Source organism: Sorghum bicolor, chromosome 7 (assembly GCF_000003195.3).
Source record: "Sorghum bicolor cultivar BTx623 chromosome 7, Sorghum_bicolor_NCBIv3, whole genome shotgun sequence".
Classification (NCBI taxonomy): Eukaryota; Viridiplantae; Streptophyta; class Magnoliopsida; order Poales; family Poaceae; genus Sorghum; species Sorghum bicolor.
The window spans coordinates 1410845-1465641 of NC_012876.2; the positions used below are offsets into that span (position 1 = coordinate 1410845).

Below are 54797 nucleotides of genomic sequence, written 5' to 3' on the forward strand. Positions count from 1 at the left end.
CAGGCCCAAACAAAACTTGGTCTTGTCCAAGTCTTTCATCTCAAACTCTGCCTTGAGGTAAGCCATTGCTTCCTCAATGTCCCTTGTAGTCTCGATGATGTTCAAATCATCGACATAGACAGAGATGATGCAAAATCCATCATTGGATTTCTTTATGAAAACATAGGGACAATCATCATTACTGATGTAACTTCTCTGCAGGAGAAAGTTACTCAATCGGTTGAACCACATCCTTCCGGATTGTCTCAACCCATACAACGACCGCTGCAGGCGGACGCTAAACATGTTGCGATTTAGATTCGGTCTAGGGATCTTGAGTCCTTCAGGGACTCCCATGTGGATTCCCGAATCAAGTGACCCATACCAGTATGCGGTCACAATATCTATTAACTGCATTTATCTATTAACTGCATTTTTAAGTTCAAGTTAGCTGCCATAGGTATCATATATCGGAACGTTATGCCACCATGGGAGAGTAAGTTTCATTGATGTCGGGTCTCTGCGTGAACCCTCGTGCCACCGGCCTCGCTTTGTGCCACGTTTATTCCTCTTCAGGAAGAAGACTCATTTACATCCTTCAGGGATGACTTTGGAGGTGTTGGGACTGCAGGCCCAAGAAGCCTCTCTTTCATAAAGCGAGCGCAACTCTGCCTCAATTGCGGCTTTCCATTCGTCCCAATCTGAGTGCTTCCGGCACTCTGCCATGGACTTTGGTTTGGATCCGGATCCATTGAGCCAACAATTTTGAGGCAAAATATGTGTCGACAATGGTGGTCTTTCTATAATATGACTCTCCTGATTCCACATAATTAGTGGCGATCTCCTCATGATCGTCCTCCCACTCATCATGATTTCCCATAACGATTGAGTTGGGGCGTTCCGATCTTCCAATGCGATGGTGCATGCTTGACGCATTGGGATCTCCATCTTCAGGATGGTGTCCTTCAGGGACTTTCTCAACTTCAGGTTGAGTTGCCACTTTAGGGGCATTCTCGACTTCAGGTCGAGCTTCTTCAACTGATTCTTTAAATGATACCAAGTGGCTCAAGACCTTGTCTACATGGACGTCTCCATGGAACCTTGTCTGAGCACCCAGAGGTCTCCCCCTCAACCTAGGATCAGGATGGAGACAATAGAGTTGGTAACCTTCAGGGATACCCAAACTCTCTCTGGCACATTTACTATAGGTAAATGTGGCCTTGTCATTTTTCTAATCAGTGAAGGCATTTGGCAGCTCATTTGCAGTAATTTGCAAATGCATACTTTTCTGAACTTCTGGTCTAGATTTACTAGTGTGTGTAGAAGGAATGCCTTTATTCCTTTTCATGCAATTTCCCGGTATTCTTCTGGATGCCTCTCTCCCCCTAATGCTGGGAAATGCAATCAGCGTACCGAGCCTCATGAAGATCCCCAGCCATAGGCTCATACATCCCAACTTCTGGTGGGGTTTCTTTGGTGTACGCTGATATGGCGATACTGGCACATATATCGCATAACTTATACGCAGATGGGAAATACTTTCTTTCTCACACACTAGCCATATGGGGGATGTGCAGTTGACCTGAGTTGGGTAAAATTTGCAGTATGTAATGCTGCATGGCCCCAACTACTGGTTGGCCGCCTTTGATTTTGCAGCAATGGCCATACATTATCCACTTGATCCTTTTGATCAAGGACTCAACTAGGCCTCTTTGTGACTCATCCCTAATCTTCAGGAGGGATTGCCTAGTGATCAACCTTCCCTTTGCACGTGCGGTGCAACTAAAAATCTTCAGGATTAGGGAAGTTTTTATGGCCAATAGAATTATTGATGATTTTATCATCATATCCAACTCAGGATGACCCAATTGGTCATGCCATATTTCTCTAAAATAATATGGCTTTTATCGCAACATATTTCTTAGTGGGATTGTGTATATGTAGTACATGCCCAATGAAGGAAATACATCCACCACATACTTTGAATGCTTATGGGAGAACTAGTGCGGCACTTCCGGTGCCCTCGATATGAACATTGCTTCTGGCAATGGTCATAATACTTCCATTTCCTAGTCAATGTTTGGAAATATCCAGTTTCCCTTAACATTATATTGGTGGTGTCACTGTCTGCAGGACAGGTTTCCGCTTCAATCATATGGGCTCCCACCAGGTATGAGAATTTGGAGATTTGGCATATGTTCAAAGGCCAAAAACCAACATTCATAACTTATTAAAAATGCTCTGCAGGAGCATGCATGGCCATCACTCAACATGCTATAAATGCTCTTCAGAAGCATGAATGGCCAAACTCAATTGGTGTATGTGGACATTTCATTGCGACTAACATGGTATCTCAGGGATTAGCAGGTCCCTAGATATATCACAGAAATCAGGAGAAGGTTATCCCCACTCTCATCCACTTAGATGTTTTTTCACCATCTCTTTTCACGATGACAAATGTGTCTTCCGCATTTCTGAGCTTCATGCTCAGTGGTGAGGTGGGATTTATGTTGACTCTCTTTGTTCTTGCTTCTGGAAGAACTTTGGTAGAGATCAACTAGGTGTTTTAGGGGCACGACAATTGTGGAACCCATGTTCCATGCCTCCACATCTAGAACAGCGATCCCGCTGCTAATATGTTTCACCTGGGACCTTCTCAAATCTGCTTTTACCCCCTTGGTATGACACCTCTTTTCTCTTCCATTTTTCCCTTTTCACGGCCCTCTTTGTGGTTGCTAGAATTCCCTGCAACGCTAACATGTGCTTCGGGCACAGTTGCCATGCAGAATGATCGTTCTTGAGAACCTCATTCTACTGCTTTTGCAATCAATAGCGCCGTTATCAGCCTATAGTACTTCAGGTACTTATATATTGCTGATATAGTGCTATTTGTCGGGATGGAAGGTATAAAAGAGTTTCCCTGATGATATCTACGTTAGTGAATTTCTGGCCACATAGACGCGGTCTAGAAACAATCTTGTATAAAGCAGAGTCGTACGTTGTTACAGACATACAATATCTAAACTGTAAGACGATCCAGTCATATTGACTTTTGTTAGTTTAAAGCGGTCCTTCGGGGACTGCTATGAAACCATTGGATCATCCTCATTTATATATTCAGACTTCAGGTCTGAGTGTAAATGGTATTGCAAAAAATGCAATCCCTCTGCTTTATCAAGTATTGTACACTCACCATTGTTAGCTTCGGGCTAAACAATGGTATCATCGAGGCACCAGCCGTCGAGTTTTCATCTCAACGTCAATCCCCAAGTGAGGTAGCTGCTGTCATTCACAACTAGCTTAGCGAATTCTATTTTCGCAATGTCCGACCAATGACTAGTGAATGTCGGTTACGCGTAATCTTCAGGATTACGACCATGTGTAATCTTCAGGATCACACATTCTTATATAGTCTTCAGGACTATATTTCTCCAAATATCTCATGCATATAATCTTCAGGATCATATGCGGTTCTCATAAATACTTGCATAAATATGCAAAAATTAAATGACCGTAAGAAAGTAAATTGCAGTAAGTAAATATGACTTGCAGTAATATAAAACTTGCAATAAGATAAACAGTCATGTCATGTAAGAACTTCAGGCCTTAACGATTTTACGGGCTTCTGGCCACGTAGTGGTAAGACATGGTGAACTGCAGGTTCACTACTTATTGTTTGCAGGCTTCGGATCATATGTGTGTGGCTTTTTAGCCTCTGTATATGGACCAAAAGTTCATAGACACAAAGCTTCAGGCCTTTGTCTAGCGGCTTCAGGCCGTCTAGATAAGTGGTCCAGTGCACATAGATCAAAATAAAAATGTCTTTGATTGTAATCTTCAGGATTACAATTAGGTGTAATCTTCAGGACTACACTTTTTATTTTCCGCACGTAATCTTCTGGATTACCTTTAATAAAGTAAATATGTAGAACTTAAATACAGTAAATAATAACAATAATAACAAAGGAAATATGGTGGACTTCAAGCCACACATGTTTCACGGACTTCGAGCCGTGTATTTTTGTATTACAGTGGACTTCGGGCCACTATTATTTATATGTGTAACTTTTAGCCACAGGTGGTTGGCGTGACATCCATTATGTCACTTTTGATTGTAAATATGCCATCCATGCAAAATGACTTCAGGTCACTCGCAAGTTCACATGGCTAGCTGTTGGCTTGGTTTCAGGAGATAAAATTTTTTTCGTACCCCTCCCTTCTCTCTCTTCATCCTTATCTTCTGATCTCTTCAGGAGACAAAATTTTTTTCTTACCCCTCCCTTCTCTCTCTTCATCCTTATCTTCTTCTTCAGGAAGAACTTAAACAGGGAGGAGTTGGACATGGGGAGGGGCACGGCAGCCGGCCAGCAGCCTGGCCTGGCGCGCGCGGTGCTCGCGGCCTGCGCGGCCCGCCCGCGGCCGGCCTTGGCGCACGGCGGTAGCAGCCTCGCGGCCTTCCTGCGGCCACGGCTCAGTGGCCTAGCGCGTGGCCCACCCGCGGCCGGCCTGTCTCGCGGCGGCGCCTGTGCGGGCGCGCGGCTCGCCTGTGGTAGGGCGCGGCCATGGTGGCGGCTCGCGGCCTGGCCGAGCAGGCACCGGCCTCGTGTCGCGCGCGTCTCGGCGAGGGAGGAGCGCGCAGCCCTCTTGCTGGCGTGTCCAGGCGGCGGCCCGGCCGGCCAGAGGCGAGCCTGCCCCGGCGAACCGGCCTGGGCGCGCGGCTCCGCTGGCGAGCGCGGCCGTCTAGAGGCGCGGGCGGTGCGGCTCCCGGCGGCGGCCCGGCCGGCCAGAGGCGAGCTTGCCCCCGCGGCCTGGCCCCGGCGGCTCGCGTTCTCGTCAGCACGTCTTCAGGACGGCGACGGTTTGTTTTGGTATGCACATCTTCAGGATGGCAGTAAAATAGTCGTGCTCGTGTCTTTTGTGTGTATGTTTGTTCATGAACAAAAGTGAGCATCGAATGAAACGATTTTCTACCTTCTTACCCTTAGCTCGGTAGAACTGGTGCTGATAACGTGTTAGAAATCGAGTCACTTGGATTGCTCACAATCACACTCACGAACATAGAATTTTGGAACACAGGGAATGAGAGGAAGAGGGAGCTATGTATTCACTTTCCTTCAGTTCTTGTTTCTCCATACAAGCATGAAAGTGATCCTCCTATTTATAGAGATGCAAAGAGAATGGATACAAAACATCTATAGTGTTTGAACACTAAGACTCTCCTCCTCCCATTCATTTAATTGGCCACCATTCAAAGTCATTAGTTCACATTGTTTTTTGACTTTGATTCACAACACTTTTCTTTTCATTCGGACTCTCACACACTGCCACCTTGCTCTTCCCATGATCGGTGCTCCTGACTAGAGATAAAAATAGATCGGATATGAACGGATATCATTGATATTACATTTGTTTTTGTATTTATGTCCAGATTCGAATACGAATAGTGTGAACCTTGCCGGATAGGATACAATTAGATGTCGACATCATAATTATGCGACTTGAGTATTATACGGATATGGTATCGGATGTTGAATATCCAGACTCGAATACGAACAGATATAAACCCTTCTAAACGGATTTGGTTACGGTGGATTCTAGACAAAAGTCTTGCACATCTTGTTGTCAGTGCCAACGATGATGGCACCCAATATACATCATGTTTCTTCTTGGAGGCGTCGTCGTGGGTTCGACCTACCATGTTGTTGAGTTTGATCTCCAGGTGAAAACTCAAATTGATGATCATGGACAAGCAAGGGTGGCATCTTTCGATGTCCCTCCCTTCGTGGGCTCATTTCTTTGGAGATCATTCACACCTCCCTGCATCGAGGACCTAGCCATCCCCTTCTCTGATGATTTTGCACAAGTTCTAACCAGCAAACTATGTTGCTAGTGTCCTAGCTTTGTCATTCTCCATGATCCTTGATTGCCTTGTCTCATCAAATGCTGATAACAAGACCATGATGATCCCCTCTCTTAGATCTCTTCATGCCCCTTTGGTCTGCCCTCCATCCATGAGGTTTTCTCCCCTCAATGGTTGTTGGCAGACATCAATTGAGTCTGAGATGTGCTTCAAAGACATTGTAATCACCACTATCGTTTGTCATTTTGACTCGAAGCTTCACAGTCACTGTTGTAGTAGAGGTTGCTGGAGTTCAGCTGCTTGGTGGTGGTGTTAGTTGGTGAACAACTACATGCTTATCATGGGAGTTCTTTGTTTCCGGTTAATACAAATTATGGCCCATAGACCATAGTAGTTCTAAACTCAATTATGGATTTTTTTCCCATAAAGATTTTCTCATATAAGTTTACATTGGACAATAATCTAAAAATATGTCATATCATTTCTCTTTATTTTTTCACTGGACTTTTGAGGAGTTTATAACGTATCAATAACATCATTACCTTATTTTTCCTAGGAGTGAAACTTTTTTTGATTGATCTAAAGAATAGACCGGATTCAACTAAGGGGGAGTGTTGAAAAGCAATCCATCACCAAATAGATCAGCCAATGGGAGGACGCTGATTTCATATCCCAGAGTCTAGCCCACGGATTAGTGACGTGTATTTAGTTTTATCTGTAGATCTAATCCTATGATTACCATGCTTTTATGTGTAATCACCGACTTCCTAAACGGACTGAAACAAGTCGGCTCAGTCTGTATAAATCCCGGTTAACGTCCGTTCAGTCTGTATAAATCCGGATTGAATGAACAAAGCAAGATGATGTTCATTCATTCTTTCTCTCAACTACATTCTCTCAAACAGAGACTGCAAATGCGCTAGGGACGGGCTTGCCTACATACACAACCGTGCTGGTTGTTAGGCTGTGTGCACACTAGTCGCAACCAGTGCCGCGCGTGAATACATACAACCACAGAATTTGTCAGTCTTCAATTTCTACAATTTCTTCGAACAAAAAAACATATCCTACACCTAACTCCAGATATGCTGCACAAGTCACCAGTGACCAATGGTGTTACCATGACTTTCCTATTTCCAGATGAAAGGAGTCGACAAAGAAAATGTGAGATACTAGAAAATCTCTCTCAAGTCTGACCTGTAGTGTATAACCTTAGGTGCCTCAAGCTCCTACAAACTGCGGGCATTCTGCCTAGTGTGCTTTCTCCACCTCCTCAACATATGAATGCAACCCCCAGCTCCTAACAGGCCATAGGACGCAAGAAACAGGATGGTTGAATTTGCAAAGCGTCGATGGTGGGCGCCCTGTAGACGAAAGGAATGATCTTAGCATTGTGCAGACATTTGCACAGAAATGTAGGTTCACTCAAATGAGGACTCATATGGATACCTGTAACAGGAAAATGAAGATAGCGGCATTTGCCAGTGACAGTGAAAAGCTCATCATGCCCCCACGCAGCTCATTTGGTAGGTACCTACAGTGATGCAAGCCTTGTAAACAGAAAGTACTAGACTGTAATTTAAGCTTGATCGTAGTATCGTACTTGCACCAGTAACTTACATTGTTCTCAATCTTGCTAGCGAAGGCAAAATAAAGCCCACACATGCATGGAAGATGCAGAACACTATCACCAGTGGTCCAATCTCCTGTTGGATGGATATAACTTCTCATTAGACTTTGAATGCCAATTTCCAACTATCTATGTTGTTGCTTTAGAGATATGCACAGTATACCTGGTAATCATAAGCCACAATAGACAAAGCTAGCCCAGCACCAATGTAAGCTATTGTCAAGCTGTCTTCATTCCGGAAGGGAGCTGTGGCTCCATAAAACCATGGAAAACCAGCACTTCCAAGCATTCTTGATGCCAAGAAACAGGGGTAAATTACTGACAGTTGAGCATACCTTCCGTCAGCCTGTGTCAATCAACAGATCTATGAGAAAAGTAGCAGAATTTCAGCCTCAAGTTTGTGAAACATTACTCATACAGAAGACCAGGCAGGAAACTAGCAGGCAGAACTGAGACTCATACCACTATGGTTGGTGCCCAGAGAAACCAAAAGGTTGAGACAGCAAAATGGATGCTTGCTTGAGCTATGACCAAGATCAGTACTCTTTTGTCTGAAACACATTAATTATGGTCAGAAATGGAAATGGAACATGCAAGCACTGAAAAGCTTAGCCTGTAACAATCATGGAAAAGCTGCTTCTTTTTATGCATTTTTCACATCAGAATTCAGAAATATCTCTTAAATTTGACTAAAGCAATTCCTCATATGCTAAATTTATGACAAACTCATAAATATCTATCAGTGTACCGCACAGAGGTCGTATTTTGTTTTCAATCGTGTCTCATATTCAAATATTCACGGTCAATATTCAACAAAGTCAATGGTGATATCATTAAAAAAGTTACAAAACTGCACATGTTTTATAATGAAATTGTGAAGACTACTACAGATCAAATACAATGCCATCAAAAACATTGGTCAACTTATATTTCTGTATATAAATATGGCAAAGTTTGCTCCTGGACAATATTTATGGAATATAGATAGAGCTTTACCAACAGAAATGAGAAAGAAAGCATTGGAGCAAGCAAGATGACTCACCACTCACCTCTGAGGACATGGGCAAAAAATGATTTTTGGTAACTCCCAACGGCAGATGCATGCTGACTGGTACTCTGACTGGTACTTGATGCATTTCTGATATACAGAATCCCCACTACCGATAGTGTGGCTGCAAACGCATAGGGAAGCAAGAATCTAGTGTCGTCATCGCTAACCAATACATTTGTGATTTCTTGACTTCCAATATGGGACACCGATTCAAAGAATGTCATCAGCCAGAAGGTATCAAACAGCAGATCTTGCTTCTGGTCTTGCTGAAAAGTCAGGATCAAGCACTCAATGGTTTATACAACATAGAGAACACAGTAATAGCACATAAGTGTTTCAAAAAATACACAAACCTTCTCATGCTCCAGCACAAGCCATGTCTCAAAACAGAAAGAGAACACTGAAGAGGCAAAAGCCAGAATGAAATTGTTGATCCATGAACAACGAAGCACACCGAAACTCTTCACAGCACCTACTGCAAGCTGGAGTACCCAGTACAATATGCAAGCCCTTCGTGGCCCTCTATAATCATCAGTGAAAAAATTGTTATAGCTACTACTGGAAGGATAAAAACACATAGACTGCTCACATCTGTATCAAATAATAGTACCAGTGCAAAGGATACATGTAGCTTATGGAACAAAAAACTACACACGTGAAGAGAAGAGAAAACTTAAATCATACCAAGGTGTAGATTGTACTCTGCAATTCCTACTTGCCTAGTATATCAAACTTCATCATGAGGCACTGGCCTCGGTTAACAACTAACAAGTAATAAGTAATGCATATGGCTACAAAGTATCAACACATTAGCTGAACTAATATTCAGGATCTTTATGTTGTACCCAGATACACACTTTTTGGTCACCATAGTTGCCATGGGGGCATGAAGATCATATGACATGAAAATTTAATAGCTAGTAAATTAGGTGGTAAGGGGTATAAGAACCGGAAATTTACACCATTGCTGGATAAAGAAACACGGGTGCAGATGTTGGTCCTCAATCACTTCCCATCGCAAAATGACAATGCTAAGCCTACTCCAGTACAAGACCTTGAAGACATGTCTAGGCTATGGTCCACCAATTAGCATCTGATCTAGTTCAAACAGACATTTTTATAAACAGAAAAAGGTATCATGTACCAAGTACTACTATTCATGAAGTGGCTTCGAGCCTTCAGCCCTGAAACTGAGGCTCATTAACAGCACCTTATTAGTCAGTTACTCCGTTTAAACACCAGAATCAGATCCCAGATCAAAGACTAATTTGAAATGCACCGCTATATGACACCAAACAATACGAGGGGATTTTAACAGGCTATGCAAAATGTTACACCACCTAACATAAACTTGTACTCTAAACTCCAATTGAACACTCGTGCTCACATAACTGACAAACAGAGCAAAAGCATTCACCAAACCTTACATTTTGTCAGAGATGACACCAGAAATGGCACCCGGGAACAGCGCAGCTGCAGTGGTAGAGGCAAGGCGCGCGGCCATCTGCTCCCTGCCAAGCCCACACCGCACGAACTCATCCTCCCCGAACACGGAATGGATCCCTTCAACCACTGCACAACAACAACCAACACCACCCGATTAGGCGCGGCACGGCGGCTCGACAAAGGCAGGAGATCGGAGGGGGCGTGCTAGCTACTCACCGGACGCGAGGGAGAAGAGGATGAGGAAGGCGCGCCGGAACCGGAGGAAGGGTGCGGTGCCCACGTCGAAGGGGGAAGAGGACCCGGTGGCGTGCGCCGCAGTCCTCGCGGAGAAGTAAGGGAGGAGGAGCACCGCGGCGAGGGCGGCGGCGGAGAGGAGCGGGTAGGCGAGGGGGGTGAGCGCCCACTCCTCCCGCTCGATCACCACCCCCATCGCCGGACTCGGTTCGTCTCCTCGGGATCCGCGGCTGGGTCGCAGGAGTTGGAGGCGCGGGGTGGGACCGGACGGCGAGGTAGTGGTGTCGCCGTCGCCGACGAGATCGACGGGGAAGGGAAGAGGAGGAAATGGGAGTGGGACGACGAGAAGTTGGGCTGTTGGGCCAAGGCCCAAGGGCGTATTTGGGCCGATCCAATTATTAGGACGTCTACTTTTTCTCTTAAATTTTGAACTAAATTTCGGTGACCAAAACTGAAAACAGAAAATGTTTTCGAATTCTTGGAAATTAGTTCATTGTTAACAACCGATGTAGTTTAACTTGAAATTTAACACTCATGTTCAAGTGTATATCATTTTGTTTTGTCATAAGTTAAACTTTACTTAATTTTGACAAAAAATATGTTACTCCATTCATTTCAAAATCTAGGTCATTTTAGTTTTGTTCTGAATAAAAATCTACTTTAAACATTTTTATGTAAAAATTCATCAACATCCATTTGGTATCTTGTTGGTTGTCTACAATAACAAGTGGACATTAATTGTAGATCATTAATAGAATTTAGTTTTTATAGAAATAGGAAAAACCGTAAAAAATTGACTTTAGTGAAATTGGAAGAGAAAAAAACAAGAAAGCAACCTTGCAAGACGTAGGGTACTTAATGGGGCTCACATCATAAAACATTGCGATGTCTTGTTCATGTGTGGGATGCAGTTTTAGCGAAATTAGAGAATGTGGTTGAAGATGCCACTGTTGGAGGAAAAGAGCACCATGTGTTCAGGTTTGTTGTTGCAAATACAGAATTATCGTTGAAATAAACTAATGATTCATCACATTGCCTTCAAAGGTTTCGTGAAAACATTTTTTAAGCTATAAGATTTGATTGGGATGCAAAAAAAAAAATTAGACAAAAATTGAGGCGGTTGGTAAGAGATATATATTTGAAGAGGTAAAGAAGTATTGTGTCTCACATCACATCATTATATCAAACATGAAGGACACAATAACTATTAGGGTTGTTCAAGTGATTGCGGAGGGCAAGAGGTAACCTATTGTCTCATCATTTTAAATATGAATTATTTTAATATGGTGCATGACCGAATTACTATTAGATTAAAAAATTATTTTGATGAAAACTTTTACTTTATATTAAAATGGTCACTTGTCTAGATCCAAGGAATTCTTGTGCCACCTTGAATGAAGTGAAATTAAGTGTAATTCAACTTTGATGAGATGTATGATGTTGACTTATCCTATTATCAGTATGTTGTCTTTAGGAACCAACATGGCAATTTCATTACTTGTGTCAAAGATAAAATTGTTGTCTCACAAGTTCTAGTGACTTTGGCATATTCTTGCTTCAAGATTTTTGAAATGGAATACAAACACATATTTTTTTTTACCTTTTTCCATTGCTTCTTCGCCTTTTTTGAAAAGAGTCTGCTTAGCTATGAAAAGTATCAATATTGGGTTGAGAAATCAGATGAATGATGAACACAGGAATGTATGTTGTTGAGTGAGGAGTGTCTGCAAGTATATAACTGATAATAATGATGGAATTTTGCATCATTTCAAGAACCTAGGATTCATGAAAAAAGGAGTACCTAAATTATCGACTACTATAGCAATCTAGTTTAGTGGTATATATGTAATATGTTACATTTAGCGATTTGGATTAAAAATTAATAATCAATTTAAGTTTTATGCCCTTTATAGCCTATTATTTTATTGTATTTTACTTAAAATGATTACTTGTATAGATCCAAGGAATTCTTATGCAGCCTTCAGTGAAGTGAAATTAATTCATCTTTGGTGAGATGTATGATGTTTTTTTTTTGAGGAAATAGGAGGGGCTTTGGCCCCTACGAGATGTATGATGTTGACTTGTCCTATTATCATTATTTTGTCCTTAGGAACCAACATGATAATTTCATTACTTGTGTCAAAGTTAAAATTGTTGTCTCACAAGTTCTAGTGACCTTTGGTATTCCTGCTATCAACGTTGTTCAAATGGAATACATACACATAGTTTTCTTTAACTTTTTTCCATTGCTTGTTCGCTTTATTGAGTTGGACTTAAGTTCACCCGTTGTTGCAACCACCATATATATAGTCGAAAAGAGCGTGCTTAGCTATGAAAAGTATCAATACTGGATTGAGAAATCAGATCAGTGGTGAACTGTTGAATCATATGACTATATGCTACTAAGTGAGGAGTATCTGCAAGTACATAACTAAGAATAATGATGAAATTTTACATCATTTCAAGAAGCTAAGACCCATGAAAAAAAGAGAGCACCTAAATTATCCGGTACTGTAGCGATCTAGCATGATAGTATATATGTAATATGCTACATATAGCGATTAGGATTAAAAATGTATAATCAATTTTAGTTTTGTGTCCTTTATAGACCTTTTATTTTATTTTATTTATTTCCCAACTTATACTCTAGCTGTCTACCTAGTACCCTACTCTTGGCAAAATGCTACCTATGCTTTCCACCGGTAAGAAACGGCTTTCTCTATTCTTTAGATCACAATAATCCAGCGTCTTGATTAATTAATAACTCTTTAATTTGTCCATGCATGTTTAATGTATTTTTTCGATGGCGACGGTACGGTGTATATATATATGCGTAACCGACACGCAGGATGTAGACATTCCGTAGCTATATCTATCTATACATATACATACTTAAATAAAAAAGAATGTGGACCATCTCTCTCAGAGTGCCATCGCACCGCCCACGCAACACAAGTGCAAAAGTTTGCTATCAGGATGGGAAGAAACGCGACGGAGTGGTCATCGAATTTTTAATAATTAATACACACACGTACAGGTAGTCCAAAACGTGACAGAAGAAACGGGACGGGGTGGCCAGCACAAATTATTAATTTAAACTAGCAAATATGTCCGTGCGTTGCAACGGGAGAAAAACATTAAATGGCCATAGAAAGTGATGGCATAATATTAAATATCTATTTATATTTATCTTTTTTATAAAATTTAAAGTCCATAATTTATTTTATTGATAACCATGACATGTATGATATTGATAGTTAATATTTACAATAATATATAGCTTGGAGACATATTTATTTAATAATAATAATAATAGAAATTAGTCAACCTTACCTCTTAATATACCTTAGTATTATATTAAAATATGAGAAGTTTATTGGTAGCTTTTTTTATTTAGGTTAGGATTCCTATGAAATGTGATATATCAGTTAAATGTATGTAAATTATGAATATATGAGCTTATGAAGTGTTCATATGACATAACAACACATCGTGCAAAGGTAATGTAAGCATCCTCGAGCATAAATTTAGATAAAGTAGTAAATTAGTGAGATATGCAAGAATAATGCTAAAACTTTTACCACAAATCAAGCATCACATTAAATAGACTACCATAAACTTTTCATAATAATTAGAGCAAGATAACTACAATTTCAATTTTACACTAAAAAGCATAGGCAAACATCTTCAGCAAAAAATAAATATACTAAAATTTGTGATTTTTTTGTTTAGTGCATGGATCTACATATATGGAGCTGAACAAAATTTATTTTATAATTTTTAGATTTTCTTATGATTTACTACACATTTATCAATTTCCAGTCGATCAATTTTACACTAAAAAGCATAGTCAAGCATCTCCAGCAAAGAAAATATAATAAAATTTGTGATATTTTTTGTTTAATGCATGGATGTACATATGTGGAGCTAAACAAAATTTATTTTGTAATTTTTAGATTTTTCTATGAATTACTATGTATTTACCAATCAATTTAAATAATAAAAGAAAAGTAAACTAATAGGATAAACACTTTGCATCTAAGCCCCTATAATTTCTTTGTTTTCAATGTGTTATAATGTATAAAAAAAATTTACATTAGAAACCTTAGAAAAACTTTTATTCTTTTTTTTCTCTTTGCCAGCGTTGAAGCCAACCATTGATTCGGAACGGACGCCTCGCCCGTGTCGGATAAGGACGGCAGAAAATATTTGAGGGCAGATTGAAATTTTCACAATTTAGTAGTATGGATAGATATACGATCAGCATGCAGAGGTCCAAGAGAAAAGAGAGACCAAAGACGCGACACAGAGTGCCACTAGGGCTCCGGCCGCCGGTACGTGCAACATTTCATCATATCCCATATGTATAGTGACGTGGACACGTGGTAATATATATACACGTGCGCACACAAAAAGTACCGTTGGCTGATAGTAAAAAGTATTGTTGACTGATTTATTATAAGAGAAAAATACTGCTAAATATCTGACAGATTCTCTTGACCCAAACGAACAAAGACAAGCCGGCCGGTGCAAATCTCTAGCAGAACGACCATGCATAAATCCTATAGTTGTTGTTTACTTTGAATGAGCTAGACTGAACGAAGTTGTTACATATGGGTTGCATTGTCAACGGTTTCAATTAACACGCTGTGCAAAAACATATGGTTCAAAAAATTTGTCTCACAAATTACAAGTAAATTGTGTAATTATTTTTTAATCTATATTTAATACTCTATGCATGTGTTATGTGTCGCAAGATTAATAGAAAATTTTAATTTTTTTTTGAAACTAAACCAGATCGACCCAAATGAGCTAGCGTACGTACAGTAAATTATGTGTGTATACCATAGTTTTAAATATCCCGCTATAGCTGCCGCTATAGCCCGCTATAGCCTTTTGAGGCAGAGTGCTGCTATTTGTGTTCATGTACAATTTAGCCGCTATATTCCGCTATAGCCCGATTTAGCTCCGCTATTAGCTGTTTTAGACATGAACCGCTGTATACAGTGTGAGTGTAGTATAGAAAACAGAACGCCTACACTGCATGAAGCAAGTCCCAGGTGATGCAGCGGCCGCAGACCCTGAACTGCACCTAGTCCTAGTCCTAGCGCTGACCGTCTTCCTCGATCATCAGCTCGTCGATCGACTTCGTCTCCCCCCTCGCGCGCATGCACCTTCCTGTTACTGCCTATATTAGTAAGAGCTCGAGCGACCATGATCCACATGCTCCCGATGCAGACGATGCGCCACCACCACCAGTACTCGAGCAGCAGCAAGAAGGAGGCGACGACGGCGCCACTGGCGGCGGCGGCCGTCAAGGATGGCGCCGCCGGCGCGTCGTCGTCGTTGGTGGTCAAGGTCGTCGGCGACCGCCACCAAGGGGACCGGCCGGTGGCGGCATGCCGACGCGAGGCAGCCGCAGAAGCAGAATCCGCCGCCGTCGACGTGTGCCTCGCCGCGGCCGCCATGGCCGGCGCGGCGCTGCTGGCGTGGTGGGCCGTCGCGTTCCACCCGTCCTACGCGCGGCTCTGGATGGTGCCGCTCGGCCTCGTCCTCGCCGGCACCCCGCCCGTCGTCTGCCTCGCGCTCCGCTTCAGCTCCGACTCCGACTCGCGCGCGCCGGCGACGACGACGTCAGGTGGTAAAGGCTCATCCGGGTCCGCCGCCGGTGCGCCGCCGCCGCTGTTGGTCGACGTCGTCGTCCACAAGTAGCGCGTACTACGTAAATGATGTATATTCTTTAATTAGTGTCATTTGGAGAAGCGGGGTGTGTGATGCATTTCTTGAATTTCCGACTGGAAATATATATTATTATGTGTACAGAGATAGAATTGTAAACAACAAAAATTTTAACTTCTTATATGTATTTTCCTTTACCTCTTTGGATTTTGTTTTAGGCTGTCTACTACGTACAAAACACCCGAGTGATCGATTGTTGATCGTCCATGACGACACTCCTTAATGCACTATTAATGTTAAATGTTTCTTCTTCCTCAACTTTTCCAAAACATTAGTTTTCATCTACAAAAGCTCGTCTCCATGGCGTGACGGGCCCGCACTGTCATCCTCTTCCTCATCCCTGATGACTAATTAATAATCCCTGATCCCTAACCTTGCTGCACTAGGGTCGTCTTTGGGAAATTAAAGGTGACATCTTGTGTTAATGACACATCACAGTTCATAGAATTGGAAAATTCGACTAATATATATATATTGGAGTGTTCATGCATGCCGCGTTGTCACTTTCCTCAAGATTTAAATTACATGCTGCATGAATTTTGTAATTTTTCCTAGTTGGGATACCCGAGTTACTGATTATCCCAAATGTGACAAGGTTTTGAGTGGTTATTATTTACTGACTGGGTTTTGTAAATTTCTTTCTTTCTTTTTCTTTTTCCTTTGTTTTTTTTTTTTGCGAAAGACATAGGGAGATTCTTCTCTGGTGGTGATATTATATGTCTTTGTTGAAATAAATAAACACCACATAAACAAATAAACATCATCTAGCTATATATGCAATTTAATTACGCACACATTATTTACCTCTCCAATGATTAATGGCTAGCTTATTAATTCATAAATAGCTGCCGAGGAAAAGAATTTCATCGTCGCATATATATATCTCCTACATATACAACTAAAAAGAACAAAAGGAAGATAATTTTTTCGTGCAACTTTTGTTTGGTGTAACCTTAGCCTCTTCTTGCGACCCCGCATGCAGCTCCAAAAGGAACAAAAAAATGCGTACGAACGAAAAAGAAATCCAACACCACGGCATGCACAGATTAGTTCGGCTTCAAAAGGAAACCAAAATAATGTGTACGCACCTGACTTGCGCACGCGATGCCTCCTGTTGTTTCCTAAAAAAACCTACGATCCATGCAAACCCTCCTAGCAAATCACCGTCTCCTTTCCAAATAAAACCGACGCAACAAACAAACAACGCTGCAATCCATTCTAAGCAAAGAAAAAGGGAAGCAAACAAACAACGCTATTCCATGAAGAAGAAGAAGTAATCAGCGCCTCGTCTCATGCGATCGCTATTAGCGCCTCCAGTGACCCAGCACGCGTGAAAAAACTGCCTTCGCTATGACTGCTCGACAACGATCTCCTCCAAGCCGCCACTGCCGCCACCAAGTCTGATCCCTGCGATCCACTACCCCAATCCTCCGACACCCTGTGGCAACTCGACGGCATCGATCTGCTACTCCAGGCCAACGACGCCTGTCGACAGGGCCAGCATTCATCGACCCTTACCTCCCTCGCGAAGTCGCGATCTGCATCCCGGCCAGACGATGCCTATCTCCCTCACGATCTGCTCCTAGGTCAAACTGTATACATGACACAACAAGTCATGCTAAAAATTACCAAAATCCTGTCTATTGTAGTATGTATTGATAGCAGTTATAATGCACGATTAAACCTTCATATGAACTAATAATAGAACTATGCATTTGGCTCTAAAAATAGAAAACAATGTTAATCATGATTTACTTTGAAAATAAGATGGGTTTTGTTTCATGAAAAAAATAAATCTAAGCACCGTACTCCTGTTGAAGTGTCCATTTGAAACAAATTGAATGATTCCAACAATGAGAAGACGATTTGAAGTACCCCGCTATAATATAGTGCAACTATGCAACAGAATGCATATTTTTGTTGTTACAACATTGTCAAACTGCTAGCCTATTTACCTGCACTTCATTGAGAAGTTCTCGATATGTTTTGATCAGACTGCTTTCCAGTTAGATTACTATCAACAGTGACTTGTTCAGAGTCTGACTTCACTATGTAATTAGAGATGCAGTAGTCCATCAGAGGCCTGCATGAGCTGTGGCAGGAATCATTAGTGACAATTATGTGCACTTCCATGTTGGCCCGCATGAGCTGTGGCAAGAATCATTAGCGCCAATTCTGTGGAGTTTCATATTGCACGATGGTCAAATTTAATTATATAAGATTTCACTACGGTCATCTCATATCTAACAGGATTGTTGATGCATTAACTACAATATGACCAACAACAACAGGAAGTCACCCCCTAAATTAAAAAATTACTAGAAAAACATTCATTCTATCATTCAAAAGAATACAATAGACACATAAATTGTATTGGGACAGCACGCTGGAATACACCGCTACGAGATAACCAAACTTTTATAATAAACACATGAAAAGGTCAATAAAGTAGAGTTTGTGAACCTGCGACGTCGTTCATAAAATTTTATGGTTTGCATTTAATGTTATTTTAATGCTGATATAGTGATATTAAAATCATTGTACGATATATGTATTTTTAGTATAAATTATTAGCTATCCCGTATCAACATACGAGCACGCTATCTAGTACTATATATTCCTATAACCTATATACTAGTATATATCTAGTTGGTGACTGTGACGTTCTATATATTCCAGTTTCCAAAAGATGACACACACACAGAGATCAGCAGCAGTCGTCGTTGCATATGATGCTGTGTGGAAATTTTAGCTGGATAAAGCTGAAGAAGAATGGATAGATGATGGAACCTTCCTAATTTGAATTTGTTCCGAGCTTTATTAGTACATGATGATGGTAGCCAACCAGCTTTGAACGATGAATTGCATATGCAGAGCGAGGCAGCAGAATGTTGAAGAGAAAAGCGCCGACCGCCGATCGAGCCGCGACGTAGACATGCACTATAATCTACACTTGGGCCAGTTTTCCACTCTGGAGTTTGGACTTTGGATTTGTGAGGAGAGAAGATGATTTCTTTTTTATGGAAAATGCCATTGACATTCCAGTTACCTGGTGATATTTCAAAGCAATCTGAGCAAGCTATATTAATTTCTTGGATATTACGAATTAAATAATAAGTAAATAAATAATCTATAACAAAATAAAAAGAAAAATCTCTTAAAATCTCCCGTAAACATCAATCGTGCGCCCATTTGCATTGCACAAGGAAAGAGAGATGCAACAAATAATACAATATTTTATTGGTGTGTTTGGTTCGTAGAGTCACCCCATGTTTCATAAGATGATGCATCATGAGTTTATCCCATGAATTTTTTTAAATCAATCCACTGTTCATGCATATACTAATTATTAGGTTACGAGGAATAAGGTAGTGATGGTTCAACTCATTTCATGCCACAGACTAAATAAAAAAGTAAGAAAGTGACAAGACGATGAATCACCTTATTCTTTAAACCAAACACACTAATATATGATGACCTAAACCTGTGGCTAATTTATCGTACATAACACAAAAATAGCAATATAACACAAAGAGGTTGGGATCCTACTCCGAGCTCAAGATTAATTTGCCGGTGACACCAACCCAACTAAACCTAATGGCTATTAGACCTTGCTCGCTTGAGCTTATCAATGATCGGTACTTTCAGCCATAACTTATTAGCCAAGCGTATATTTACAGGAGAAAAATCATTCCCTTGTATTTTAATTAGGACCGATGAGTGTACATATTAAGGATGACTAATGATATGCTCGAGAGTCGAGACAATTAATTGGGCCAAGAATGGAAATAAGTTAAATGACAAAAGGAAACATATATAGATGGTGAGAAGGAAGGATGGAAATAAAGAATACTCTATCCCTAAAAGCTTCAATTTCTAGAGTTGTCTTAAATCAAACTTTTTAAACTTTAAACAATTTTTTTAAAAAAGTAAAATTTGTAGTACCAAACTAGTACCATTAGATTTATCATAGAATATATTTTTATAAAATACTCATTTTATGTTAAATATTGATGTTCTTTTATATAATATTAGTCAAACTTAAAATTTGACTGGCACAAATTTTAAGAAATGAAGCTTTTAGGGACGGAAGGAGAGTACTGTGAAAGAAGCAAGCTGCCCTGAGTTTGTGTCTTTTGTCCATCTCTTTTTATTTGATGTGAGGTGATATGGTGGATTATCAGGTAGTAGACCCCGGCGATCATTATGGCACATGACGTATTGTTAAACCATGGATGCATGCGTCTCGGGAAGGATCATTTGGGCATGGAAACCCCCCGTGCCGGTGTCATCTGGACGAGACGAGACCAGACTAGGGTCTTGTTTAGTTCTAAAAAAATTTGCAAAATTTTTTCAGATTCCCCGTCACATCAAATCTTTAGACGCATGCATAGAGTATTAAATATAGGCGAAAATAAAAACTAATTGCACAGTTTAATCGAAATTGACGAGGCGAATCTTTTAAGCCTAGTTAGTTCATAATTGGACAATATTTATCAAATACAAACGAAAGTGCTACTATTCCTATTTTGCAAAAATTTTTGGAACTAAATAAGGCGTAGATTCGCCTGAACAAAATTGCATTGCATTGCTTCGAGTCTTTGGACGCCGCCGCCATTGCGTCTCTTGGATCGTCCGGTAACTCTCCCTCTCTGTCTGTCTCTTGTCGCAACTCGATGTGAAATTGTGAATGCGATATGACTATGGCCATGTGTAGATTTAAAATGTTTTTGAATTTTGACACAGTAGTATTTTTGTTTTTATTTAATAAACATTGTCTAATTATAGAGTAACTAGACTTAAAAAATTCGTCTCGCGATTTACAGACAAACTGTGCAATTAGTTTTGTTTTCATCTATATTTAGGCCTTGTTTAGTTAGCAAAAATTTTCAAGATTTTCCGTCACATCGAATCTTTGGTTGTATGCATGAAGTATTAAATATAGACGAAAATAAAAACTAATTGCACAGTTTACCTGTAATTTGTGAGATAAATCTTTTGAGCCTAGTTACTCCATGATTGGATAATATTTGTCAAATAAAAACGAAAGTGCTACAGTAGCCAAAAACCAAAATTTTGCGAACTAAACAAGACCTTAATGTTCCATGCATGTGCCACAAGATTCGATGTGACGGAGAATCTTGAAAAATTTTAAGTTTTGGGAGTGAATTAAACAAGCCTGTAAGCTAGCTAGCCGCCTAAGCTAAGCACTAAGTCATATAAATATAAATATATATATATATATATATATATATATATATATATATATATATATATATATATATATATATATATATATATATATATATATATATATATATATATGCATCGACGGTGACAGTATAGAAAAGAAAATGTTCGATTTGGGTCCCTTCTCCAGCTAGCTAGCCCAAAGATCCGTGTATAGTATCCAAAAAGGTCATATATATAGAATAAAATAAAAGTCTTCAACCAAACTGTTTAAATATATGTATTTAATTCCAACAAGCAGTAGACAAATTAATTATTCAAAACAAATACCTTTGACGTCCGTGCAGTGCATGCACCTCTGTCTCCGAAGGTCGAATCCGCCAGAAAAAAGGGACAGCTGACATATCCCCTTTTTATTCTTCCTATATACTCCGAAATTTCAAATCCAAATTCGTTATTGTCACCAAAAAGATCGTGAAAGGAATCCAAAAAGGAAAGATGCATCTACAGCCCAGTTGTACCTAACGGGTTTTCAGCCCACTACAATACAAATGCGATTGGACCCAATGGATACGAGTTGGGCCTTCAGTGTTTTCTACTCCTACTTAAAATCCAGGTCCAGCCCAACGTCTTCGCTTGAGCATATCAGCCGAGTCTGCCATAGTATTTTTTTTTTCTCACAATAAATCAGCCAACAATACTTTTTGCTATGGATTATCAGTCAAACAAACAAGTTCTGCTTTGCCTTCAACTTGAATTTCCAGTTTTTCATTCGCTTTGATGGTGTTCAGTTTCAGTGGATTTTTTTTATAAAAAAAAATTGGTTCGCCCTGTGTCCACCAAAGATGATCGGCGATGGTGACCGACGGTGATTCGATCTCGAGCTGCCAAAAGAAGGGAATGTTCAACCTCAATCGGACCTTCGGGGATCTCATAAATACTCTAGCTAGGTCTAGCCGTCTTGGACTCTCGGTGTCTACATTTCCATACCGGACGATGGATTCTACGTACTCATCTAGACGGAGTCATTGAGCTAAGGCTGGAAAAAGAACAACGATCAAAGACAACTTGATCGACTGTAGCAAAACATAGAGGCCGTTCACTTGTTGAAAAGTCATGATAACTGTTCGCTGATTTGTTACTGCTGAATGGCTGACAGATTCGGCAGATAAGTTCAAGCGGATAGGGTCATAGTCTCTTGTGGCGAACCGGTGGGGAATTGAGCTTGAGCTTACACGAGGCTCTGGCTCTTTTACTCTAGCAGGAGCCGATCCAGGAATCTAGTTTCACCGTATTCTCGTCTTCGATAGTTCATTTTGGGTTTAACAAAATTCATAAGTTCCTAAGTGGGCATGCGTATGCATTACCGGTTGCAAACACAACTAGACGTACGAAGATTAATTTGGAGCAAGTAGAAAATAGTGTATGAAATACTAATCCTGTTGGATCCATGGGTCTCTATTCTTTACAGACAGAGTGCTCTGTCCTGGTTCAGAACAAACTTATATAACTTTTATACTTACAAGTAACGCTATGTATATTCTGTATAGGAACTAATGATACTTCCCTCACCAAACCAATTTCCGTGTGCAAACCATCCATCTCAAGGCAACGGTCTCCTACTAGCAACGTATGGCCTGCAAGCAAACCAACCATAACAAAGAGATTCAGCGTGCAGCGCAGCATGAAGAAAGCACGACTAATGGAACTCTCTTACCTATACTACCACTATAGAGTGTTTCAACTGTGTGGATTCTCTGACGAAACTGAATGCGCACTGGACATGAACTCAATCTCATGTATACCTACGCCTGAAGCTTGGGACAGACCGGCGCAGACGGCGTCGACATGGAACCTGAAGAAACAAAAGGTTCAGAATGTATAACCAAACCGTTTTGCAATGGTGAATCTGAGAGCACTCACAGAGGTTAGGGTAGCATGGTTGCTTTGACACTGGATCCTCTTCCAAGGGTGGTGGCACCTGACCGTATATCATCTCACAGCTCATGTCTTCAAAATCTGCAGATGGGCCAATGTTCATGATTGATGTGATAAACAATCTGCTAGACTGAGATGTTTCTGAAAGATAAAAAGGCCAACTGGTTCTCTGAACTGTGTTAAACCTGAACATCATGATCATTAGCATGTTCAGTCACACACACGCAACTACACAAGGCTGTTTCTGCATTTTCAGGTAGTGGTGGTGACAACTGAATGGGAACAAAGGGCATTTTCAGGTACTCACTTGGATTCATGGTGAGTGGGAGTCCAAACTCGTTGGTGAAGAAGTCCTGCGTGGGGATCTTGCACATGTTGACGCACATCCCAACGCAGCCGCTGTTCTCGAGGTACCTGCATTTCTTGATGAGCACCCCGCTGCGCTGCTTCACGCCGTCGACCTCCACCTCGATGACCTCGGAGGGGCCGACGAGCCAGCGGAAGAAAGGGACGGTGAGCGCGGCGTTGAACTCGCAGGCCCAGCGCGTGGGCGGGAACAGCTTCCGGAACTGCTCGGGCGCGCCGGGCGGGAGCATGGAGAGGAGCACCTCCCGCACCGCCTCCTGCTGCTGCGCGTGGGTGCGGCCCACCATCACGCGCCGCGACACGTCCACGAAGCTCTCGTAGTCCCAATCCCACACCGCCTTCTTCTTCTCCTCCGGCTCCGGCGACGGCGGCTGCTTCTTCTTGGTCGCGTACTTCTCCATCTTCCGCGCGAACAGACCCATGAACGCGCGCTCTAGCGGGCCGTCACGGTACTCTGTCTTCTCCCCCATGGGCGCCGTCGCCACGCACCGCACGGTGCTCCCGCCGGCGCGCCGCTTCTTCGGAATGCCTGTCGGCGCCCTCCGGCACGCGGCCGTCGTCGTCCTGGCCAAGCAGAGCTCCATGGGTCGCGGTAGCGCGGCCATAAGCTGACGGAGTTGCGACGCGCACTGGTTGTCGCCTCACCGCACGGGCTACTAGGTGGGTGTGGGACGACGGCGCCGGGCTCGGGCTGTGTTGCTGGCGCAGCGGCGAGGCTGTGAGGCTGCGAGGGCGACACGGTGGCGGCGGCGGGCGGTGGACGAGAGAGGCTCTGCAGGTGGCACGACGGCCACAGCAATCTGCGCGCGGTTTGGATATCGTGCCATCGACCGGCAGAGACGAAGGGACTGGCGTGTGGTGTCCACGGCCACGGGTGCCTTCTCGGTCCCGCGCAAAAAATGACTTCAGGCCCGTGGGCTCAAAGCGGCCCAAGAGAAGAGATCCGGAGGGCCAGATTGGGTGGGTAAGGGTTATCGTCAGGCCCATACTAATAGGCATGGCTATGGGCCATGGCCTAGTACTCAGTTTGGGCCCAAGAGAAGAACAGCAAAATTCTTATTGCTCTTTTTTTTTTCCTTTTTCCTTTTGAGAACAAAATTCCTATTGCTCTCGTCAGATAGCCACTCTCTCTCAAAAAAAAAAAAAACAGATAGCTGGCTTAGTTTAGTAACTCAGTCAGATGGCAGGATGGTTGCAGTCGATCGAGCTTCAAGTTTTGCTGACAGAGCTTGAGTAACGAATTACTACATCACATCTTGCAACTGAAAAAATTATCCTTAAGCAGATATGCAGACTGTAAGCTTATCTCTACAAACAAAGTCGATGTCATTATACTACAAAAATTAAACATTAATTAGGATATGTATACCTACAGAGACATAATAACTGATGGACAGAGACATGACTGATGTCTAGATAAGTTATGTTCTCTCTACAAAGCCGACCCCCCCCCCCCCCCCCCCCCCCCCCCCCCCCCCCCCCCGCTGAGACATATCAGCTTGATGCACTGATGTTCCACTAGAAGCATTCAGCCAGTTTCCATTCTGTGGTAAAAAAAAAGGGGCCTAAACATAACATGTGGATTAGCATTCAATCATTCACACACAGAGTGCACTAGAAGCTCCATCCCATGACAATTTGCACTGTATTTGAGTGAGGCATTTTCTTCAAGTCCAAATTCAGCCTCCAAAATAAAGACATTTACACCATGTCAGTCTCAACTCCCTTGGTTTCAGGTGCAGAGATTAAATTTTGTGTTGACATTTGTGTGTACCATACACACACAAATTGACAGCATACATCTATGAGTAAATCAACATGTCCTACTACAAAACGTAAAGATTACTAAATAAGTCTGGTAATTCATATACAAAGCATGGTCCATCCAAAGTTAACTTAATTTTGTTGTACATTTGGGATACAGCCATAATACACGAAACAAACCATGATACACATAAAATTCTATAAATGGAAATAGCATGATCACTGCGATGATATCTCCAGAACAGTTAATTTAACTGTAGATGGAACTTTATTCTCAATGTATGTCCTGATAGCCGAGAGGGCTCTAGCGGCTTCCTTGAGAACACCATTAGCAATGGGAGCACAATATTTATTCTTGCCACCACACCTAGGGGCATAAATGGTGTCCAACTCAAGTGACACCGCACTCTTCAGAATATAACAGGCTAGTTCAACCAAGCACTTAGCTGAGCTGAAACCACATATCTTCGCACTCTGGAGGTAGCCATGACGGAGATCTGGCATGTCTCTCAGTTTTTTTTTTTTTTGAAGGAACATGTCTCTCAGTTGTGAATGCTTTGTTTATGCAACTCTTCGTTTTCAATTCCAATCCAAAAATTGATACACGTTGAAAGAATCGTTGTTCTAATTGCTGTCCTCCTTCTATCTGCTCCACTAAGGATGTCCTCAATGATATTCAAATAGTTAGCTTGAAGTTTCCACAGCAAAGCACATGGTATCATCTAGTTTCTTTTGTTCTGAATCTCTCTGCTCAAATTTGTAGGGTTGAATGGAATCAAGGAAGGAGGGTGATCAAGCCTCCTATAACCCTTGTTGAGTAGCAAACTAGAAACCATGCGCGGCGTTGCCGCGCGGACGATCCTGTGTAGGACCAGCACCAGCCTGCGATACTTTAGCCAGCCACTGTAGGCGAACAGGACCGGATTCATACATATTTTTTTATAGCCTGGTTGAGGAAATCATTCTCAAGAAAGGATAATTGCTATACACTTGAATGAAGAAAAGGAAGTTCAGAATACCGTCAAGCCTAGATAGTATAGCGATTCAGAAGAACTCATGATAATCAAAGAAGACATGTCAACATCTCATGGATCTGATTTTGTGTATATTGCAGTATATACGACGGACACCAAAGGGCACCGCATGGAGATACACAAGTGCTAGAACTCCTCTATATAATGACTGAAGCATGCAATAGCTATATTAACCCTTCTGTTTCAAGTCTGTCTTCTATTTCCATGTTCTTGCTTGTTGAATACCGCTGCAAGTGTGTAAAGGGGGAAAAAAATCAGAACATTCTTTACTCAATCACAACTATGGAGATTGGAGAATAGGATAAGTGTGATACATTTGTCTGATGTGCAAGGGAACTTTCATAATATCATGTGAACCCAAAGTGATGATGGAGCTTAAGCTATAACCTGGTCCAGCAAGAGATGCTTTTTTTTATTACTTATTTACCTTTTTATTTTTCACTTGTTGGTTTAGAAAATTAGGTTTCAAATAAAGATGAGTTGAGTTCTAATTGGGTTAAATTTTGGTAGGCCTTGGTGCACATTTTTTTCTCTTATATAGAGATAACAAATTTGAACGAGATTCTGTTACGATTGTTCTATTTCTACTGTTGGGAAGAAAACAGGTTATTACCTTGAGATATGTGATAGACCCTGACCTGGCCCCGTTGTTGGAATTTACCGGCAAAGAGGGTGTTTTTGCTGTCCAGGGTTTGACCCAGGGAAGCACGGTAGGTTGTCCTGCAATAGCTCTTTCTTGCCAGTTCAGAATCCATATGAATCAGTATAAGCACAAAATAAAAGGAATAGATGTCTAAGCTATTACCTATGTGTATGCAAGATTTAGGGAATTTTATCGCGAGGTAGCTTTTATATCCCCTTTTCTGTAATTTCTTGACGATGGGCCTTGAAGTTGGAGCTAACAACCTTGATTGAAGATTTGTTTTTGTTTGTCAGTCCAATCGTACAATTATGCAGTGGTAATTTTTAGCGTAGCATAACTTTCCAATGTGTTTTCGTCAAAAAAAAAACTTTCCAATGTGTTGTACATGACAATTGAGTCTGTGAGGTGGACTAATGTGCTATGACAGCATCATTTTTTTCTTTGGATTAGTTGCTTAAAGTGCATAAAAGATACTAATCAATGTTACGGATGCATTTCCATATTATACCATACTGCAGTTAAGATTCTTGTCTGAAGTTGAATGATCCTTACAGGTTCCTAGTCTAATTTATTCAGTTTTGCAAGGAAATTGTTCATTCTTATAAGCACATTATGTATAAAACATCTGCACATTCGAGATATTCATCCAAAAGTTCAGAATTCATGATTTGAGATTATGTATTAAAAAAGGAACACCTTGTCATGGGCCGACTGCTTGGCAACGCTGTGTTCTTTTCGTCCCTTTTCCTGAAGAGAGCAAAGCAATGCCACGGTTAAACAAATTTGGACCCAAGAACCATGAAAGAAAGACACCATCTTGTGATAGGAGATTTCTGCAACATGGGCTAACAAAGTTGCTCAATTAATTATAAAAATTTCCTCGGCCAAATGCATAGTAGAAAATAATACCTAATTGCATATGTCACTTTTCTTATTTTTCCTAGTGAATAAAAGCAATTTTGAGAGTGAATGAAATGTAGCATTGGTACAAATTCTATTTTGATAAAATGGTAGCGTAACCAAAAATACCATTACAAATCCCAAACCAAATTCACATTACGCATGTTTGGGCTTAATGTTAGTTCAGAACGATAACACTGAGCACTGCATAATTCAGAACTATGAAATATCTCCTACTCAATCAATGCACATCTAGGGGCTAACTAATCATTTCGTCTCCCTTCTCCTTCCAGAAAATATTTGAATACAATACAATACAATAAAGATCTATAAGAAGTCAGATCGTGATGAGAATAATCCTAAGCAACCTGATAAATCGCAGTATGGGACAGAGGCAAACCTGGGCCTCACCTTCACAGCTTGGATCAGTGCCAAATCTGGCGGTTGCCTCATTGCTTGGAGGAGGGGAGTGGTAGTCCATTGCTGCAAGAGAGCGAGGTACGGACGCCATGGATTTCTCCTGTAAATCGTGGCGGCGTTTATCCAGCCGAGAACGACGCCACATAGCCATCGCCATCATCGACGCAATCCATGCCAACATCAATTGCGGCTAGGCATGGAGGAACGAACGACTCAGCTCAAGGCGGGCGCAGACTGATGGATCCGGCATCTCGCACCCTGGCTCAATGTTGAGTCGTCTCGTCTAAGGTCTGGCGGTGGCCGACATGGAGACAATGAGAAAGGTGCCCGGCAAGAAGAGGGAGACGATAGGGTTGCTGGGGCCTCCGACGACGCCGGGATGGCCCCTGAATCGGCAGTGCCGAGCGCATGCTCTGCTCCCGTGGGGAAGAAGGGGGAAACCTCGTAGGTGCGAGGGGCACACGGACGCGCGCCAGGCACGGGCCGTGCGCATGGCCGGCAGCCCGAGTCCGGCTTAGCGGGACAGATAGTTTGCGGGCGACGTGGCCCTATCCGTTAGCCCGCATTTGGTGTAGAAATCGTATTTAGAGATTATGGTATTGCGGTAAGATTTTTTTTAATACAAGTGTGTACAGTTCAGTCATTTTAATATAGAGATAATGGATACATGTGATTCAAATACCTTGTTGACAAGCACAAGGAGCAATTGACCCATTTGAAGACATTCCAACGAATGCTTGGAACTTGAGAGAGCTATTGGTTAGGACCAAAAGCGATCACGACAATGTGTCATGATTCATGAAGAAATTCAAAAATAGTGACAGAGCAGGACATGGTACTTTTTCATGCAAAGCTTCTCTTTTTTGTGCATATTCAATCAATTAATATTTTTTTAATTATCTTTGTACGACATAAAACTAGACTGTGAATGCTTAATTGTGATTCAAATTCATAGAATGGTAATGTCATCCCATCTCATTATTTTGAACAAATTGATTTGCTCCATGTCAAATGATAAAAAAAAAATACTTTTGGGGAGGGCATATAACATCTATGTGACTTTATTGAGACTTCTTTTTTTGTTGAGCTGATTATGCATACAAACATACAAAGGCCTTGTTTAGATGTGAAATGTTTTTGGATTTCGCTATCGTAGCACTTTCGTTTGTTTGTGGTAAATATTGTTCAATCATGGACTGATTAGGATCAAAAGATTCGTCTCGTGATTTACAGACAAACTGTATAATTAGTTTTTGTTTTCGTTTATATTTAATGCTTCATACATGTACCGTAAGATTCGATGTGATGAGGAATCTTGAAAACTTTTTGTTTTTTTAAACTAAACAAGACCAAGGTAAGTATCCTGCAGCAAGGCATGCGTGTTATGCATACATGAACTGTTTCCCGTTTGGCTCTGCTTAACTGCATGTGCTTATGTGGGACCCACCTGACAGACACAGTCATCCATCTCACGTAAAAGAAGCTACCGAACTAGTCCCGTTATAGGCCTTGTTTAGTTTCAAAAACATTTGCAAAGTTTTTTAGATTTCTCGTCACATCAAATCTTTAGACGTATGTATGAAGTATTAAATGTACACGAAAATAAAAACTAATTGCACAGTTTGGTCGGAATTGACGAGACGAATCTTTTAAGTCTAGTTAGTACATGATTAGATAATATTTGTCAAATACAAACGAAAGTGGTACTATTCATATTTTGCAAAATTTTTTAAACTAAACAAGGCCTAAATGTCGTCGAAGCTTGCGTCCAGATGGTTTCAACATTATGGTCTGGTTGATTTCGCGAAATTTTTTGAATTTTGCTATTTTAATACTTTCGTTTGTTTATGGCAAATATTGTCTAATCATAGACTAACAAAGGTCAAAAAATTCGTTTTACGATTTACATGCAAACTGTATAATTAGTTTTTGTTTTCGTTTATATTTAATGCTTCATGTATGTGTCGCAATATTTGATGTGACGGGAAATCTTAAAAAATTTTGGAAACTAAACAAGGCCTATGTCAACTTGTACAGCTTTGCGTCTAAATACATCCAACGTTATGTAAATCTGGACAACTCAGAGTAGTCCTAAGAACGATATTTATAACGGGACACAGAGGGAGTAGTTATTAATAAAATTATATAAAAAGTATAAAGACGAAATACAAACACGGACGCACACACGTCCTCTCCGCTCATTTGGCCTCCACGTGGTATATTTTTGTTTGACATACCTCAACTTTATTAGTAAAACTGTTTTTCTAAAAAATAGTTTTATAAGTAATTTTCTAGGCTGAGCTATTTTGAAAAAAATATTTAGTAAAATAGCTTCCCTAACTACTTCATACATAGATGAAAGAAAAGTGAGAGAGAGAGCTAGAATAAGCTTTTTTTAGTTTTATCCTAACTCATATCTTTGTGAAAGGAGAAGAAAAACAGCTTCATCCATAAAACTGTTTATTAAATAAATGTTTGACAAAAGAAAATACAAACAGACCCTTAAACTCCAAGATTTATAATTGCAGTTTTTTTAAGAACGGACGGAGTTCTCAAAGGAAAAGAAAAGAAAGGAGAGTATTGCGCGATTTATTTGGCGTTTATATGATTCGAATCGAAACTGACATCGAAACCAAACCAAAAGTCAAGCGTCTCCTATGACATAAAGTGGGCAGGACTGCCACGTAGAGAGAGTCCTAATAATCTGACGGGACCTTGTTTAGTTCACTTCAAAATTCAAAAACTTTTTAAGATTCTATGTCATATCAAATTTTATGGTACATTCATAGAGCACTAAATATAGACGAAAATAAAAACTAATTGCACAGTTTGTTTGTAATTTACGAGACGAATCTTTTGAGCCTAGTTAGTCTATATTTTTTTATTATATTTTCGTTTGTATTTGACAAATATTATCTAATCACAGGCTAAGGCCATGTTTAGTTCACCCTGAAAACCAAAAAGTTTTCAAGATTTCCCGTCACATCGAATCTTTCGACACATACATAAAGCATTAAATATAGATAAAAATAAAAACTAATTGCACAATTTACCTGTAAATCACGAGACGAATCTTTTGATCCTAGTTAGTCTATAATTGAACAATATTTGTCATAAACAAACGAAAATGCTACAGTAGCAAAATCCAAAATCTTTTCGCATCTAAACAAGGTCTAACTAGGCTTAAAAAATTTGTCACGCAAGTTATATGTAAACTGTGTAATTAGTTACTTTTTTACCTATATTTAATGTTTCATGCATATGCTCTCAGATTCGATGTGATGGGGAATCTAAAATATTTTGCAAAATATTTAGGAAAGTAAACAAGGTTCCCCGTTACATCGAATATTGCGGTACATGTATGAAACATTAAATATAGATAAAAATAAAAACTAATTACACAGTTTGCCTGTAAAATCGTGAGACGAATCTTTTAAGCCTAGTTACATTATGATTGGACAATGTTTGTCAAATAAAAATAAAAATGCTATAGTGTCAAAATCCAAAAACTTTTTTTCAAGATTTTCTGTTACGGTATATGTATGAAGCATTAAATATAGATAAAAACAAAAAACTAATTACACTGTTTGCCTATAAATCGTGAGACGAATCTTTTAAACCTAGTTACTTCATAATTAGACAATGTTTATTAATTAAAAACAAAAATACTATAGTGTCAAAATTCAAAAACTTTTTGATCTAAACAAAGCCTCAGTCCGGATTTCACGCGACTTCCAACGTTTTAGAAACCGGATCGCCCTCCTGCCAGTTTTATAAAAAAGCTTGTGTTTCTACTGACGTAACATCTTATTTAATTTTAATGTGTATGAAATCTCCGGTGAAACTCCGGTGATACTCGTAGCCGCCAATAACACAGCCCCCTCTAGCACGAGTCCCCGACGCCGGCGCCCTCCTCTTCTCGTCCGGAGCCGCGGCCCTCGCAGGTCACAACATCGCCGCCTCGAGCCCTCCTCTCCTTGTCGTGTCGCATCAGATCCCGCACGGCGCCCGCCCACCCCGTCCCCGGCGGCCGGCGCCCCGACCCCCGCCCCTTCTGCCGCTCTGTGGTTCTGCCTTCTATCTCAGGTGTGATTGGATTTGCAGTGTCTGCTCTAGACTAGACTACATACACGATTTGATCTCACATGCCACCACACTAGGTTCCTTAACAAACCCAATGAGTTGTAAAATATATTCTTGTGGTTTTAGCATTTTTTTTTATTGACTATACCCAGATACCATGGCCATAGTCCAATGAATCTGCGCCAAGCCATTCCCGGCCATAAAAGACTGTCCAACCTGAATATTTGATATTTTTTCTATCTATTATGTTCTACCTTTTACTTGAGCACTTTGAGTTTCTTTATTATATCTATCTATTAATGCATGGCTAGTGCAATTTTAGGCTTACATTATTTGGCCTCCTTCTTGTCCTGTTTCTGGATCTACCACTGGATATCGTCGTCTGGTCGAACCACCATGGGTCTGCTGGCGTTGCAGCGGCTCATGTCCCTACAGCGCGACCGGCAGCGGCGTCAACAGCGAACCCAAGCTCTGAGTAAGCCCCTCCCTACCACTCCCGGGCATGTTATATCTCCTCTACCTGACTACCTTGTGTGGCTGTTCCTTTCAGCTCACAGCCAAAAAAAAAACACTTTTTCCCTGTTGTATCCACTAATTGAGTCATTTTAAATTATGTTCCTTACCTGTTGTATCCACTAATTTGAAATAGTATCAACATTTGTATCTCTAAATAGGTCTACTATTCTATCATTAATCTAATGGTACTTATGTATATATACTATTTGCAATATTGAGGTTGATTGACTATCATGGAAATAGTATCAATATTGTATCCACTATTTGGTCAAACTTGAGGTTTATTGACTCATCATGGAAAAACGAGTTTTACATTCATTTTTGGACAGAGTAAAAAGTTATTTGCAAAAGTTTGTCTTTTTTTTCCCATTCTTATTCATATTCAATTTTGGTCTGCAGATGGATCGATTGATTCATCAATGGATATAAGAAAGTGCTCACCCTGTGAACAAGACACCCATGGTGATTCTCATGCTGCCAAAAGAATGATGTGTTCAATCCCAACCCTTCCGGAGGTACTCTGACATAAATTTTAGTGTCTGTTTGGTTGCCGCTGCAGCTTGCCACGCCGTGTTTTTGGTGCGCCGCAGGTCTGTTTGGTTGCCACCATGGATATGGCATGTCGAAGAATCTGTGGCACTGTCTCTGCATTTTTGTGCCAACACTCGCCAAATGTGTGGCACTGTTTTTCTCCGCCACAAGTTAGGTGTGCCCAGCGTGGCGCTATGTGACGGGGGACCATAATATCCCCATCCAGCTCTAGCCACACACATTCTTTGCACTATGTTACCTTAATATATTATCTATAAACAGAGAACAGAGCTCCTAGTTCTGCAATTGTTCAGTCCTGCACTCTGCCCAGCCCTCCTTAATTAGTACCTTGGCTTTGTTCAGCTCTGATGGTCTGTTCTATTTCTTAGGTATACTGAGACATAAATAGTGGGCTCTAAGCAAGCCCATGGGCTAATTACAATTTACAACATTAGGCCACCCAACCCCCACCCCATGTGTGAGCTCTTCACTTTGCAGATTCTTGGCATATGTGCAATGTGTAATGCAATATACCACGTGCATTCATGTGGAGGGATTACCTAGGGTAGAATATTACCTCCATGTTCTGCTGTTTTCCTTTCTCTTATAACTTTATAAGTAACCATTTGGGTTTACAATCCCAATGTTTGACTTTTATCCCATGTCTGTGCATGTAGGACATTTTGCAACATATACATTCCCTGTTGCCACTGCGTGATGCTGCCCGTGCTGCTTGCTCATCTCATGCCTTTCTACGTTTCTGGCGATGTCATCCCAATCTAACCTTAAACTGGCATATCCTTGGCTCAAATGCAAATGCATCTCAAGAGAATTTCAGCTGCATAATTGACAACATCCTGAGGAACCACTCAGGCATCAACATTAAGATACTCAAGCTTCAGTTATATGGCATTTATGATGCCTACCAGTATCTGGACAGTTGGCTTCAGGTTGCTGTTAAACCTGGGATTGAAGAACTCACCATTGAGCTATGTTATGGAGTTGACATGAAGCATAATGTCCCATGCACAGTTTTAACTAATGGTGTCCAAAACTCAATCTGGTATCTTCAACTTTCCTGCTGCGCCTTCCATCCCACACCTGAACTTGGCCCCTTCAGAAACCTAAAAAGTTTGCTCCTGCGTTCTGTGCATATTTTGGATAATGAGTTAGAGTGCTTTCTTTCCAACTCCCATGCTTTGGAGAAGTTAGACCTCAATGGTTGCAAGAAGATAACGTGCCTGAAGATACCTTGCATCCTGCTGCAGCTCCATAGCCTGAAGGTTTCTTGTTGCCTGAATCTGCGAGTGATAGAGAGCAAAGCTCGAAATCTCTCCTGTTTTATCCTTGAAGGACGGAGTGTAAAAGTCTCACTTGGAGAAACACTGAAAATGAAGAACCTGTGCATGGGCCGTTCCAACATCGTCTGTTATGCCCGTGTTATATTGTCATCCAGTATGCCAAACCTCAAGACTCTTACCATCAGCTCACATTATGAGGTACGGATTTCCTAAAACATTAGTTTTTGTAGACTAGGGGATGTATATATGAATAATACTATAGTCATACTTTTTTTTTGTATATCTAATCTGAAACATCTTTAACTTGCAGAGGGTTAATACACCAATGCTTCGTACCAAATTCCTATTCCTCAAGTGGCTGTCTATTTATCTGAGATTGACCTCTTGCCCATCCTATGACTATTTTTCTCTGGTTTCTTTCCTTGACGCTTCTCCCTCCTTGGAGACTTGGTTGTTGGATGTAAGATGCTGTTCATTCCAACCTGCAAAGTATTTAGTAACTGCTGGATCCATTTTCACTCTATTTTATGATGTCTTTTCCACCCCATACAGGTAGCTGAGGAAAGTATGCAGCATGAATCAATTTTCGGAGGCGGCTCCTTGCAGTTGAGGCAGATGCCTGAGCAGCACCATGGCCGCCTTAAGACTGCAGGTAGCTGAGGAAAGTATGCAGCATGAATCAATTTTCGGAGGCGGCTCCTTGCAGTTGAGGCAGATGCCTGAGCAGCACCATGGCCGCCTTAAGACTGTGAGGTTCAAAGGCTTCAACTCAGCCAAGAGCTTGGTTGAGCTAACGTGTTATATTCTCAGGAACGCAAAGTCACTTGGCCGGCTCACACTGGATACCACTTATGGTGATCCGAAGTGTGATAGCGCAATGTCCGGTGGCAGGTGCACTCCCATGAGTAAAGATTTTCTCATGGAAGCACGTAGAGGGGTTTCGGCAATTAGAACGTACATTGAAGATAAGGTTCCATCTAGTGTTAGGCTGACGGTGGTGGAGCACTGTACTCGGTGCCATGCTGATAACTTAGGTTAGATTATATTAGATTTGCATGAAGGTTGCTTTCTTTCTTGGAATGAATTGGATTGCAAGCAGGCCTGTTCAATGCCTCTCGTAATCAGAGTAGGTGTGTAATATTTGTAGGCATGGATGGGCCATGCCCCTTTAATTAATTCAGATTAGCCTCGCTTTTCTTTGGTATATGTTACATACGTGGATTTCTGTTTGTGGATGGAGACGAGCTGGGTTTTGTTTGTGGTGATAAGCTGGCGTCCTATGCGGATTCAGCCCGATTGTTTTAATGTCGTTCTTTTACCTGTGACTAGCAAATATGCACGTGCGTCACGCACGTGTTTGTATTATCAGATGTTCCTTGATTTTATTTTCACTTATTCATTCATAATATGGTACTATAAACAATGTAAAACGTTTGCTAGTTTTTTCTTCCTTGTTTATCATAATAAATAAAATCACGTGTGTTCAAATTTTATTTTTCTTTTTAATTGCTAATACATACGCCAGCATGTATTCATATTTATGTTATTTATTATAGTTGCATCCACGCATCCATATTTTTCTTTTTCCAATTAATTTATTTATTAGTTGCATGTATGCATCTTGATGTATATTATTTTTTTCTTTTTTCGAACAATCCGCGGCCAGCGGCGGTGAGTTTTTTCAAGGAGGCTCTCTGTTCGATCTATATGTCGTGCTATATGAGTCATTTATCATCTGTGATCTTATATGTAAAATGTAAAACTTTTTCTAAACCAAGATTCCTCGTATACCTAAAAAAGGAAAATCAATCTTACATGAAAGATACAAGACTCCTATTAAACCAAGATTTCTCCTTAACCCAGCTCTAACCTCTCCAATTAAGTTTGTTTCGTTGCCGATTTACTCAAAGACCAATCATGATCAACGCTATTCACGCAGGAGAATTCATACGGCTCATCTCATACCACATTGTCATGAATAGGTTGATTTTTTAAAATTGGCGTGAATATATCTCAATTTGATTTGACTTCCTATTGCCGGCCTGCATGCCCGATCTTAAGCATGCACGGTAAAAAGAAAATATGCTCTTGATTCTTTCTTGAAATTAAAAAAGTCGAAACGGCTAATGAATTGGACTTAAAAAATCAGAAAAGCTATGCATGCGGATTGGAATTGGACTCCAATACGCAAATATGGACTATTATATTCTGTTTTTGGAATCTAGGAGGAATCTTGGTTTAGCAGGAATCTTATATCTTATATTATGTAAGATCACGGGTGACGGAAGGCTCATATAGCACGACGTTTAGATCGAACGGTTATTAGAGAGGGAGAGTATATTATGTAAGATCACGGGTGACGGAAGGCTTATATAGCACGACGTTTAGATCGAACGGTTATTAGAGAGGGAGAGCTCCCTAAAAAAAACTCGCTCTTTTATAGTGTGATGATATATATATATATATATATATATATATATATATATATATATATATATATATATATATATATATATATATAACGTTTGGGATTGCTTGAATTATGAGTGCGGATTGTACATGTACATATATGTGATTGGTTTAAATATAATGCTGTAAGGATTGTAGGAGTCTGTTTAGGACTGTATCTAGAAAGAGAGGACGGTAGGCACTGGGGTGTAGTCCGTTTTGGACTGTTTTGAGTTTGAGATTAGGACCGTAGGAGGAGTAGAACTGGTCTGTAGTTTGTTTAGGACTGTTGGTCTACTTAGGGCGCTAGGACCGTAGGCGTTGGGTTGTAGTCCGTTTGAGTTTGTTTAGGTAGGTGTAGTCCGTTTTGGACTGTCTTGAGTTTGAGATTTGGTAGATAAGATGTAAGATCACGTTTTTTTATGGCTCATATAGCACAAAGTACAGATCCGTCTTATAGTGTGATTAACTAGAAGAATGCTTTTGGAGTCAAACTCAGCAAAGAATTTGGTGCTGAATATTCTATGTCTAGAGCAAGGAACAATGATGGCATGGTGAGATGCAGGTAATAAAGCAAATGCGGGAGAACCTTTGTGGTCGACAGAGGAGGTGGTGCATAGATCCATGCCTATATGAACTTAAATGAAGATAAATTTAATATCAAAGTTGTAGTCCTCAACACAATCTACAACTTTGTAGTTTAAAAGTTTTTATTTAAAGTCATTTTGTGTTACAAAATTTAATTTTAAATTTCAAAATCTATAAACTTACAAAAAAATATTTTGGGACCCTAAACGGTTTTAATTTTAAAACTTTTCAACTACAAAGTTGTAGATCGTGTTGCTGAGTACAATTTTGATATAAAGTTTATCTTCGTTTGAGTTCATATGAAAAAAATATGAGCTATTTTTTAATAGAGAGTTATTAGATTTGTCCTATTGTGACGGACTTTAAAACCTATAATTTGTGAGATAAATTTTTTGAGCTTAGTTAGTCCATGATTAGACAATATTTATTAAATACAAATGAAAATACGACTGTGTTCATTTTACAAAAAACAAAATAGAACTAAACAAGTCCGAAGTGAGAAGCCGCCCTATTTGCCATAAAAAACTTTTCACTCCCGCCACACTGAATGTTTAGATACATATATAGAGCATTAAATATAAATAAAAAATAATTATACACTTTATATAGAACCGCGAGACGAGAAGTCTAATTAATCCATATAATTAGTCATAATTGCTACAGTAACATACATGTGCTAATGATAGATTAATTAGGCTTAATAAATTTGTCATGCAAGTTATGTAATTATTTTTTTAATTAGTATCTGAATACCTCTTCTAACATCCCATAAAACATCTGATGTGACATCCAAAAACTTTTCATCCACAAATTAAACAAGGTTATCCTACCCTTACCCAAGGTTAAATGGACAAAATATTTTTACCCTTAACCTTCCTAAATATATTTTTTAGAATACCCTCCCTAAATAAGTTTTTCTATAAGAGACCCTCCCTAAATAAGTTGGATATGAATTTGGGTGTGGATGCTCATACCCAACGGATGCTCATACCCAACGACAGGTATAAGGCCCACAGCCCTACCCGAGGGTGGTTGGTGGTTTATCTCATGAAAAAGTCCGTTTATCCTCGCTGGACTCTAAAACTGCACAAACTATTTCTCTCAACTTTTAAAACCGTATGTTTACTTTCCTAGCCCGCTTACAAGCAGTTTTGAAGATGATTTTGTCTTTTTCTTTTTTATTTATTTTGGTTAAATCTTTAAAAAACATAGTAATATAATATGATATGCTTCATTACAAAGTTTTTGCTATAGAGTTTGATCTATTATTTTTAGTGTGGTCTAATTATTGTATGCTTGACATAGTAGTAAAAATTTCATACTCATTGAATCATGTATAACTTAGTTATAAAATGATTTAGTGTTTATGCTTGTTAAATCTAAATAAATCTATAACTAAGTTATATGTTATCTAAAGAACATGAAATTTTACTACAGTTCAAACAATAATTAGGCCACCATAAAATTTTTATTACAATTGGACCATAGAAAATGCAGTTATGAATTATTCCAATTAATTACATAAAAGAATAGATCAAAATCTACAGCAAAAATTTTATACTAAAGCATACCATATTATATGTTAGTTATGTAGATCTATTTATGTGGAGTCCAACAAAATTGAATTTTATATTATATATTTATTCATGATTTAATATTGTTTTTCAAAAAATTCTGTCAAAATAAAAAAAAGATAAAACCGCCTTTAAAACAGCCTATAACCTGAAAACACACGACTTCAAAAGTTAAGAAATATGATTTATCCTGTTTTATAATTTAGGAAGATCTCCAACTCCTTCCCCCACTCGCGCTCGGTCCCAGGGATCGGAGCGGCCCCCACTCGGCGGCGTCCACCGACGGAGGGGCAGTCCCAGGCTCGGCGGCGGCGTCAGCGGCTCCTCCTCCCGCCTGTCGCCAGTCGCCTCGCGCCCTCGCCTCCGTTCTCCGCGCACCGGCCGGCGACCCTGCGTACGCACCTCCCTCTCCCCTCCCGCCTCTGCTGTACCGTGGGAGCCCGGCCAGCTGCCCAGGGTGGCCGGGCCTTGGCTCCGCCGGTGACTCCAACGTTCAAGCATGGGGCTACTGGCACTGCAGCGGCTCATGTCCCTGCAGCGCGACCGGCAGCGGCGTCAACGACAAACCCGAACCCCAATCCTGAGTAAGGCCCTCTCTATGCACTCGCCGGCATCTCATCATCTCTAAAACAGCCAACTTTTTTTAGTCTGCTGTGTCTGCTAACTGATTCGTTCTAAAATTATGTGAGCCGGCTACCAAACTTGTTATTACTCTACTCTGAGCTTGAATTGTGAGATCGGTATTCTGTTTCAGTAGGTTATTAGATTCCCCAACCGAGCAACTTTTAATACCCTATCTGCATCTGTTGGGTTGCAGATGGATGGATTGCTGCTTCATCACTGGGTAAAAGGAAGGGCTCTTCCTGTCAAAAAGATGCTCATGGTGATTCTAAAGTTGCCAAAAGAATGAGATGCTCAATCCCAGCCCTTCCGGAGGTATTTTAGCTAACTGATGGAAGCAGTTAATGCAAGCATAATATAATATCACCATGATTGCTCTAGCCACACAAATTCTTTGGACTATGTTAGATAAATATTACCTGTACATAAACAGAGAACAGAATTCTAGTGATGCAGTTGTTCACAGTCCTGCACTTCAAAATTGTTAGCTTGGCTTCGCTTCAGCTTTCACCTCGCAGAAAGCAAAATGATTTCATCTCTCATAGTCTCATTAAAAAAACTGTTGAAACATTTTAAGTCCAGCATAGAACTGTCTGCCGTGAGCCTTAGATCCTCTGTTTTCTTGATGAGTAGATTTCTATTAAAGATTTGGGAAATTTCTGGATTCACTCACCTTTGTTTTCCTATTTTTTACGTATATAAACACACATGCTGACATATATTGTAGTCTCTAGGATTATGGGCTTAATCAATCTCCTATTTGTGAGCTCTTCACTTTTCAGATACTGTGGATATGTTGGACTAAATTTAAATCGCATATTTTTACATGATGTTTTCTTATTTATATGATCCTTTTGGATCTGTTATCTATTTTACTTACAAAGTTTAATGCCTATCTTAACACTGTGAAAAAACAAACTAGTAGTGCTAAAAAGTAGTAATTCGGCCAGACCAATGGTATGCCTGTTCAAAGAGAGATATAGGGAATTTGAGCTTTGTTTAAGTAATCTGGTATACTTCCGTACCCATTCTAATTTGGTCCTATAACATGGTACTGATATGATTAAACATCACATGGAATTTGGATGAGACCAATGCACATACCAATGTTATTGACTACTCTCTGGTCTAATGCAAATAGGATTATATTTTGTAGTATTTAGTCAGTAATAGCCATGTCATAGTAGCTTTCATGGGAAAACTTCTATGCAATGGTCAATTTATCACCATGTTTACGTTCCACTGAAGTATGTACCTGTGTAATGCAATGCACCTTCATTTGGCATATCCCTATGTTTAACCTTCGTCCCGCGCATGTGGTGCAGGACATCTGGCGCCATATACATTCCCTATTGCCACTGCGTGATGCTGCCCGTGCTGCTTGCTTGTCTCACTCCTTTCTACGTTCCTGGAGGTGTCATCCCAACCTCACCTTAAATATGCATGTTCTTGGCTCAAATGCAAATGTACCTCGAGAGAATTCCAGCTGCATAATTGACAATATCCTGAGGAAACACTCAGGCAGCCACATTAACATACTCAAGCTTCAGTTATATGGTATTTATGATTCCTACCAGTATCTGGACAGTTGGCTTCAGGTTGCTGTTACACCTGGGATTGAAGAACTCACCATTGAGCCATGTCATAGTAGAGTCAAAATGAAGCAGAATGTCCCATGCAAAGTTTTATCTTATGGGGTCCGAAACTCAATCCGGTGTCTTCAACTTTCCTTCTGCGCCTTCCATCCCACAGCTGACCTTGGCCTGTTGAGAAACCTAACAAGTTTGTGCCTGGAGTCTGTGCATATTTTGGATGATGAGTTTGAGTGCTTTCTTTCTAACTCCCCTGCTTTAGAGCGGTTAGACGTCAATAATTGCTCAGAGATAATGTGCATGAGGATACCTTGCGTGCTGCTGCAGCTTCATTGCTTAAAGGTTTCTTCTTGCTTGAATCTGCGAGTGCTAGAGAGCAAAGCTCGAAATCTATCCAGTTTTATTTTAAATTCAGGATGTAATGTAAAAGTCTCACTTGGAGAAACATTGCAAATGAAGAGCCTTGGCATGCGCCGTTCAAACCTCATATGTTATGCCCGTGCCGAATTTCCATCCAATCTGCCAAAACTTGAGTCTCTTTGCATCAGTTCAGATTCTGAGGTATACTTCTCTCAACTTAAGTTGTAGATTAGGAATGTGTGCATATCACTCTAGTTATTGTACCTTTGTATAATTAATCTGAGACATCTTTATGTTGCAGATGGTCGATACACCTATGCTGCCTAGCAAATTCCTCTTCCTCAAGCATCTGCGTATTTATCTGGGATGGGCCTTTTCCTCGGGCTATGATTTTTTTTCTCTGGTTTCTTTCCTTGATGCTTCTCCTTGCTTGGAGAATTTATTGTTGAATGTAAGGCACCGTTCATTCCATCCTGAAAAGATCTGATCACCCTGGGGGACCATTGTTTTTAAGTCTATTTTCTGCTGTCACTTTCAGCTTCAGGTATCCCAGCATGCATCGGTTTTTGATGGTTCATCACAGTTGAGGCAGATGCCTGAACAGCACCATGGCTGCCTCAAGAGTGTGAAGTTCATAGGTTTTAATTCAGAGAAGAGCTTGGTTGAGCTAACATGTTATATTCTCAAGAATGCCAAGTCACTTGGATGCCTTACACTGGACACCACTTATGGTGATCCCAAGTGTGATAACAAAATAATGACCGGTGGCATGTGCGCTCCCATGAATAAAGGTTTTCTCATGGAAGCCCGTAGAGGTGTCGCAGCAGTTAGAACATACATTGAAGATAAAGTCCCGTCTACTGTTAAGCTGACAGTGGTGGAGCACTGTACTCGGTGCCATGCTGATAACTTATCTGAATAGGTTAGACTTGATGAACCATGCTTTTCTTTCTTGGATAGCAAGGCCTGTTCAATATTTATCACAGATTCACAGTAGCTGTGTAATATTCCTATAGATGGATGAACCATGCTTTGTGTCTTGTGTTATTGTACCCCTTCAATTTGAGCGCTTTTTCTTTTATTTATTTATTTATTAATTGTGGAGATGAGCTGGGTTTTGTTGGTGGTGATAAGCTGGCATCCTACGTCGATTTAGACAGATGTTTGAATGTTCATGTTTGTGGTCAACAAAAAAGAAGGTGTTGTGGTTTGGTTGCTTATAAACAAATGCATCGCAGCTAATATAATTTGTGTAATGGGATGGAGATAAGCCTTTGTGTTTTCTTAATACTGAACCTAAGAAGGCTTATTGCCTCAACTAGTAAAAGAAAGTGGTCATGTTGCAAGACGGCGATGGTGATTCGATCTCAAGCTGGCAAAACCATCAGAAGTTCAATCTGAGATGGACCTTCTTGAATGGCTGAATCCTGAGCTACCGATCGGCGCCTTATTTATATTCAAATTCTGACGGTGCAAGCAGGATTTTGGCTCGGGCTAACTTTTTTTTTTACTAAGTTAGTGTACCTACATGTTATTATGACCTATAAATAAAAACAAGAAGAAGATGTTTTAGGCCTCATTTGGTACCACTCCGGGAGCAACTCCATGTCCCTGCCCCTACGTACGCACTAAACAGGACAAGCAGCTTTGAACCCGCAGATCATGTACCGTTGCATGCATGCTTCTTTTAGAAAAGGCAGGACCACGCTCGTTAATTCACGGGTTGATGGCAGGGCAACACGCATGTACATGGCGTTTAAAAGTAATTTTTGTTTGGTTTGAAATTTTTGTTGGTCAAATTAAATTTTTTTTTGACACCTGGTCAAATCAAGTTGAAGGAGTGACGAATTGTGATCTAAAAATTGATATTTGGTTTTTGATGAAGCTAAAATCTAGAGCAGTAAAACACATGCAGAGTTTCAAACTGCGCCAATATGTACAAGGACTAAACAGAGTTTGAAATGTTTGAATAATCAAGCTTGAATTTTCTCAAGCCTGAGCATTTCCCAGCGTCCTGAAAATTTTTCTCAAGCCTGAGCATTTCCCAGGGTAATAAGGCCTTCTTTAGTTCACCCCAAAAACCAAAAACTTTTCAAAATTCTCCGTCACATCGAACCTTGTGGCACATGCATGGAGCATTAAATATAAATGAAAACAAAAACTAATTTTACAGTTTGTCTGTAAGTCGCGAGACTAATCTTTTAAGCCTAGTTATTCCATGATTGAACAATGTTTGTCAAATAAAAATAAAAATTAATTTCACAGTACCTGTTGGCTGTTGCCCAATCACGGCAGTGTTTCTTATGATTTTTTTTTTGTGTTTTGACCGTTTTTTTTGTTTATGACCGATTTATTTTTGTAGCCATTTTTTCCGCTAGGCCTTCATGTATATATACTTGGCCGTTTTTTTCTTTCTATACTAGGTTCCTTTTGTCAACAAAAATAATTAATTATCTAAACTATAAATACTTTTGTAATTTGATCATTAGAAATATATCTTGTCAACAATAATAGTACGTGATGCCAATCACAAATAGTACTATTCCGTTCGTCATCACAGTTACAAAGAATCTGTAGGCCCCTACTCTTTGGGACAACATGAACCAACACTACTGGAAACTACATTATCCCTGTGTGCCAAAAAACCGTCAAGGAAACGGAAAAAACCGTCAAAATAATTAATTCTGTCGGTAGACCGACAGGCATATCCCGTCAAGGATAGATTGACAGAGAAATGATATTTGCCTGTGAGCCACCCGACAGAAATATTTTTCTGACGGTATTTCCTTGACGGATGCTTGACAGAACAAATGTAGCGACCGGAGGTGCGGCACGTTGTCAGCAACCGTCAGGTTAATTGATTTCCCTGTAGGCTTACTATCAGGGATATTGTTAATTTCTTTGTGGGTTTTAGTATCTTTTATGTCAGTCAACTCTCAAGGAAATAAAGACAATTCTGTGGGATAGGAAGTTATTCCCTGTCGGTTTTCCATCAATGAAATAGTTAGTTTCTGTTAGTTGAACCAAATTATCTTGATGGTTTCCCCTCAAGGAAATTGCAACTGGATTTTTCCTATATTACAGGAAAATATCACAATTACATGTTTTGTTCCAAATACACCAAACAATACATTATAAGCACAGAACAATAATCATTCATATATATTAGAAGTTCCATAAAAGCTTACAAAGTATTCAACATGGGCCAACATAACAAAGGTTCTGCCCTCACAAATTACATCTAAATAAGTTCTACTACTAGCACCATATGCTGCTACTAATTTATACATGTACAGCCATGTCACCTACCACAACATCCTAGTTTTAGCCAAGTCCATCTAACATTCAGTTACTACTAAGTTACCATCCACAGCCAAACATGTTCAGAAGACAAAAGACAGCCACCAACTTATGTTGTTCAGTGGACAAAAGTCACTTTGACAACCCATGTGCTATTTCTCCCAATAGCAACCTTACCATATGTATCCCAAATCACAGAAATCATCGATGTTTGATCCAGCATTGCTGGCCCCATTGTTGTCGTCGATGTCCTCTTCATCCCTGTCCTCTTCATCCCCTTCGTCCTCCTCATACATCTCTTCATTCATGTCCTCATCCGTGTCCTCTCCTTCCATGTAGCTACCATCCATGTCCTCTTCGTCCTCTCCATCCATGTCCTCACCATCCAAGTCCTCATCAACATGGGATGAACTAGTGGACAGCTGCAAAATGATAATACTATGTAAATATCAATTGGATTTTAGGAGTGATGAACAATAATTAATTGTCTTCTTTATGATTTCCTTTTACACCAAGACCATATATGAAGCATATACAAGTGAATAGTGGCCCTAACAAGAAATAAAATGAACTAATATTCCATGAAATTCTGTTGCTGAAAGAATTATTTAGACATGTATAAGATTTCAAAGTCTATTTCATCATCTACTAGCTATGTCAAACCTTCAGATTCCTGTAAGACTAAATTATTCCTTAGTGGAGGTGGCAAGTTTCAGTATCTAGAAGTACAGCTTACCATGAGGTTAAAACTAAGATGGAAAGTTGGAAACTACAGTAACCATCAACATGAGGACACTCCCTCACTGCTGCACTGCGTGTTGTCATTCTGACATCAAAACATATCAGTTGTCTACTTAAAATGGTTTAGACTAGCTGTTTTGTTTTTTCATAATTAATACTGATTTCATAGGTACAAGTATCAAGTTAATGTACTTACCTTTGCTTGTAGAGCTGCAAGGCGCCTTTTATGATTTTCTGGAACCTCCTGATCCAATTTGCGATAAAGATCCTACATGCAAACAAGTATAGTAGTTCAAAATTAAACTGCTAGGAGTGTGCTTTCTTTAATCAATAAATAGAGACACGAATTCACATCCATACCAGTATTAGGTCATTATTAAGTTCCCCCATCTGGTTAAGGCGCTCTTGTAAACACCTATTTGCATGACGTAAATTCCGATTATCTTTGGCCATGCGTCGATAAGATGCTACATTTGAAGATGCAGGATTTTTTCTCTTGGCAGCAGCCCGCACATCAGCCAATTTGACAGCACCATTTGCAATGGCTACACGACCATGGCGCAAGGCACCAGACAGATCATACAAAATTTTTCCATCCAACTCTTGTTGCTCTAGCCCTTCTGGATGAGCAGCCTGGGACTTTGCTGTATACTCATCCTAGAAAGGAAAATACATTATTAGCCATATTCGGGACTAGTTGGCAAGCTGCAACAAAGTAAAGATGCTAATGTTTATAGACAAACAAGATTGAACATGAAGCATTATGTCAGAACCAACAAGCAGCAGCTTGTTAGATACATACCACAATCTTTTGTGCTTTGCGGTTGCTGATTGTACCAGGTCGGCCAGTGTCATCCACATTTTTCATGCCACACTTCATCACCTTGAAAGTGTTCATATCCGTTGCACTCTCAGGGCCAAATTTCTCACCCTACAATAAGAAATAAGTATTGCATACCATTCTCAAGAGAGTTCTGTATGTAACTTATATAAAGAGAAGTGTGCCTACCAAAAGTTGCCTTGTCTCCCCAAACGGTCTAGATCCACCACGATTTTGAGCAATATCATCAGAAGATAACCGAGATTCCTGCCCCCTCTTTCGTTTTGTGAGGAACTCTTCTGAGCACCAATGGCGACAAAGAGAAGGCCATGCAACACGCTTGCACCACTTCACTCTGCCATTCAGGTATTGTTCATATATAAGCTCTATCGGTCGTGCCAACTTGTCATCTAGGGTCTGGTTTAGTACGTCCTTGTAGTACACCTTGACAGCATCCACACGAGCTTGGTACATGAACACCACTTCGACCGCGATCCCTGAGCTTTCCACTTTCATTGCGCTGGTCTGCTGGCAAGTTTGGAAGGCTAGAAATGCGAAGGTCTTCAGGAACGAAGACCATTCTGTCGACCGCGTACTTTTGGACTGCAAAGCGGCAGCCGAACTTTGGCAATTCAGAATTCCAAGAGCAAAGAGGCAATCTGTAACACACTGGTGCACCATCCTGCAGATGGCTAGGCAGGGCCAAGGCTAGGCTACATCCTCACTCTTTTCCTTTCTTTCAATCTCTTGCAGCATAAGAATGCTGCTCTGTATCTTCTACACGTGTAAACTCTACCCATTCGGCCATTTCGGGCCTAATAAAATTCATCAGGTGGGGAACGCCTCCCCCCCCGTTGACCCTCAAAAAAAAATGTCCTTGACCTTTTTCCTAACATAATTTTCCAAAACACGGTCTGCTTCTTGCTGAACCTCCCTTCTGACTTGAAACAAACGCTACATGCAAAAGCGAAGAAAGTCGTTTCGTCATGTAATGAATGTCTACAAATAATTACACATATAGTAACCATAGTAGTTATGGTACAGGTGTGTCAACTTATACAAAATACATGTTACTTACCCAAAATTCAGAAAGTACACGATCTCCGGCAGTCTGTCCTGTTTTATCCTTTGGTGTTAGGAAGTAATCAGCCCACTCCAGTGCTGGGCGGGTGTTAAGAACTACACCATTTTGATCCTTGTCATCTACCAGGCCTGGGTATTCTCTCTTAAGAATGACCCCAACTTGAGTAGAGTACTTATAACCACGATAACCAGCATAAGTAAATTGCCTATTCACCAGTATAAGATGTAAGACATGTAAACAATGGTTAGTAAAAGAGTTGAAATGTTGGGAGGCAAAATGTAGAGATGATTGTGTACTCACGTATCACCAAGTGGTTCAAGGTCAACCTTGCGACCACGCACTGGCATTTTTAACTTTGTAAGACACCCCTGCTTTCTCCCCCTTTGCTTAGCTGACTGTACAGAACGGATAGGTTCAGTAGCATTAAGGCTTTGGGAAGGAGCATCAGACCTTGCTCTTTGAGAGGCACCATCACTTGAGTTTGAAACACGAGAAGCACTCCCTTTTACACGACTATTACGGCTGTGACGAATGCTACTCACCATCTGCAATGGAAAATTATAAGTGAGATTTAGCATGCAGACAGGTCTATTTATATTTTTCTGTGTGCCAAGAGTACCGACAGGTTAAATAGAATTTTTCTGTGAGTAATTTTATACCCGTCAAAAAAAAATACATGGCACACAAGAATAATAGTGTTTCCAGTAGTGCAAAAATCTGTGGCAGAGATGGTTTATGAATTTCACAGCTTGATTCTTTTAAAAAAATCACAGCTTGATCACAACGAGACCTCTCAAGACGAGGGAGCCGGACACAACTCTGAGAAGTTGTGCAGTGGATTCTCCTTGAGAAATTTAATTCCTTCGCTCCTATGTCACTAACATCCACCTTGCATTCTCTACTATACCATGTCTCCCGCTCGCGTGGCCGATTTTTGGTTGAGGGAGGGCTGCACGCTTCCTCTACCTTCCTTGCCTCATTCACTGCGCCCTGCTGACCGATCTCCTCCATCCTGCCAACCGCTATGTTGTCTATTTTCTCACCAAATTTGTATGACTGGCCTACAAGAGGGAACGGAGGTTATGTTACAACATATATGTTCGTCAAAACAAACAGAAATTAAAAAGTCAGATGCATGAGCACATTTAATTTTCTAATAAATCTAAAACTAATCTGTTGATGCAGAAGACGAACAGCTAGATGCTAAAGAGGAGATTTAGATCCCCCGAAGGTGCAGATACACTCATTTGGTTTTGTATCAGGCATCCAAGTAGTTCCTTTTGATGAACTGAAATCTACATCATTGCAACCAAACTAGCCTAGTCACAGATATTGTCATGTGTGACCTGATAAACCTTCCATTATATTTAATCTATAAGTCATGCTAGATCTCTAGATATGAGAATGATCATAGAATTCCATAAGATAAATACAAGTATACAATTCTCGCATAAGTATCCATCTTATTTGGCCATTTCATTGTCACGGTCACAGACCATTATGAGAAACTCAAACTGCATGACCAGACAGGTAGCTGCAATAATGAATTGAGCAAAATAAGATAAAATAGCTGCCAGATGCCATTGGGTGTGGCATATATATGGCCTTCAGCAATCTCGCCATGCCACACGACACTCACCTAGCAGTCGAGGGGGAGGTTTGACCAGCATAGCTGAACTAGGGAGGTGCTGGATGTATCCTCACTAAATCACGCATGACATCCATCCATGGACCTGGTTGAGGGAGTAAGTTTAGTTCACGGTGTGGTTTACTCGAAATAATTAAGAAGGTGCATATGCATAGTATTAACTATTATCGGCTGTTGATTGCATGATCCAACGAGCCCATGGGAAAAAAGCTAGTTAATTAATTATTATGGAATCTGAAGAAACAATTGTTATGATTCATAATCAAGAAAAATGAATTAATTTATCAGTGAACAAGGCATATATATCTGAAATTTTGAACATCTACACTCAGGATGAAAACACATTGCATATTAGGCATCCATATTCACAAGTAAAAAACAATAGCACATCAATATGTTCCATTCAAAAAAAAAAGACCATAAATCTTTAGTTCTGATCCCCGGTCGAAGAATCGATTAAACACTACACAAAAATCATAAAATTTAATTAGACTTTGAAAGTTCGAATAAAGTTGCAAATAGCACATATATCTTGTTCTCTAAAACTGACTTGGGGGGATTAAGTTTTGCTTCTATATGGTCTCGATGGTAGATTCAGTGGTGTCAAAGTTGAACTCTTTTCAGATCAACCTAAAACTACATCAGTTCAACTTTTTTTTTAGATCAACATAAATTTGACAGTGGTGGATTCAGCGGTCTCAAAAGAACTGAAAATTTCACGAGCTATGCTTTATTTGTTTGGGGATTCAGTGGCTTAACCCAGCAGTTTCTAAAAGTTGCAGAGTTTCAGAGGTTCAGAAAATGACTATTATGTTAGTTGGATCATCTGTAAAAGTTCGCTAAATCACTAATAATTGTGACATTTGTGATTCTAGAAACATCTTTAATATTAAAAGCAATTCATGATGCCAGTGCGACAAAATTCTCATTTATATGAAGCCATGTCATGTGAACACAGAAATTTCATTACAAATAAAATTGTTGTCAAGGAAAAAGGATTAGTATAACATTCTGTCTCTATGTACATTCCACATTTCCAAAATGGAACAGGAAGTGATACCTCCAAATTTCACACTGGCTGGAACATATAGTGTAATGCAATCCTATGGCCGTTCCTTAAAAACCCAATGAAATTTACAGAACCGGGAAGTGGTGTTGATGTAGAAACTATCATCTCGACTTGCATGTTACCCAGCTAATTTTTATCGACATCTTCCTTTTCAGTCTTGGTTATAACTTATAAGAGATTTGTCATCAACAGACAAATAGGACGGAAATAGACACATGAACGCCAAGTTTAGTTGGGATGAACAATAATATACCATTCAAAAGGAAACGGTGAAGCGGGCTGTGGCGGCGCCCGGTACTGGCTGGGTTCCTGCTGCCGGCCTTGGCGCCTGCTTGTCATCGGCCGGCCGGAGGGAGTCATGTCGGGTGGGCCGGTGGGTCGTGATGAAATCAGCGGCAACGTCAAGGGCCAAGCAGGCGAGGGCGCATCTGGAGAGAGCTACGCCCCGAGTTGCTATCGTCGAGAAGGGTTGGGCCCCCACCGGTGTCGCCGCCGCCATTGCTGCCACAGGAGGAGGACCGCGGAGAGGCGGTCGCCGGCCCGTCGTCATCCCCCGCGTCTGTGGTGGCCTCGGGGGTGAACTTGTTCGGGCGTGGCGAGGGCTCGCACTCCGCGGCGGCCACGCACGGGTCGGAGCGAGGCATGCTGAGTCGAGAGGCGAAGGCCGAGGGGGCGAGCGAGGGCGAAGTAGTGTCTTGTCTCTTGTGAGATTTTTTTTTTTTTTGACAATAGAGATTCATTCACTGTTTAGTGCCGGGATTACAATCATCGGTTAGGGTACCTCAATCCACATATATTGAAGTGGATTGGAGTGAATTTAACTAAGTTCCACTCTAATCTACTACAATACATGTGGTTTGAGGTTTGTTGCCACCACCCAACTTGTGTCTCTTTCGTAACCCGTTTTGCAAGAGTATGAGCTACCCTATTACACGTTCTACTAATATATGAAAACATAAAGTCTTGGAAGAGTAGACGGATTTGCTTTAGAATCGGCAGAATGCTTGAACGTTGGTTATCGCCTGCCTGCCACTGCTTAACCAGTTCTTGGCAATCGGATTCCAACCAAACCCGCTGCACTCCCATCTGGCTCGCCATGTCTAATCCATCCCTGCAGGCAAGGTGGGTGGGTACTACCCCAATATTTTCGTCGGGCTGGAGGACTCGGCGGGCGCTCCAGGCTGAGCACACGGCGCGCATCCGCTGGCGGCGCGACCCGGCCGGCCGGCGATGATGCAGATGCAGCGGACGGACAATGTCGCCCGGCAGGTCGGCCATTGTTGCAAGTCAGTCATCGAGATTTCACGGTGGTGTTGGCACGATGGAACGATAGCCCTGCCACGTCCCGTTCCCGGGTTTTTTTTTTTTGGGTTGCCTATCGTCTGTGCATCAGAGTTCGTGTCCCGATCCGACCGGGCTGCATCTGCTTTAGGTTGGGAAACTCTTCATTGCTGGGTTTGGGCCGGGAGTCCGTTCCCTGGGCCATTTGTTTCCTTTTGACATCGGGCAGTAGTTCTGGGCTTGCGGAGTCCAACCTTAGGAATTCCTCCAAGGCCTTGTTTAGTTGCAAAAAATTTGCACTGCAAAATGGGTACTGTAGCATTTTGTTTGTATTTGATAAATATTGTCCAATCATGGACTAACTAGGCTTAAAAGATTCGTCTCGTCAATTCCGATCAAACTGTGCAATTAGTTTTTATTTTCGTCTATATTTAATACTCCATGCATGCGTCTAAAGATTCGATGTGATGGGGAATCTGAAAAATTTTGCAAAATATTTTGGAAACTAAACAAGGCCCAATCTTATTATGTCACCTGCAAAAATAGGTTAACAGTAACCCCGGACCTAGGACTAATTCACTCGGGCATCATCAGGCTGCTAATTGGTTAGCTTGTACATGTTGTTCATGGGTGAAGAAAAGGGTCAAAGTAGGCATCTCACATGCATGGGAAATAAAACGACAAGATGATCAGGCTCAAACTATGATCCATCATTCAGCAGTGGCAGGGAGCAGAACATTATTTTCGAACTTAGGCCTTGTTTAGTTCACGCTGAAAACCAAAAAGTTTTCAAGATTCTCCGTCACATCGAATCTTGTAGCACATGCATAAAACATTAAATATAGACAAAAACAAAAACTAATTACACATTTTAGCTGTAAATCACAAGACGAATCTTTTGATCCTAGTTAGTCTATGATTGGATAATATTTGTCACAAACAAACGAAAGTGCTACGTACCGAAAACTTTTTACTTTTCGGAAAAATTTTCCTAGTAAACAAGGCCTTGAGAAACATGCAAAGGAAGTCTAGGCGCGCACGTGACAGGGCTGGTACGATTTTCCCTGCACGTCGTATAAATAATCAGGGGAGCCCTGCCCTGATCGATAACCCTCCATAAATCGAGTAACCCACTAAATAAGCAATAATCGCATGATACAAATCCACACAGATCTTATTGGTTCATCAGTAGTCAGTACAAACCCTTTATGCAACAGACCAAACCTATCATCTGAAGATATCAGGCATGCAAGATAAAAATATCCACATGGGTCAGTACCACGTACAATCAACTTGATGTTCTTTTGCTATCCTTTATAACTTTTAGCTTAGTTTGCCCAGAGGGTTTTTAGGTGAGATTCTCGATCAGATTCGAAGAGGGCTCAAATTCGGACTTTCAAAGTTGGGAAGACCAAACATAAGAAATAAGAAATATATACAGTTCAGCGATTTACTAATTTTTTTACTAAAGAATCATACATTCTTGAAAGGTTATGAAGTTATTAACGGCATTATGGCAGCATCTATTATAAAAAAAAAATAGTAGCTTATTTAGGATGCAAGTTAACTGCAATAAAAACAAAATTCTTGCCATACTTCATTTAAAAATGCCACACATACGACCAAGACCAGGGAGCTCAGAGCACCTTGGAGCTGGAAATATCAAACTGCAGAGTGCAGACACCTTTCAAATGTGCTGGACATTCTTTGAATAAGAGGACATAAAGATTGGTAATGATTACCAATATGTACTACTTTTACCATAAACATGTCATCTATATATCATTTATTATAAGTACTTGTGATGTCGATGTTGAACAATACTTAAAATGGTTATACTCCTTAATCTTAGTTGGCCACAAGTAAGAGCAGGAAGGTAAAGTAGGACCAATTTTCTGGCCAAGGCACTCAATCTGGTCCACAGATGATGGAGTAGAACATTAGGACCTAAAGGCAAAACAATAAAATAGACCAAGTAGAGATACATCGAGGTACCTTCGCTTTCCGAGTTTAATTTCTTAGTTGATTACTAAAAAGTAATAAAATTTAGTCAAATAATAATAAAGGAACAAATATTCAAAGTTGATGGTATAAGATTGTTGCTTGTTCCTAGTCAAATAGTTGATTAAATATGCAAAAGACTTCTAATATTGTCTTTTTTTAACACTTAATATTGTCCTTTTCATCATGAGCTCAAAATCAGCAGTGGACTAAGATGTTAGAAAGCAAAGCTAATCAGCAACATTTGTATAGAAATTATCTGTAAATGATAAAGTTGTTGACAATGTTATCAATATTACTGATTTTATATACTCGTAGTGTGAGTGCACAATTAAGTAGGTATGTTGTTCGCAAATAAAAAAATTAAGTAGGTATGTGTTTTCTGTACAAACTGTTATGATATCTAACAATTATTTCACTGTTAAGTTCGTAGCCTTATTTGTGACTTAGAACAGACGAAGTGGCATATGTTAGTTGTTTAAATATAAGGATAGTTAAATCAAAAATAAAAATATAGGAGAAATTCTATTTATGTGACCATTTAAGTTTACAATAATATAAGTTGTGAAATTTTAGAACATTTGTACCGTTCCACCACTCAATATCCTTTTTATTTAAGTAATCTTTCAAAGCTTAGGTTTCTTTGGTTTGTTACAGTGGCGGACATAGGATTTGAAACAAGGTTAGTTCTAGTCAAAAAAATTTATCTCATGCTTATCGCCCAAACTTTTTATATGTAACATGGAAAAAGAAAGAAAAGCTCGGTATACATGACTATAAATTAACTTGTTCATGTTGCTGCTCCTGCCCGGGAAGTTTTAGCCATAGTCTTTGTCTCTTAGAAGGGAAGGAAGACATGGATTTGATTTGAGTTTCATTCCTGCTGTTTAATTCGTAACTTGATTGACCTAAATGCCTAATTGTTGTGCCTCCTATTTTCTTTTGGTTAACTCTTTTAACTGTATTTATACTTCATGCGCTGCTGGATGCACTTCATTGGCGGCGACTCAAACAAACTGATTGATTTATCAGAATGGTTACCAAT

At 40.4% G+C, this 54797-nt stretch overlaps 6 protein-coding genes across 14 annotated transcripts; 3 read left to right on the forward strand and 3 right to left on the reverse strand.

Annotated features, from left to right (window-relative positions):
• On the reverse strand, window positions 6639-10549 carry LOC8068559 (molybdate-anion transporter). The gene is made up of 9 exons (XM_002444871.2): window positions 10183-10549; window positions 9948-10092; window positions 8874-9042; window positions 8519-8786; window positions 7932-8020; window positions 7633-7815; window positions 7460-7545; window positions 7289-7373; window positions 6639-7203 (listed from the first exon to the last, which is right to left on the reverse strand). The coding sequence occupies exons 1-9, from the start codon at window positions 10394-10396 to the stop codon at window positions 7069-7071; spliced, it is 1374 nt and encodes a 457-aa protein (XP_002444916.1). The 5' UTR covers window positions 10397-10549; the 3' UTR covers window positions 6639-7068.
• On the forward strand, window positions 15272-16076 carry LOC8068560. The gene has a single exon (XM_002443713.2). It carries the CDS (start codon window positions 15415-15417, stop codon window positions 15910-15912), a length of 498 nt encoding a protein of 165 aa, XP_002443758.1. The 5' UTR covers window positions 15272-15414; the 3' UTR covers window positions 15913-16076.
• On the reverse strand, window positions 22542-24257 carry LOC8066092 (beta-carotene isomerase D27, chloroplastic). Its single transcript, XM_002444872.2, has 4 exons — window positions 23375-24257; window positions 23053-23148; window positions 22847-22984; window positions 22542-22766 (listed from the first exon to the last, which is right to left on the reverse strand). Exons 1-3 carry the CDS (start codon window positions 24036-24038, stop codon window positions 22935-22937), a joined length of 810 nt encoding a protein of 269 aa, XP_002444917.2. The 5' UTR covers window positions 24039-24257; the 3' UTR covers window positions 22542-22766; window positions 22847-22934.
• Window positions 26207-28713, reverse strand: LOC110436890. 8 transcript variants are annotated; one of them, XR_002454782.1, is made up of 5 exons: window positions 28186-28713; window positions 27571-27621; window positions 27037-27137; window positions 26845-26951; window positions 26207-26458 (listed from the first exon to the last, which is right to left on the reverse strand). XR_002454782.1 is itself a non-coding variant. In XM_021464551.1 (5 exons), the coding sequence occupies exons 1-5, from the start codon at window positions 28225-28227 to the stop codon at window positions 26396-26398; spliced, it is 375 nt and encodes a 124-aa protein (XP_021320226.1). In that variant the 5' UTR covers window positions 28228-28713; the 3' UTR covers window positions 26207-26395. The 8 variants fall into 8 exon arrangements, 6 of the variants coding, with proteins under 6 accessions (XP_021320226.1, XP_021320231.1, XP_021320227.1 ...); XM_021464551.1 differs by having other exon boundaries at window positions 28175-28713; XM_021464552.1 differs by lacking the exon at window positions 26207-26458 and adding an exon at window positions 26502-26618 and having other exon boundaries at window positions 28175-28713.
• LOC8068562 (putative F-box/LRR-repeat protein At3g18150) lies at window positions 32005-35947 on the forward strand. 2 transcript variants are annotated; one of them, XM_021464498.1, is made up of 6 exons: window positions 32005-32280; window positions 32600-32752; window positions 33193-33308; window positions 34002-34823; window positions 34936-35085; window positions 35178-35947. In XM_021464498.1, exons 2-6 carry the CDS (start codon window positions 32674-32676, stop codon window positions 35283-35285), a joined length of 1275 nt encoding a protein of 424 aa, XP_021320173.1. In that variant the 5' UTR covers window positions 32005-32280; window positions 32600-32673; the 3' UTR covers window positions 35286-35947. The 2 variants fall into 2 exon arrangements, with proteins under 2 accessions (XP_021320173.1, XP_002443759.2); XM_002443714.2 differs by lacking the exon at window positions 32005-32280 and having other exon boundaries at window positions 32289-32752.
• On the forward strand, window positions 39396-43078 carry LOC8066093. The gene is made up of 5 exons (XM_002443715.2): window positions 39396-39819; window positions 40053-40171; window positions 41182-42009; window positions 42110-42259; window positions 42347-43078. The coding sequence occupies exons 1-5, from the start codon at window positions 39735-39737 to the stop codon at window positions 42728-42730; spliced, it is 1566 nt and encodes a 521-aa protein (XP_002443760.1). The 5' UTR covers window positions 39396-39734; the 3' UTR covers window positions 42731-43078.

Excerpts from the sequence above, each read along its gene's own strand:
- LOC8066092 (XM_002444872.2), bottom strand. The coding sequence starts at position 24,038 with ATGGCCGCGCTACCGCGACCCATGGAGCTCTGCTTGGCCAGGACGACG. Across the intron at positions 23,149-23,374 it reads CCCACTCACCATGAATCCAA|ATTTTGAAGACATGAGCTGT; the intron begins GTGAGTACCTGA and ends GCCCATCTGCAG. Across the intron at positions 22,985-23,052 it reads ACCATGCTACCCTAACCTCT|GTTCCATGTCGACGCCGTCT; the intron begins GTGAGTGCTCTC and ends TTGTTTCTTCAG.
- LOC8068560 (XM_002443713.2), top strand. The coding sequence starts at position 15,415 with ATGATCCACATGCTCCCGATGCAGACGATGCGCCACCACCACCAGTAC.
- LOC8066093 (XM_002443715.2), top strand. The coding sequence starts at position 39,735 with ATGGGGCTACTGGCACTGCAGCGGCTCATGTCCCTGCAGCGCGACCGG. Across the intron at positions 40,172-41,181 it reads CAATCCCAGCCCTTCCGGAG|GACATCTGGCGCCATATACA; the intron begins GTATTTTAGCTA and ends CATGTGGTGCAG. Across the intron at positions 42,260-42,346 it reads TGGAGAATTTATTGTTGAAT|CTTCAGGTATCCCAGCATGC; the intron begins GTAAGGCACCGT and ends TGTCACTTTCAG.
- LOC8068559 (XM_002444871.2), bottom strand. The coding sequence starts at position 10,396 with ATGGGGGTGGTGATCGAGCGGGAGGAGTGGGCGCTCACCCCCCTCGCC. Across the intron at positions 8,787-8,873 it reads TTGTGCTGGAGCATGAGAAG|CAAGACCAGAAGCAAGATCT; the intron begins GTTTGTGTATTT and ends CTGACTTTTCAG. Across the intron at positions 7,204-7,288 it reads TCTTCATTTTCCTGTTACAG|GGCGCCCACCATCGACGCTT; the intron begins GTATCCATATGA and ends TTTCGTCTACAG.
- LOC8068562 (XM_002443714.2), top strand. The coding sequence starts at position 32,581 with ATGGCTAGTGCAATTTTAGGCTTACATTATTTGGCCTCCTTCTTGTCC. Across the intron at positions 32,753-33,192 it reads ACAGCGAACCCAAGCTCTGA|ATGGATCGATTGATTCATCA; the intron begins GTAAGCCCCTCC and ends TTTGGTCTGCAG. Across the intron at positions 35,086-35,177 it reads TGGAGACTTGGTTGTTGGAT|GTAGCTGAGGAAAGTATGCA; the intron begins GTAAGATGCTGT and ends CACCCCATACAG.
- LOC110436890 (XM_021464550.1), bottom strand. The coding sequence starts at position 28,375 with ATGTTGGCATGGATTGCGTCGATGATGGCGATGGCTATGTGGCGTCGT. Across the intron at positions 27,622-28,174 it reads GCTGTGAAGGTGAGGCCCAG|GAAAAGGGACGAAAAGAACA; the intron begins GTTTGCCTCTGT and ends TGCTCTCTTCAG. Across the intron at positions 26,963-27,570 it reads AGCAGTCGGCCCATGACAAG|AGCTATTGCAGGACAACCTA; the intron begins GTGTTCCTTTTT and ends CTGGCAAGAAAG.